We start from the raw sequence: 72089 nt of genomic DNA, 5'->3' as shown, positions 1-72089 counted from the left end.
GAATGCAACACAAGTTTACATAATTAAAAATGAATCCTCACATCACTAAGCAAATGTAGAATAAACAAAAGCAACACACCTTTACACAGTTAAAGTAATATTCCACAGCATAAACAGATGTAACACATCTTTGCTTAGTTAAAAAAATATTCTACATTGTTTTAATCATAATGTGTATAAATCCCTAAGCCACCAACTTCTTCTTGGGTTTCATTATTGTGACAACTTAAACATGACTATTGCTATGGTCTGTATCCATAATGTCTTCCAAAGAACCACAGTTTCAAAGCTGAGTCCCCAGCATGAGCCTATTGGAAGATGGTTCAAAACTTTTAGAATTAAGGTTTGTTGGTCATTGGCGTTGACTTCCAGTATATGGCAGTTCTCTTTCAAGCTGGGATTGCAGGTGTGAGTAACTAGTCTCACTCATATTGGGGGGTTTACTACCCCATCAAATATCAGCCATTTATTGTCATAGAAAGAAAAAAAAGTATGTTTTGTGGGTTCTTAAGTGTAAGAAATGTAATTGCAATTATTGTAATTGTTAGGTAAGACCTTCAGTTTAAAGACCAGGAACAGTCAATCTTGGCAATTAACAGGAAACCAGAAAGCTCTACTGCTTAAAAAATGCAAAGACTTTCTAATTGATAGTTAAAGAAGCCATCTATCTAGAAATTTTACAGAAAGAACATAGTACTTATTTAGCTTCTTAACTTCATTAACTAGCCCTGAAAGGGAAGAGGTGATAAAAAAGTAATGTCTTCTTTCCAATTATTAAAGAGACATGTATTTTCAAAAAGATGTTTAAATGTCTTATTAAAACTTGTTCAGAATGTGTTACATAAACAGAAAGAAAGTTTTGAATTTGAGGAGAGAAACCTACTAGTTTAAAGTTTCAGATCTTATTAGCCGTCTGAATATTCTCAAATATATTTAACACATTTTTTTTGTCTGTGGATGAAAAGAAACACACTCCTTTACCCCTTTATTTCCTTTTGCTATCTACGAGTAGTATCCTCAGCTCAAAGGACATGGGTTTTCATCATCACTGACATATTTCATTAACTAATTTAATTAATTAATGATTTAATTCGGATCCTCAGTATTTCTCCTGTCCAGCTCCTCAACTGCCAAACCAACTCTTATTTGTGAGACACTGTCTTGTTGTTCCTTTTGTCATTTTTTTTTAAATCTACCTTTCTTCTTCAATCCGTACCTTTGCCTGGTCCTTGGGGAAGGAAGGATATTGTTCTGAGTGTCCCCAAATAGCAGAAACTATCTTCTCTTCTCTTCCATCCACCATCTCCCTCTTATCTCACCAATCCTTTCCTTTCCTCTTCTCTTTACCTTTCTTCTCTTCCCCCTCCTCCCCCTTCTCCTCCTCCTCCTCCCCAGGTCCTCTCACCATGCTCTCCCCTCTGCTAGGCTACGTCCCCCTTTGAATTGGATGTTATACATGTTCACACATGCAGTTAACATTAACGTTCCATGTTATCATTTCTTTGGGATCTGACACATGTCTTTGTAGGCCCTTTTTTTTCTGTTTTATTTTTCATTTTGCATCAAAGCTTCCATTGGATTCTGAGATGTCTTCCTTTTGTGACGGATTTCCTTTCTACATATGCTTTTAAACTCACAATCTATTTTTATTTGATTAAATAAAAAAAATAATGACATAAAGATTGTTTTTGAAGTCTGGCATTTAATAATATTTCTTTCTAAACACATATTAGATGATTTTATTTCAGCTTGGAAAAAGAAAAGAAAATAAAAAGTTCTTTTCAGTCTGTCTCTTTTGGACAAAATTAAATTTTGCTTCATTTCATAGGAAGTTTTCTTTTTTTTTATTTTATTGTGCAATACAATTCAGTTCTACATATCAGCCACGGATTCCTTTGTTCTCCCCCCTCCCGTCCCCCCTCACCTTCCCCCCCCCCCATTCCCATCTCCTCCAGGGCAAAGCCTTCCCCACAGACTGAGATCAACCTGGTAGACTCAGTCCAGGTAGGTCCAGTGCCCTCCTCCAAGGCCGAGCCAAGCAATTCATAGGAAGTTTTCTTAAATGCTGCTTATTATTGTGGGTTTTCACCCCCAGAACAGGAATTTCAGGCTACAATCTACGTTGTTGTGCCCTCTCATCTTAAGAGCGGTCATTTCTTTCTTTTTTTTTATCTTCTTCCTTAATATGCAGGCGTTTATAATTACACCAGGACTCCTGAAAATAATATTTCTTTTTTTCTTTATTTATTTTTGTTCATTTTACATACCAACCACAGTTCCCCCTCCCTCTCCTCCTCCCACTTCCCCCACCTCCCTCAACATACCCCCTCCACTCCTCAGAACCACCCCCATCCACTCATCAGAAGAGGTAAGGTCTCCACCTCCCAAGGTGAGTCAACAACACCTGGCACATTCATTTGAGGCAGGAACCCCCCACACACCCCCAATCAAGGCTGAGCAAGGAATTCACCATATGGATTGGGCTTCAAAAAGCTAGCTCATGCACCAGGGATAGATTCTGGTTCCACTGCCAGGGGCTCCTCAAACAGACCAGGCAATAAAACTGTTCCTCACATGCAGAGGTCCTCGTTTAGTCCCTGCAGGCTCCCCAGCTGTCAGCAGTGTCCATGTGCTCCCACAAATTCAAGTCCATCGGTCTAAGTGTGTTTTCCTCTCATGCAGTAGAGAGGGAAGAGGGATTATATGAGCAAGGGGGGAAAACAGTACTTCTTATTGGTTGGTTCTTATTTATGTTTTTGAAATAACCTGCTGGCTGCTTTTGAGTATTTGGATTTCATTCTCATTTTTCAGCAATTTGAATGAATGTACCTCTATGTAATATTTGCAATTATCCTGCCTAATATTTTCCTGGACATTTTAAGTTTAGGGCTAGTGACTTTCTTCCATTAGGAAAAATTATAGCCAACATCTCCAAAAAATATTTCTTCTCCTTCATTCTCTGCCCCTTCCCCAGGGGAACTTCTACATTGTATTAACTTGTGTATCTTCCTTTCTCAGTTCATATTGTGAAATTGTTAGAAACATTGATGGACAGGAAGTTTTGTAGACCTAGATTTTTTAGCTTATTAGAGTAAATACTGAAAAATGTGACTGATGGATCAAAAGATAATTTTACCTTCTTAAAATCTGCTAATTTTAATGAATTCTAACATGAGATATTTCTTTCTTTAACTTTTAGTGTTTTATTGAAGAAAAAAAAGATCTATTGGAAAAAATCAAGATTGACTAGATTTTGTTCTGTGTTGGTTGTAGGAATTTTCTACAAAATTGTTGTCTCCATTCTATCATACATTTTGAATGAATTTTCATGCAAGTTATAAGATCAACGGTGAAAGGACCAGACATCACAGAACACAATAAGACTAAGTTCTCAGCACAAAGGAGATTTATTTGCCCCAGAGGGACAGGAGGCAGGGAATAAGAGACAAAGACAGAAGACAGAGGATGAGGGAGAAGAGAAGAAGAGCAAGGGAAAAGGTGAAGGAATATTTTCCCCAGAGGGACATAGACCTGTCTCCAGATAGAGAGGAGACAGATGTGGCCCATAGGCAAGTGGCATTTTATAAAGGTAAAAGTGGAGGATGAATTGGTTTGTTTTGATTGGGAATGTTAATTAGGGTAGCCAAAACGGGGCTTTTGATTGCTGGACTTCAATACTTTGACAACTGGACCTTGGTGGCCACCCTCGGGAGAAGTGGCTAAATAAGGGAATAGACCTTGGTGGCTAGCTTTAAGAATGTAATCTAATGACTTTAAGCAAGCAGAGGAAATGGGGAAGGGCAAGGCCTGCCAGAGCCTTGTTTGCCAGGCTTGGGCCTACTAGAGACCTTCAAATATTGATATACATTTTTGGTAAATGGACATCAAGGTTTTTTTCTTTAAACATCTATTGAAAAGGTGTTCTTTTTTGTAGAACATGTGTTCCTCAACTATAATTTAAGTCATTCCCACTATTCTGTCTTCATGCCAACTTACAGATTTAGTTCCTTGTGTATCTCCACTGAGTCTTTTTCACTGGTTGGAGGCCATAGTTTTTGGCTCCTCTGAAGGACTAGAAATTTTTATTCCATGTGGTACATTTTGAGTTTTACTTGTTGAATATTGATTCACTTTATTATCTTCATTTGATGAGCATAGAGACTCATTATGGTAGGAAGGAAGCTTTGGGGAGGAGACTTTAATCATATTTGAAGATCAGTTTTAGACTTGTTAGAATGTGTTTATTTCAGTTAGTCATGAGTCCAGAGCAATGGTGTATGCTCCTTCTCTTGACTCAAGGATTAGACATTTCTTGGTTTCAACTGAAAGCTTACTGTGTTTACAAGGTACCCAAAGTTGACAAGAATCTACTATAGAACTTTTTTTTTTTTAATCACTGGACTGTGTTGAAAGCTCTGCTTAGCTGTTTGACACCAACTTTTTTTTTTTTTTAAGTTTTAAAAGTTCCTATTCCTTATGCTTGCCATTTACACTTGGGTCAGTGATAAGCGGTAAATCAAAATTTACATTTAAGGCTTTGCCCTCTGGTCTTAATCTCTTTTTGGAAAATTTTCCTTGTTTTCAAGCCATTCTGGTAACCCTGAATTCCAGTTTGTTTTTTTTTTTAGTCATGTCTCTTTAGAGTTTACTTAGTCTCTTTGACACAGCAAGCTAGAATGACCTCTGGCAAAGTCCAGGTAAGTAGAGAGTTCTTCCACAGTGACTGTATACTTTTGTAGCTACACCATTGTTATATAAAGAACTGACTAGATTTTTGGCCTTCCTGGAGGATGAATTCCCTTCTCATGTTCAGTAATTAAAAAATCCATGTCTCAAATCCTCAAAATATCAGTCACATTGGGGTGTGTATTTGTACTCAGTTTTCATCTTCTGAGTGTGATGCTTGATTTAGTTTATTTTCCAAATGTGTCTGGTAATGATGACTACTGGGTACTGCCTATAAGAAATTGCAGAGTCTCTGGGTGATGCTGTACTGTTCTAGAGAGGACTTCCTCTTCTCATATGAACAATGAAATCACCCAAGTGTTCCAAGGAAGGAGCTAGATGTTCCAAGGCTATATTTTAGATTTTCACACTGAACTGAAGAGCTAGTAAAGAAAGGTCTTAACTCAAGATGAAAAAAGAAAAAAAGACAAAGAGTTTGCAGGGAAATTAGTGAATCTTATGTGATTATTAACTGGTCAATTGAAATTATCATTATAGACCGTACTAATCACATTGTATTATTTCTTATATTTATAATTTTTTTTGAGGGGGCAGTTCAAGACAGAGTTTCTCTGTGTATAGCTCTGGCTGTCCTGGAAGTCCCTTTGCAGACCTGGCTGGTCTCAAACTCACGGAGTTCTGCCTGCCTCTGCCTCTAGAGTGCTGGGATTAAAGGCATACACCACCACTGAATGGCTTACATTTATGTTTTTTTACATTTTACTTATGATGAACGTTTGTACATACTTATGAGGCACAACATTTCAATACATGAATATATCATACAATGTACAAGTTATAGTAGTTGATATATTCCCTCAGTCAAATATTGATAATTTCTTTGTGAAAGAACACTTAAAAATGTCTCTCTGGGTTGTTGTGAAATATACATGAATTCTAAACTATAGTCACCCTACTGTGGAAGATAGCACCAAAACTGACTTCTTGAATCTCCTGGAGTCATATGAGATAGTATTAATATATACAATGTGGCATTAGAATTTATGTTCTATTAGTGTTATAATGCACCTCATACTCACTTTAAATCACGTTTGCCTTCTTAGACCTATGTGTCAAGAGATTCTGAGAGTTGAAACCTCATGGTAAGGAACACACTATAGCAGATTAAGAATGAATTAGATTTGAAAAAAAATAAATTCACCTAAGTAATTTAGCTAGCCAGCATTCAAATCCCAAAGATAATTTCCATATTCTGAAGCCAAAGCAGTTTTAAAGCAGTGACTCTGAATAAATAAAAGTTCCAGGTGGTAGCTTTATAGTTCTCTAAAAATAAGCTGATCTCTTTCTTTAAAAGTTTCCATAGTAATGATTTTTAAATTACTTTTCTCAAAATGTACACTGATACTATTATATTTCCGTATTTGTTGGGATAAGAAGTATCAGTGTTTGCCAACTACAAATATTGATTTTTTTTAAACAGACGTCTGATTTGTAAAAAGACTCAAATTTGGTCTGCTCTATAGAACTGTTTCATCTTTTAGCACTTATATGCCTTAAAGCACCTTCTGAAAACTGAGATACAATCTTCAGAAAATAAGAAAGTTTTTATCACTTAGCAATGTTTGATTTAGTACCTGCACATTTTGGGTCAACATTACTAATTTGAAAACTTCATCACTATTGTCAATACTTACATGGATTAGAATTTTTTCTGCAATAATTCTGGAATATAATATGATTGCCAATAATTCATAAGAGTAAAGTAATTCATAAAATTAATTCTCATAGCCACACATCTTATAAAGAATATTATCTAAATATTTATTTTGATTTTATTGACTCTGATAGGAATACATTTGAATGTCTGTTAAAAATTTAAGGAAAAGACTATGAGATAACAACTGCTGGGTTCCTGATTTGACCTATTATCTTATGCACAGGTTTAAGATGGTAGGATTTATACACACAGTAGTTAGTGAACACTCAATTCTCTTGAACTTTATAACCATTATTCTACAAAGTCTCCACTGGGAATTATAGTCATATTACATAATGAGACACAGAACCTGATTTCCATCTGAACCCACGCCTAGGATTACTAGTAACTGTATATTAGAATTGTTATCTAAGCAAGCAAAAACTTTGGAATAGAGGTAAAATCCATTCTTAAATGATGTTAATATATTCTTCAATAATAACTGTTTTTGCATTTAAAAACAAATTAGGCTACAGAAAAAATAATTGATTTTAGATACTTGCATCTTTTCTTTGAGACCCCACTGTCATTTTGCCCTAGTTATGAACCAACATGTGGACAAATGAAACGCAAATTCTTCAGATGAATGACTTTTTCTAAATAATTAAATCACCGGAGCAGTAACAAGGACAACCACTTGACTGTATGGGATGAAGCTGACTTCTTGAAAAACGTAGTCTGTTGAGTTTTTAATGAAACGTCCTAGCATTGCTGAAGTTAAGGTTATTCTAAGTCCACAAGTAGTACATTCTTTACCTAGATTTAAAGTAAGTACTTAAGGATAGATTTGTCCCCTTTTAGGTCAATGAGACGGGTTACACTCTTCATGAAACAAAACAAACAAACAAAACACAACAGAAAAAAAGCACATTCACTCTATTTTTAAAGATATTTAAAACCAAACTATCCTAAAACAACCTTAGCTAGGAGCATTTGATGTTCAGTCACGGTAATTTAAGCTCTGAATACAATGTTTTTGATGGAAAATTGGACCAGCTCAGAAGAATTTCACATTTTTAACTAATGCCCTTGCTAAGTGGGTCCTTTTGTATATGCAAGCAGTTGGCTTATTGCTAAAATGTTCACCCTAATTAGGGCCATAAAACCCCAACTTGCTTACTAAGAGCACCCATTTATTCTTTCAGAGGAGTGATAAAAATACACACTTGTATTTATTCTTCAGATAGCTAACCATGGATAAATTTGTCCCCATGCTTAACACTGACAGAGCACTGCACTCACTCCAGCAACTTCTCTGCACCCTGTTATTACCTGAATAAGCCTTATTTGTTATTCATAAGCTTTCATATACTGCCAGTTTATCATTTATTTTTTTTACTCTTCATTGTCTATAATTGCCTCTTAAATGCTGTCAAATAAAACTTCTTTGCTTATCATTTTTATTCCTTTCAAAACCATTTTCTCAGTAGTCAAAGTGAATCACTACCGCCACATTCATTCTTATTGTTTTGTGCTAAATAAGCATATTTTTACTGTGGTCAAGGTGACTAATTTCTTTACTACAGTTACAAGAGAAGTCTCCAAGCTCACTGAAACCAGACTTAGAGGAACTGCTGAAATACTCTTTCCTGGTACATACAGAATTTTGCCATAGTTTTTCTTCCAGTGCATACTATCAGTTTTAAGGTGATTAAATGAAGGGGAATAAGTTTGTTTTCATATTGATGATGCTATTGAAACAGAGGTCATTGCTGTATTGACTATATTTTCACCCCCTAAAGAAAATAACTCATCATGGAAAAAATTGTCAGAAGAGTCTTTAATCTTTCTGATTATCTTATTACTATTGAATATTTTTAAGATGAAAGATCAAGGAATTACTCACTTAGGCATCTTTTGTTAAGGGTTGACAGATCAGAGTTATTAGTCTCTAGTATGCATTGAAGAAAGCAAAATTTTGTTTATTTCTTTAATGGCTAATTTAATCACACCAGCAGACAGTGATTTGGCACAGTCAGTAAAACACTTGCTGTGTCACTGAGGAACTGAGTTCAAACAGACCAAACCCATGTAAATCTATACACCTTAGTGTGCATCTGTAATCCCACTGCTCCTACTTCACAAAGGGAAACAGAGACAGGAGAATCTCTAGAACTCCACAGGTCAGCTAGCTTGGCAAACACAGTGTGGAATAAGAGACCTTATCTCAAACAAGGTGGAAGGTGAGGACAGATGCCTGAGGTTGTCCTATGACCTCTATACTTTCCATGGCATATACATGCCAACACTCATACAAATAAACACACACACACACACACACACACACACATACAAATATATGTAATCATGCAAATTTGTCAAAAGATAGATGTGAGCATGTTGTCATGGATGCTGTTTGAATATACTCATTCCATAGAACATTGCCCCATAGAAGTAAACAAAGGTCAATTTCAATGGTCTTCCCTGGGGTTTCATGCATCTGTAGTTAGTAATTTTAAACATGTCAAGAATTAGGAAAATGTATCTTCAGGGACCATTAGACCCAGCTCTCAATAATAGCTTCACTATCACTAAAAGCAAAGACTATCCCACTGTGTCCTGAAAGTTGAATAGTGTTCGCTAAGTGTTGAATTCAAGTAGAAAGTTCATGCAATACATGCCCTTAGCAAGAGTTCATATGTTTGATGCAAGATTGATTGTGTATCTCTTGAAAGTCACAGTCTAAGATTGCTAGTCTGAAGTGCTTCTTACCCCAGGCCAACAAACCAAGAACTCCCTGCTCAGCAGAAACAAAGCATATTAAGGGATAAAGCACTAGGAACTGAGCTTGGGTTGGAAAATTTCCAACTTCATTAAGAAAACAAAAAGAGTCCTGGGCAACAGACACAATAACCCTGATAATCTTGCTATAAGACATTATGACATTGCTATAAGATTAACATTCATTTACTCATTCATTCAATGATTATTCATTCATATGAAATATATTTCAAGCATTGAAAACATACCAGGCACTGCAAGGGTAGTGCTCTGAAATGGCAAGTTTTTTCTCACCATTGTGATTCTACTGTCTATGTGCTATGTGCCTAGCAAGCTGTCCGTGTTATCATATAAGACATGGACTTCGACTACCAGAACATAAGATACTTTGCTGCACTGTCATTGCAGTAAGAAGTCACTTTCAAATATTATTTTGATACTTTACCTATTTATTCCACTTCTCCACACTTGGCATTTTTTTCTTTAAATTAGTATTTTCTTTTCTTTTCTTTTTTTTTATTTTGCAATACAATTCAGTTCTATGTATCAGCCATGGATTCCCTTGTTCTCCCCCCTCCCGTCCCCCTCACCTTCCCCCCAGCCCCCCCATTCCCATCTCCTCCAGGGCAAAGCCTTCCCCACAGACTGAGATCAACCTGGTAGACTCAGTCCAGGTAGGTCCAGTCCCCTCCTCCCAGGCCGAGCCAAGCAATCCTGCATAGGCCCCAGGTTTCAAACAGCTTTGTTGATCAGTCTTCCCTCTATGATGATATTTTTAGTTTAAAATATTTGAATATTGTTTCATTCTCTCGTGCTCACATTACATGTTAGCAAAACAAATCTCATATTATAGGGAAACCCGACAACCACAACAGGGCAATGGCTCAAATGTACATTTCTGTTCTAATTTTATTTATTTATTTATTTATTTATTTATTTATTTATTTATTTAGGCTTTTCGAGACAAGGTTTCTCTGTGTAGCTTTGCGCCTTTCCTGGAACTCTCTTTGTAGACCAGGCTAGCCTCGAACTCAGAGAGATCCTCCTGCCTCTGCTTCCCGAGTGCTGGGATTAAAGGCATGCGCCACCACCGCCTAGCCATTTCTGTTCTAATTTTAAATATAGATATTGTATTTTGTGGCAGGGTCCTGTGCTCTTATTTCCTTTTGGGGGAGGGGGCCAAGTAGGTTCAGAGTCAATGCCACACACTCTGGGAGAATGTTGAAACAACAAGCTCAGTTTATTCAGAAAGAGGCAAGCCTTATATACCCTCCACTCCACCCTGGAGGAAGGTCTGATGAATACGCATCTGCTGGTGTGACATGGTTACCTCTCATTGGTTCAGGTCATCTCTTGATCATGTCTCAGCTGCCATTGCTAAGGCCCTTAGGCAGACCCAGGTTGGCTCTCAGAAAGTATCTTTTTTACTGGTTTGGGCCAGTTGCCCCTCAAGCCTGTTAGGGATGAGCCATGCCACAGTATGTAGTCTAGAATCTACTGACAGGATTAAAAACAATAACCATCATAACTTTATCTGTTAAATGTAAAATTCTGAAATATTTTGTAATTTTTTTCTACCTTTTTATTTACCAGTTTGACTATGTCAAAATATCATAAAAAAGCATGTTCTAGTCTCTCTTGACCTTTCAGAGCAGCTCAAAGCATTTGTTAGATGAACTATGGCTAACATGTATCTCTTTCATTTACCTTTGATTTGGCTCTGTTATATACTATAATCAATAAGTGGCTTAGGTATTCGTGGATAAAACTTATTTTCACGACAGTCTCATATGACAACAAACATATCCTTTATACTCTAACTATCTTGAACATACTGACAACAGCTATACTACTTGTTAAGTTGACCAGCAATATTATCCATGATCTGGGTGGTCCTACTATGTTCCAAGAAGCATTAGCAAAGTCATTAATTAATATTTTTGATGTTTGCTGTTGACTCCAAACATTGGTTAATCTGTCACAAGTTTCACGAGCTTTACTGATAATGTCTATTCACATAGAAAGAGACTTTTATTTTTAAAAACAGATATACTCTGCCAACATTACAGGTATCAGCTGAGGCATCAGACTCAACATTTTTACCAATGGATCCCATTCCTGCGATTGATATGCTCCTTGTAGTTTCATTGGATTAAGTTTATGCTATCAATAAGCTTTCTAAATGTGTCTTTGCATGTTATTCTTTTTCAGTTAGACATCGACTGTGGGATTCAGTAGTCCAATATTTCACTAGAATATACAGGGCTCACCTCTGTATCACTTGATCATTTTGAGTATCAAGTCATGAGATGATTCTGTGCTGGTAACTATTTGAAAGACCAAAATCAAATTTCTTTGCCAAACATATCATAGTTTGAATATATTGACAATACTCATTAGGGTTACACATTCAAATGAATATGATTAAGTGAATAATCTTATTTCACTTTTCAAATTATTAATCATAAAATCCCAGGACAGAAATCTATCACTCTGATTTACCTATGGAAATGAAACCATCATTACAAACATCATTATATACAGAACTTTTAAAAGCAGCTTTTTGGGCTTCTAAATATAGCAGATTTAGTTGTGTTTAAGTTTGTATTTGATTGTGTAATTAACTTTAATAATACTAAGGAAGTCTAATGGCTGATGGATTTGTAATATATGTCTTGTCCTAAAGCAGAATGCTACACATTTATCTTGAAATACTTCCAAAATTAGGTGAAGTAACTTCACTGTATACCTATGTGAATAGTATTAACATCCAGTAATATATGAAACCATGATTACTGAGGACTAATAAGAACCATTTCACACTGTTCCTCTCGTTTTTATACTTTATAGCTTATAAAAATGATTATGCATATATTAGCTCAGTTTTTATAATCAATGTACTTGTTACTGTCGTTATCATCATTATTTTCATCAGAGATTTATTACTTATATAATAAGAAGCACCGCATAAGGAATTTACAAATGAAAAATAAATTTCATGCCCTGGATTGTTGGCTCAGTGGTTAAGGTCACTTTCTGCTCTTGTTGGGGACATGAGTTAGGTTCCCAGGATCCCAACTCAAGTGTGTCAGCTTTCCTGAAGTAACTTCAGTTCCATGGGATCTACTGCCCTCTTCTGGCTTCCCCAAGAACAAAGTGCACACATGGTATACATATACATACATGCATTCAAACATTATATATATATATATATATATATATATATACATATACATATATAATTAAAAATCAGTCAGTGGTCTTGTAAAGACAAAAGTTGAAATTCTTCTTCCCTAGTAAATGAAAACTTAATATCTCAATTTTCTCTGTGTTTGTATTGAATTAAGAAGGGTGTCTATCAATCAATTCTATAAAAGGAACTCCAGGCCTAAAACAAATAAAAACTATTTGACCAAAAAAACATAATTACATGAACTACTCTATCTCCTTTTTTCTAAGAGTATAGATTTCTCTCTTTCAGACTACTCTCTCCTGGAGTGAGGGGATGAGATATTGTGAAAACAGAGACAATTTTCTGAAAATTAAGCAAAATAAAATTAATATCTGATTAGTAAGAATACAGATATTATTCGAACTAGGCTTTTATCTTTCTTTGAAAGTGAAAAACCAGAAGGGCAAACTATACCAAATTGTAACCATAGACAGGTCACTTATGTAAGGAAATAGTACTGAGCAAAGATGCCTGGAAACTCCGTGTTCTCTCCTGATTTCAAAATTAGCTACATGTTCTGTTTTATTTTGAGTCATTAGACCATGTCTCCGGCAAATAATTTCACAAGAGATCTATTTGGATTAAAAATGCATCCTGATGACCATTTTCATTGCATTGAACAGCCACATTAGTCTGTGTATGTTCCTTCCCAGAAAGCTTATAATAGAATAAATAATATTTACAGCAACTGCCTCTGAAGAGCTGAGATGAGATAATACCTTCAATCTCTTCTTTTGCAAAAATAAATATTGACATCTCGTATCTAAGTCTACTAATAACCCAGAAACTTTTCTAAAGATTTATTTATTTTTATTTTATGTGTATAAATGTTTTACCTGCATGTGCATAAGTGCACCATGTGCATGATGTCCATGGATGTCAGAAAAGTGGGTTGGAACTCCTGGAACTTGAAGTATTTATGGTTGTGAGCCATTGTGTGCATGTTGAAACTGAACCAGGTCTTCTGCAAGAACAGCAAGTGTTCGTAACCACTGAGTCACATCTCCACCCCTAATGTGTCAGAGACTGGATCACACTGTTGCTCCTGTATCTTTTGTTCAGTATCATCATATCAGGATTCCAAATCTCATTTCTGAAGCCTGTGGATGGTACTTTTCTTTTTATCACCAGTGTCCTTACATTCATAGTCTTTCTTTGAGCTCTGTTAAAGTCTGGGGCTTTCTTTATGTTCTCCTGGTTAAAGCATATCTACTGTAGCACGGTGGAATAAGCATTAAATTTCTGAATAGTAATTCATCATCATGCCAGATACTTTCAAACTCATTCATAGATCCTGATATCTGCTGCTAAACTTCTTAGGCAAAAATTGAAAACTTCTCTGTTCTGTACCCCACTTTAGGTAAAATGCAATGGTAGTGGAGTTCTCAGTAATCTAAAGGACTTTCTTCGTCTAGCACTGTATCAAAGGAGGTGCATATGTCATGGATAGCTTTGGACAATTCTTTAATCCAGAATACAGTGCTGTTTCTCATGTGTTTATATTACCAAAAATTTGGTGCTATAAGTTACTAGAGAAATTGGGGAACCATCTTCATGTTAATGTTGTTAAGAAAAGCATTAAAAAACTCAGAAGAGCCGGGTGGTGGTGGCGCACGCCTTGAATCCCAGCACTCGGGAGGCAGAGGCAGGCGGATCTTTGTGAGTTCGAGGCCAGCCTGGTCTACAGAGCGAGATCCAGGAAAGGTGCAAAGCTACACAGAGAAACCCAGTCTCGAAAAAAAAAAAAAAAAAAAAAAAAAAAAAAAAAAAAAAAAAAAAAAAAAACCTCAGAAGAAAGCTAGAATATAATTCTTTCAGTGTTGGAAGATATTCCCAGGTCAAGAATGCTATAAATCTCTGAAGTTTTCCAGAGGAGAAGGACATAGAATAAGAAGAGAAAACTATATCATTTGTGATCAGCCTAAGTGCAGAAATTGGGGCAGGGACTATGTAGAAAAAGGTTACTCAGAGAGAGCCCAGAGTGTCCTGGAAACCATTACAAGCTTTGGAAAAGTGTTCAAAGAAGAAATATGTGGGAAAAAGAATAAAAATCAAAAGTTATGTGTTTTTGAGAAAAGACTTACCGGTTTAATATAACTACATGGATATGGCCTTAATGCCCAGAGTATGGGAAAGTATATCAGCTCATCAAGGAGATATTTCTCCTCCTCCTCCTCCTCCTCCTCCTCCTCCTCCTCCTCCTCTTCCTCTTCCTCCTTCTTTTCATAACATGGCTTAAGGCAAATCAGCCTCTCTGAAGGGTGATCCAATGGCCTTGTGATTGATGGGTGTTAGCATTTAAGCATTACCTGGCAGCCCCTTGGGGACCTGGCCAATGAGCAGGCAGTACTGTGGCTTGATAATGTCATTTTATTTTCACTAGGTCCCCATTAAGAGCAAACCACTAACCACTACCCCCTCTCTTCCTCTCATTTTCCAAGAGGCCGTGTTTGCACCCATTTCTCTCCCCCTCCCCGCCCCCGCTTCTGTCTCATCTTCTGTTCCTCTCTCTTTCTCCTCTCTCCTTAGCCTTTATCTCCAGAGGTGTTCTCTGAGTCTCTTCTTCCCTTCCCGCAATAAAATCCTCTAGGACGAGTGCTGTCTGCATGGTGTGTCTGTCTCTCACCCACCTCTCTCACCCACCATGGGGCCCCTTGACTCCAACCCACCAAGGCCTCTGCCTGCCGTTTTTAAAATACAACAATGGGCCCAACTGCACTAGGTAAGGGAAAAAATAAGTCATGTGTACACTCTGTGGTAGATTGAGTTCTTTTCACCGGAAACAAATAGCTTCCATTAATGGGCTTCCAATGCTACTGTACAATTTAGCAGACATTTTGGCATGTATGTTAGAAATGGAAAGCCCTGGCTGTTAGTGTTTCTAAGCTTAGGCTTTATTTCCTATAACAAACACCTTTGGCAACATTCTAGTAGATCACTGTCAGCAGAACTAAACTACGCGGTCATCTGTGCTGAATTCTGTTAGAGGCAGCTGTTTACTCCTGTTTGATGAGCAGTGGTTCAGAGATCTCAATCTTAGCCGTAGCTTCCAAAGGTATTTTCCCAACAATACTTTGTTAATCTTTTTTTCCATATCATTATATTCTGCTACCCTTAATCACTGTGAGTCTAGTGCCTTTTATCAGAAGGCATTCCGTAGGATAAACTTTAATACCTTTGTACTCTCCCTCCCAGTGAATCTCTTTACTGGCTTCAAAACCAACCATTTCCTTGAGACAGACACTATTAGAGATGGCAGCTCAGTGTGACCAATCACCTTCACAAACAGGTGGGAAAACAGAGGTCCAAAGAGAAATGACGATTTGTTTGAGGTCATCCACCAAACAGTGACAAAGGACACTTTGTTCATGCTCTTTATGTCGAATTTCATTAAGAAACTACATCAATAAGGATAAAGCAGCACCTACTGTACCTTTTAGTAATGAAAAGGAATCTTATTAATAATTATGTAAAATCTCTCTAGATATTTTAACCTTCTACTTTTGATTCTAGGCATATTTGGGGAACTTAATTATGCTTTTCATTTTTTTCTGCTTTCCCCCATTGCCTGGGAGGCTCTTACATCCTTCATCTCACTGACTCCTACACTTTGGGTGTCATTTTAGGTATCACCTTCTTGGAAGAAGCTTTTTCTGTATAGTTTAAATATATTTCAATCTCTTTTCTTCTTCAAAATTCTTTCTTATCAGTGCTTACCTCAATTATAATAAAACTGTAATTTCTATGTTGAACCTTTTATCTGGAGTCCTACATTCTAATTCTGTGAAATCAGTGATTAACTTTGGTTATCCTTTTCCATTTCTTTGAAAGATCTCAGGACTTGGGACATAGAATTTAGCCTGTGATTTTTGCTCAGACATTGATTTCTCATATATCTACTTAATCTGTAGGTGTTTTAAGCAGTGGTATATGACATGGTAGAATTTTTATAGTGGAGCTAATAAGAAAGGGATTTACCTCTTGATTGGCAGGTTACGTGGATAAGCACAGATCTATGGGCCTCCTAGAATCCATTCTCATCAGATCAAATGGCTTGAGTGAATGAGTCATATATGTATGATGAGAGATATGACAGAGGGTACAAGCAAGAGAGTGAGGAAGAGGGAGTGAGAGTAGCAGATATTGGAGACTTATGTTAAGACACCCCATCTTCATTTCTTCCCATTCATAGGTTTACTTATTTGGTAGAAATAAAAGGTAAATTTAAACTTTACTTAAGTTAGTATGGGATGAGTTTATTTTACCATCAACATCTCTAAAATGAGTCAATTCACTTACAGTATCACCTGTGAACCTTCATATGTTCAACTAGTTTTCAAATGAAGAGTGATTAAAGACATGTTTTGACTCGGTATTGAAAAGTAAATATTTCACAAATGGGTTAGCTGTGTTGGTTTAAATTGATACCTTGCAAATCAGATGAGATTTAGATGTGTAAAACATTTAAAAGTCCAAGTGACTAAAGACTATTTTAGTTTTATAAGCATCTTACAAAGAAAAGTTATGTGGAGTCATGAAATTAATCATAACTTACCAATGCTTTTTTTTTTTTTTGGTTTTTCGAGACAGGGTTTCTCTGTGTAGCTTTGCGCCTTTCCTGGAACTCACTTGGTAGCCCAGGCTGGCCTCGAACTCACAGAGATCCGCCTGGCTCTGCCTCCCGAGTGCTGGGATTAAAGGCGTGCGCCACCACCGCCCGGCCAATTACCAATGCTTTTTTATGAAGTCAAGCGAATTCTCCCATTATGACTTTAAATTGTATAAGTTTAATCCTTGGAGAATATACAGAAAAAAATAAAGGTAATCATTATACCCTGGGAACTTTGAGCCATTATAAATTAGTCTTTCAATGTAATATATTGGATCATTATTAAACTCTGGATAATATGAGAATAAATAATTTATGGTACAATTTGTCTGAGCCTGGCCATCTGTAGAGAGGAGAAAATTTGTATATGGTGCTTATCCAAGTTTGGGAACCCTTTGGAAGGGTTCTCTACAGTGATAATATTTGGGACCACCAGATTCTATTTCTTTCCTCACTACCCAATGAGCTTTACTTGATCAAGCAAATGTTCTCTATCTTTAGCAAAAAATACAATCTTTTAGGAAGTCTCAAGAAATATATTGAAATAAGTGTTCAAGATGTACTGAGAGCTCATTGCTTCCAGAAAATTGTTAGAATTCTTGTAGTCAGTCACATTGGAAAGATTACCTCTTTGTCAACTCAAGTTATCATGGTCCTGTCTACCCTGATAGGTTTATTACATCTTTCATTTAAATTCTTTCTACTTAGCTTATCCAGAGTCTGTGGGTGAAGTAAGAATGTTTTGAAGTAATTTTCCTACTCCACAACAACCTTCAAAACAAATAAACAGACAATGTCATAGAGACAATAAAGAACTCATTCCATGGGTCTCCAGCTATAAGGTAGGGGCAACCACATACTTCTTAACACATAAGCCACAAACACTTGTTAAATCAATACACACATTATTGAGACAACTAGAAATGCTAAGTGATATGTAGTCTCATAAATTTTCGTGTTTTGTGTTTTCTTGGCTAATGTAGCTCCTGTAGCACACACATTTCCATTTAAAACAAAATGTTCAGTGTCACCAAAATTATCATTCCTGGATGTACTCTGGCTCCTCTATTCACAGTTTTATTGCCCATTGAATTGTACCCATCGCAGTTAATCATTTCTGACTTGATATTTGGCCCTCGGAAACCTTCTACAATGAAATGATTATACCACCTGGGTCAAGGGCCTCATCCCATTCTACATCCAATGTAACTTTTTTGTGACTGCCCTTCCACATCATCTTTGCTCTTTGGAAGAGCTGTGCAAGTTGCTCAATTTGGCTCAAACACATAGCCTGCAGATTTCAAGTCCAAGTCATTTATATTCACATCTAATCTGCTGTAATTGTTTGGCTATTTGATGCTGTAGTTAACATTTGTAATTTTTCACTGTCCAGCATCCAATTTCCTCATCGTGTTGGCAACAGCATCCTTATTTGAGTTGTCATGTTTAGCCCCTTTTTCTGCTCTCACTTAGCCTCTATGCTTCTAGTGAAGCTAAGCCTACCCCCAATGTAAGCCTATTAGCACATCCAATTTCCAGGGACACAGAAATAGTTTTGGGCTACAGGAACTGAGGAGGGCCAATTAGTTGTGAGCTGCTATCTAATGAGTGCTTCTGAGGAAGGACCGTCCTTGTACTTTTAAGAGAGCTATAGGGAATGATGTTCTTTTTCACTTGCTAGAAGAGAACAAAGTAGTTTGTAGCTCTTGGAGCTGCTGGTGGCCATTCTGTGACAGTAAAAGATAAAATAGCCACTGCAAAGAGAGCAAGTGAGAGATTGAAATAAAAATGTCTTTGTGATATTGTTGGTACTTTTAGTACTGATGAACCTTAATCCACAGTCACTTGCATCATTAACTACTGCTATTGTTTAGTCTTATTTGGAAGAGATGATGACAGTCATTTCTAACCTAAATCTTTCTTATTGTTTATCCTCTTTTCTAGAATTTAGATTAAATTGAGTCCTTTATTAGAGAGGACCCCACAGTCTAGACACAGTATTTCTTTTCTTTCACTCAGTGTTCTATCTTTAAATCACCCAAGTCTTTCCTTGTGTTTGACAGTCGAAGATGTCCTTGTCACCTTGGGGGTGACTCTACAGTTAGAATATTCTCAGTGTCATGTAACAGGAAAATATAACCAAATAAACTTAAACAACAGGGAAATTTATTACTCAAATTACTGAAAAGTGTAGTGAAATCTTTTGGGGGGATATATTTTCTTTTCTTTTTTAATTAAGAAATTTTTTATTCATTTTACATATCAATTACAGATCCCCCTCTTTCATCCTCCTGCCCCTTGATTTAGGGAGTCAAACCACACTGGCAGGTCATCTTTCCACCCCTTGAACACCTATTGGTTGATTCTCAGCTTCACTCAATGTCTAGATGGCCAAAGGAAGCCTCATTTTGCCTACAAATGTAAAAAATAAGAATACAGCTTTCTGTTAGATGTACATTGAAAAGTAGATCTAAGCCCAGATTTCTTTGACCAGAATTGGCTTGTCTCCTGTCTTTGAATTTCCATAAAAATAGAGAGTCTGTGATTGCTGAGATTCAGGTAAGGCACCTGTCAATTTGGGAGTCCAGTCATGAGACAATTCTACCTTTATTTTCTTCCCTGAGATCACAAAAATATGTCTGAAGACAATGGAGGCTACAGGGAAGGATGAGACAGAGGAATAATGCCTAATTGCTAATGGCTGATGCAATACATAAATAAAAGCCAAATCCCACATGTTCCAGAGTTCTATTCCCAAGTGCATCTCATATCTATGTAGTTTGGAGTTAGATTAGTTGCAGACAACCTGACATCTTAACAAAGGAAGAACAGCTTTCAAGGAAGCTGTGTAAACTATGATGACTATAAGTCAAGTCTGTATACTCCCCAGAAAGTTTTGTCTGATGTTTATTTATTTACTTGTATTTGCTGTGCCTCTAAATTTATAGAAAGAACACAGATCTATAATTGTAAAAGTCACTGTGTCTCAGTTTCTCCCTCTATTAAACAATGAAGATTTTATTTAGAAGATGTCTTAGTTTCATTTCCCGTTGCTGTGATAAAACACCTTGGAAAAAGCAACTTAAGGGAGAATAGTTTCATTTGGGTTAGAATTCCAGGTTACAGTCCATCCTCCTGGGGAATTCAAGGCAGCAGGACCTTGAAGCACCTAGTCACAGGAAATCCACGGTCAAGACCAGAGAGAAAATAATGAATGGTGCATGCTTGTGCTCACATCACTTCCCCGCTTTTTATGCAGTTTAGAAAATGGCCACTGACTTTTAGGCTGGATCTTCTTAACTCAACTAATGTAATTAAGACAATTCTCTACAGGCATGCCCACAGGCCAACCTAACCTAGACAATCTCTCATTAGAACTTGCTTCCCAGGTGATTCCAGACTGTGTCTAGTTGATAATTAAAACTTACTATCAAAAAGGATTAAATCAAACATAAAATAGCATTGCATACCATATCCAGAGTGTGGAACAAAGGATGATTTATTATGATTCTCACTGTGTTTTCTTTTCAGGAAAGAGATCAAGAACCTAGTAGTCTCCTGGTTTCATGGGGATAGAATCATCTCTTTTTATACATTCAGCCATAATACTTTACTTTTATTCTCAAAAAGTTTTCAAGATTGTTTTTAATAAATATACTTGCCTTTATGTATTGGAGCTAGTGTTGTGAAAACAAACCAACCGACAAAAAGACAAGTCCTCAATGACAAGAGTTAGGCATTTTAGTGTGTCAAAGCTGATCAACAGGTACATTCATTTATCTCTCTGGGACCAAACTTAAGCATATAACATATCATCTCTAGCATGTCATTTAACTTTCCTGGTCTCAGTATTATTATTTGTAGAATGAAGAAAATTTATTATTCTCTCACATATGATTATTGGGACAATCAAATAAATGTAATTAATGAGCTGAAAATTCTATAAAATATTTAAAATACTCCTATACACAATGGTGTATCTTACGTTGAAGACTAAAGCTGAAATTTAGTAGCCTTCACACAGATCCATGCATCATCAGCATTGTTCAATATATTTGCATTTTCAGCAGGTTATTAAGTCAGGTGAACAATGAAATTGCCATTTCTCTTTATGTAGAGGATTTAATTAATGGAAAGGGTTACAGAATCTCTAGTGTTCGTCTCTCTTTTTTTACTGCTCTATATTTGTGAATACATGTTTTGGAAGTTATGGGAGCTTCTGACTCCTCTTTCATTTTTTTCTTTAATCTTTCTCCCTCTAATATATTTTTTTTTACAGAGAAAACAACCTCTTCCCAGTGATTCACAAAAATGTGTTGAATTTTAATTACCTATGAACCTTTAAATTTTTTGCTGCCTAAGTTATCCCCCAGATCAAGAAAATGGAGCATCATGCAGTTGTCATTAGACTTCAATTCAGAACTTTTAAAATTCTTTGTCATTGTCATATCCAGACACATGTGAGGACCATTTCTCTAGTTCTCCACACAGAAGAAATTGCCATCAACTTTCATCTTAGTTGAAGTTCACTCAGCTATGGTACTTAAGGAAGTTGGATAGTGGAAGAATGTTGTCTTCCAGAAGAATAATGAAATTTAATTTTGACAAAGACTGCAAAGATTAATAGCCATTTTGTTTTTTATGACAAGGTCTTATATTCAGTTTTCTTAAATTTGTTGTGAGAAATAAAAGGAAAAACAAATTTTCCACTGGTATTTTCTGTGTACTGTAGAAAAACTATTATCACATTCCTAAGAATCATATTTTCACCTCCAAAGGTGTATTTCCATGGTTTGTTTAGTGGCATCACGGTTCCTGTATGCGATTCACACTTTGAAAATAAGCGTGTTACTCGTTCCTTGTGTGCCTTTTTCCTCCTAAGAGGTTTTATCTGCAATCGCATCTTTTAAAGTCATGTTTTCTGTCTTTTATGGCTGCTAAACATAAATGCCAAAGGAAAGGAAAGAGTTAGGAAGGGAAAATAATGTCCTTATCACAAGACTGTGGGAAGTCCACATACAGAGGCAGCTCCTGGGTTCTCTTCTGCTTTGAAATTCAACCCAAACATGCTCTAGCCTGCTACATCACCATAAGAATGAAATAGGAAATTTTGAGGGTCAATTCATAGAGAACAGACAAAAGAAAATAAATGAACAGTAGGTAACAGGTACATGACCGTGGTAGGCAGTGGGACTTTCCAAAGATAAAAAAAGCTTCAAAGTTGAAGCTCCCAAACTTTCCTGTCCAGTACTCCCTGCAGAACAATGATAATGTCTGTCTGTGGTCCTTGATTGACAGGAACAGTTAGAGCACCAAGTCTGTCATCTGTTTGGGTCCAAGATTCAGATGCACCTATTTTCAGTACCTAGAACCATATTTTTCTCTCAGAAGTGAAAGGAAACAGTAAACCAAACCAAAGTGAAAGGATTACAAAAGAGAATGTAGAATGTAAAGGAGAGTTGGAAGAGCACCCAAATAAGGTACAAGAACTTTGTTTTATTCATAGGAAGACTAAATTATTAGAAACTATTATTTTTAATTGCTCATTAGTTTTCTTCACAACTGACTGGATTATGTCCCTCTGCTTCCAAATTACAAGAGAAATAAAATAATTATAAGATGGGCTTGAATTGCCTCAAATTCAGTTGAGAACTTAAGTTATGAGAAAATTTGGAAGAAACTTGAATGCACTTAGAGGATATGGAAACAGAAATTTAATTCTCCTTCATGTCCCCTCTCTTCCTTTAAAGACAGTCATCAACTTCTACACATGCTGCATGGCAGTGTGCCATATCACGTACCCGATAATGTAGTTATCTTATTGGGTTTTTTCTTCTTAATACCAGTAAGAAATGTCCACATAATCAATAATGAAGAAACAGGAAAATCTCATGACATTTGACTACATAGAAATCTGGGGTCAATGCCACAGAAAGCAAGCTAAATGCAGGATATCTCAGAGAGCAGTGAGACTGGAAAGCAAGCATGCCTCCAAAGCAAGAAAGCAATTTTCAGATGTAACTGGAAGCAGCTTTCTAAGTATGGGTGAAAGAGTAGGGTGAGCATTGTGCTCAGCTAATAAAGTGCTTGTATGTAAGCATGAGGGCCTGAGATTAGATCCCTAACACATATGAAAATGGCTCCATGTGTTTATAATACCAGTACCTAAGAGATAGAGACAGTGGATTCCTGTAGGTTTCTACCCAGTTTAGCTAAGTTGCTAAAGTCCAGGTTTAATAAAAAGATGCTAAAAATAATGTAGACTGACTAAGAAAGATACTCAATACTAACCTCTGGACTCCATATATGACTACTTCCACACATGTATACACACACACACACACACACACACACACACACACACACACACACACACACACACACAGAACTCTTGGCAAAAGAAGTACAAGTAAAAACTAAATATGTGGAAAAAGTGTTCAATATATCTAGCCATCAAGGAAATAAAATTAAAAACTACAGTGACATTCAATCTCACCCCAGTTAGAATGGCTAATTTAAAAAAGAATTGATGAGGATGCTGTGAAAAAGAAACACTTCTATAAATTTGGTTCAGATGGAAATTAGTAATTCACTATAAAAATCATTATGGAGATTTCTCAAAAGCACAACAGGTAAGACTAATGTATGACCCAACTATTCCACTTCTGGTTAAATATCCAAATGAAAAAATTCAGTAAACCACAGAGATACCTGTGTATTCCTCCTTTATTTTGACACTATTTACAATAGCCAAATTACAGAATTAGCCTAGGTACCCACAAATGGATGAATTGATAAAGAGAACGTGGTATCCATAAAAATCTGTGTGTTATTCTGCTGTAAATAAGCATGTAATTATGTAATTTTCAGGAAAATGTGTGAAACTGGGCATCATCACATCAAGGGAAGTAAAATGTTAACAAAGACTACACATTTCTCCTCACAAACAGAGGTTTGGTTTTTCTTAAACATGGAAAGGGACTATTTAGGAAGAGTAAGGGGACCATCAGGAGGGTGAAGAGGGACATGAGAGCGAAACGGAAGCAGCTATGACTAAAGCACATGTATGCGTGCGCACACACATCATAATAAGAAAAGTTCATAAATAATAAACAATAATTTTTCATAAAGAATATGAACTGAGACTTTCTACAAATTCTGATGTTCTGTATAGTTTGTTTTGTTTGATAGGAGACGTTTGAAATATGGAATTTTTTGAAGAACATGTGGTCAGTGTAACTGATCATTTAATACTACGGTTAATGTGAAAATTTCAAATCATGACTTATACCGAACACACATAAAGGTAAAATCTGGCCCTTGGGTCAGTTCTTTACTAATGTCTGATTTTAAAAAGTCATTCAGCTGTATGATTTATTCTTCATTTAACCATTAATGTCTGTTGAATAATTCTTCATTTTGTTCTTCCACTTATGAAAAGTTGTTGATTATACCTGTGGGAATAATCAATGCTTCCAAATTAAAGTTGAAGGCAAAGAAATTAGTGAAAGTTAGTTCATCCACATAGTGGAAATGTAAACAGGATCTACTTTCAGTATTGTTCTGCATGTCAAGTGAGTAAGGTATAGTATACCAGCTCCAAGAGTGTTGTAATCATGCTTTCTGTTCTCATAAAAGTACTGGAAAATTCAATGCTTTCTCCAATGATATGCACACAGAAGTTCTTTTGAAAGCATCAATAGGTAGACTGACTGATGGATCAATAGTTTCATGGCAATGAATATCTACTAAAGAACTTTTCTCACTCTATTCTCACCTAGTATGACCTAGTAATAGAAGAGCATGATGGAAAAGAATTAGATCTTAGTTTAAACCTTTGATAGAATGAGAAAGTTTCATTCTTGAAATAATTATGCTATAAACATTTTATAATAAATAAAATATGTTGAAATAGCTTCATAAATATTTAAACAGCTAACCCACAAATTCCACTTGGTTTTTTTGAGCAGCCTTGTTTGAAAACAAGAATAGTTTCTTAGTGGCATATATACCATTAGTGCACATTAGTTATACAAGTACAATGCACTTCTTGGGCCACAGAAGCCATCCCACATTTAGTGAGAATCCCAGTGGTTAGATCTTCAACAGTGATAATTGGTTTCTCTTGGAATCTATAGCTCACATAATTAAAGAAATGGGGGTGAGCCCGTGATGTTATATTGGTGCTGGAAGGGGAATAAATGATTAGTAGAAATACTATATATTTTTCTCATTGGAGTAAGTCACTAAATGATATGTGAATCTGGATATTAAGAAAATCATTCCCCATCTTTGGAGACTAGTTTTGTTAACTTCCAATAGGTTAGATTCACAATATCTCCATTCACGTTAGGAAAATAAAAACTCCATGATTAAAAGTTGATGTCATGTTTTGAATATAAAATCCCCCCACTCCACTCACGGTGGCCTCAGGAGCTGAAAGTTACTGGAGGAATTGGATCTCAAGGGAAGACTTTTGAGAGTCATATCTGGTCCCCTGGGTCTGGCACTCTCTCTGTTGAGGGGTCTACCACTAAACTTAGTATCTTCTGCTTCAGGCTCCTGGAGACAATTGTTGCCATTATGCCATGCTTACCTTTAGGGTGGATTGAAACATTATGAAACTATGAAGCAAAACTGATACCTTTCTTAATTATTTTCCAGGAACTGTAGGCCAAACTAGTAAGTATAAAAGTGTAAAAACAAGCCGGGCGGTGGTGGCGCACGCCTTTAATCCCAGCACTCGGGAGGCAGAGGCAGGCGGATCTCTGTGAGTTCGAGGCCAGCCTGGGCTACCAAGTGAGTCCCAGGAAAGGCGCAAAGCTACACAGAGAAACCCTGTCTCGAAAAACCAAAAAAAAAAAAAAAAAAGTGTAAAAACAACTTTTCTCCTTACACTGTCATTAGGATAAAAGAACACTGTAATCACATGCAGAAACAAATACTCCATTTTTATTTAGTTTACCATCTACTGAGAAACTGTCTAAATGGAAGGAAAAATATAGGAAGGGACACAGTCATGGGGAAAATAAGAGAATATGAAACACTTTGATTTTTTTTTTCTACTAAGATCATTTGGTACTACTAAAGTAGAACTACTAAAGATACAAAGGAAGAAATTGTGAAATAGATTATCTTTTGGAAAAAGAGGAAAGAACATGGAAAGTTAAACATTAATAATACATTATTATTTTGTAAATGATATAAAATAATTTTATTATATATTTTAATATGTAAGATATATATATATATATATAATGGAAAATATATATATATATATATATATATATATATATATATTTACGGGAAAAAACACAATGAAAATTGAGTGCTTAGAGATTTGAGGAAGGGTTAAAGCATTTGAATATGTAGGAAGAAAGTATGCTTTTAGGGAAGAGCAGCAGGCAAAGAACACCATGGAATGAAACAGTGCTGCCTGTGTAGTTTATATTCAGAGAAAAGCTGGCATCCCAGGGTGTGCTGAATTCTTAAAACAATTCATCTACAGAGCAGTGCTTACTTTTTTTATTTCTCACAGGAAAGACATTTATTTCTATCCTCTTACTTTTCTCTAGAAATTTTTTTAGGAAGATAGCCTACTTTTCATGTACCAAGAAAACACTGTAATATGGCTGTCTTTGTTGGGGGTTCTATTGCTGTGAAGAGACATCATGACCACATAGTTAATTGGGGTGGCTTACATTTTCCAAAGTATAGTCCATTATCATCATGGTGGGACACAGGAGCATGCAGGCAGACATGGTGCTGGAGAAGGAGCTGAGAGTTCTATATCTTGACCTGCAGGCAACAGGAAGTGAACTGTGTGTCACGCTGGGCATGTCAAAACCTATCCCCAACAGTGACATACTTCTTCCAACAAGGCCTAATAGTGATACTCCCTATGGGGCTCATTTTCTTTCAAACTACCACAGTTTCTGGATTTAGTGTTTGTTACTTATTTAAACACCAATTTTCTTATAAAAAGTTTATAACTTATTAATTAATATCTTCTTCCAGTTGTACAGAAATATTTAAAATCTCATGGTAAGATATGTTTTTTTTTTTTTACAGGGAATGCAAGTTTCCTATGTCTCAAAAAAAAAATAAATAAAACAAGAAAATAGTAGACATGATGTTTCCACTATATAATTTCTCTACTTTCTAATACACACTACAAAGTAAAACAAAACAAAACTGAGAGTTGTTTTATTCTATCATAAATGTTCATCTAAATACACACGTATCTATTCATAGTCTTATTAACATATATTGACTTATAGTTCATGGACTCAAAATTGTCTCACAGAGAAATAAAGGAGAGAAAGCAGCATGGCTGATGTCCCACAATGCCTTTCCAGAGCACAGCCTCAATGAACCAATAGCTCCCCCTAAGTCTAAACTCTTAAAAGTCATATAATCACTTATTATAATCTCTGGGGACCAACCTTTTAACCCGGGAAGTTTTGGAAGATGTGTAAGATCCAGACTATGAGGGTTGGAGATGGAAAGAAGTACAAACTGTTCTACTAGGTTCCCTGTGCTGATGATGTCTGTGTAGCTCTGGCCAGATGAAGAATAGTCACAATACACCATCACTCTGTAAAATCAGATAGTGCTCTGATTACTGTGCATATTTTATTGGGATTTGATTGTACACTTACCCCATGTTTTGTAGTACAAGTTTGGAACATAAGAGAAACCGTCTTTGAGATTCCCAATGCTGTTACTGTTTGGGGTAAAAACAGAGGTTAGCTGAAACTGATTATTCTCTGCCTCTTGAGCCTGGATGATTCGGTGATCAGAGCAGGAATGTGTTCCCCTCTGTCCAGATGGCAGTTAGCTAACTGATTAAAATTCTGTGCTTTTAAAAGTCCATACTCACAATATGATTTACATCCATCTCTTTTTCAAGCAGGCTCTTGATTAGTTAGTTTCTCTGGGAGAGCAATCCAGTTAGAATGACAGAAAATTAGAAGACATAACACACTAATACCATGTAACCCTAAACACATGATCACTGGGTAAATCAGAAATGTGAAACAATTTTGTGGGGCTCTGTCAGGAATCTTGCTTTATCCTTAACCAGAGCTTTCTTTCATCAATCAGTTTCTGATTATTTCTGCTTGTTGATAAAAGTTATAGCATAGATAATTGACTCATCTAGGCATGTGCAAACATTTACTCATTCCTAACTACAGTACATGCATCAACTTGGGCATCAAAAAGCTTTAAAATCCTGCTCTCCTGTTGTCTTTGGGGAAGACAAATAATGACCTTGTTGGAATACTGGAGGAAGTAAGAGGATGGGGAGGACAGATATAATGCCAAGGTAAAAATAAACCGCCTCTAGCTACAATAATGCTGTAAAAATGAATTAGTTAGAAACCACACAGACTGAGAGAAGTACAGCTAGACTCACTGCCCACCAGACCTTCCCATTATCTTACTGTCTTGGTGTTAGCCCATCCTACCCCTAGTCTGGAGTCTTCCTAAATACCATATCCCATCCCACATTGAAATATAGGCTACCTGCTCTCCCCTCAAATGCCCAGAAAATATTTTTAACAAAATTATAGAAGAAAATTTTCCTAACTTGAAGAAGGAGATGCCAATAAAGGCATAAGAATTTTGTAGAACACCAAAGAGGTTGTACCTGAAAAGAAAATCCCCTCCCCACATAGTAATCAAACACTAAATATTCAGAACAAAGAAAGAATACTAAAAGATGCAAGGGGAAAAGGGCAAGTAATATGTTGTGGGATAATATTTTTATACATTTCAAAGATGTGTCTCTGCCTAAGATGCCTTCTGCTTGACTTAATAGAAAGCTGAATGGCTTATATGTAGTCAGGAGAGGATAGGCGGATTTCCGGGCAGACAGAGGAACTGGGAGGAGGAATCTAGGCACATGGATTTTTGCCAGCAGACTTAGAGAAAGTCAGAAATGCCATACTGAGGAAAGGCAAAAGGTCACATGGCTGAATGTAGATTAAAAAAATACATGTTAATTGTAGCTGAACCTTTTCCTGTGTCCCGCCTGGTCCACAGCTGCTCAGACCCAAATAAACATACACAGGCTTATATTATTTTTAAACTATGGCCATGGCAGGCTTCTTGCTAACTAGCTCTTATATCTTAAATTAACCCATAATTCTTATCTATGTTTAGTCACGTGGCTTGGTAACTTTTCTCAGTTCTGCCTTGTCATCTTTCTTCCTCTGTGTCTGGCTGGTGACTCCTGACTCAGCCTTCTTCTTCCCAGAATTTTCCTTGTCTTCTTGCCCTGACTGAACTTCTAGCCTAGCTACTGGCCAATCAGCATTTTATTTATCAACCAAACAGAGAAACACGTATTCACAGTATACAGAACATCCCACAACACCTCCCCTTTTCTGTCTAATCAAAAAGGAAGGTTTTAACTTTAACATAGGAAAATTGCATATAAAAAAACAGTTATCAAGCAAGAATTACAGTTATAGTATCTAGTCTATTTGTATTTGGCAAAATTAAAAAAATATTTTATCATCTGTCCTATATTTGTGAGTCTAAAATTTTATATCTACCTTTTCTCTTATCATAAACAAGGAAAACCATAATTATAAGTATCTAGTCTTCAACTACATCAAAGACCTCAGAAGGATATAATATTTCCTAAGTAAACAGGAAGTACATTGTAAGCAACTTCCAAAAATCTAGAATGACAGAGATAGCTGGCTACCTGGACAGTCAACCAAAGTTCTTCTGCAATGTTGGGGCATCCATTTTCAGCCTATAGGCCTAGAGTCTCTCAGTCATTTTTCTCTGTGTCCTGTAGAATATCTGTCAGTTTATTCTGTGAAGCAGGAACCTTAAGGACCATTTTGCCTTGTAAAGTTCAGTGGTCACCTTCCTACGGGTCCTGCATGTCCAGTCAATACAACATTTTGCCAAGCAGTCCAGGCAAGAATAGTTTCTTGTCCAAATGACTATTTTTGCCAAGAAGATAAACTCTATATGGAGTGTCTTCAAAACCCATCTTTCTCTTTGAAGTAAATCATTGCTGCCAGGAACAGACATGTATCATTGTCCAGAAAGTCTAAGTTTTTAAAACATTTTAAATGCCATATTCTGTATGTCTTTGAAACATTTGAAGATTACCTACCTAATTGAATTATATCTATGTATACCTAGAAAACTTAACATGACTATGTTTGACTATCATAGATGACTAATTATTAATCTGTATTTGTTAATTATCCATTAAACTTTAAATGAATTACATAAACATAATGCCTTAAATGAGAGTAGAAATATATATACAGTATAACAAAATTAACTTTAAATTTGTATCAATAAACTAAAATCTATACCAATGTATAACATTGTAAGTAAGTTGCTCTTTAAAAGTAGGTTCAACAATCCACTCTTTTATCCTATCATATATATATATCCTATATTTTCTTTTTTTTTTTTTTTTTTTTTTTTTTTTTGGTTTTTCGAGACAAGGTTTCTCTGTGTAGCTTTGCGCCTTTCCTGGAACACACTTGGTAGCCAAGGCTGGCCTCGAACTTACAGAGATCCGCCGGCCTCTGCCTCCCGAGTGCTGGGTTTAAAGGCGTGCGCCACCACCGCCCGGCTATATTTTCATATCATATCTCCCTTTCTTCTTTTAGAAAGATATTGACTATGACCAATAGAAATTTGTAACCAATGACCCAAACAAAGACAAATATTCATAATCCATTTTAGGGAATGTGGGCATAGTTTTCTAGGCTACTTCTTGCTGATAGAGGGCACTGGTAATCTTATGGGGACATAATGATAATTTTAGGATTATGATCAAGTCCTGATGGAATAGTCTGTGACAATGTATTCTCTGAGCCAGTTGCCTTGAAGTTGATTTTGGATGTTGAATGATCTGGCCCATGGTGTCATTGGAGACCTTTCAGGGGATCTTGGCTTGTCAAACCATATTAGCCTGGAAGTAATCCATAGGTTCTCATCTTTTGTGGAAACAAAAGCAGAATCTCTTTTCTGTTAAGAACGACGCACACGGAGTTGCCTTAAATATAAGGCATTGACCGAATAGAACCTCTTTTCTGAAGAAATGTATCCTTAGACATAGATTTTGAAATCAAGATATCATTATATATATATATATATATATATATATATATATATATATATATATTTAACTCAGCAGCTTTTACAATCAAATGTCTTTCTGCAGTTAAAATTCCCAAAGACAATGCAATCCAGATTCTTTGTGCAATATCCATCCTTATGTAGTTTATTTTTATATTATTTTTACTGTTTCTTTAAAGATTTTATTTTTTAAAACTATTTCTTTATATAACTGTCTATATTCCTTTTCCTCTCTTCTAAGCTTACGTACATTTTTACACATACCATAAACCATTTAGAGGCTTATATAATCAGAATCTGAGTTATTGTGAATCTATTGCTTTAAACTGCAGCATTACTAGGACTAAAATAGCAGCTTTGGCTGCTGGCTCTGCCCACATCAGCTTTCCCACATGGTGGAACTACATTTTCAGCCAGCTCTGAGAACCATGTTCACCACCAACTCTGGGAAGCAGTGGGTCATCCAGCAGCGTATAGCTTGGAAACCTTTTTTTTTTTTTTTTTTTTTTTTTTTTTTTTTTTTTTTGTAGCAAAAGCTATATCTGTCACATAGTGAACCATGTGGCTTGGAGATGCTAATGTGTACCACTGTGGGAATCTGCCATCTTGTACTCAAGCCCGAATGTTTTGGCATCTTGTCACCTGCATGAGACACAAAGCAGGAACCTGTTTTGGGCTCCATTTAGAATCGCTTATTAAGTATTCTCAGGTTTCAGATGGAAACTCGAGCATTGTGCTCCATTTGTAGTTGAAAGTTTTTCTGTGTCCCGTGTGGCCTGCAGTCAGGACCTGCCAGTCTCTCATGTGCCAGTCCCACAGCCACTTGGGCCCAAGTAAACATACAGAGGCTTATATTAATTATAACTTCTTGGCCATTAGCTCAGGCTTATTACTGACTAGCTCTTAAAACTTAAATTAGCCCATAATTCTTATTTATGTTTAGCCATGTGGCTTGGTACCTTTTCTCAGTTCTGCCTTCACATCTTGCTTCCTCTATGTCTGGCTGGCGACTCCTGACTTAGCCTTCTTCTTTTCAGAATTCTCCTTGTCTGCTTATCCCACCTATACTTCCTGCCTGGCTACTGGCCAATCAGCATTTTATTCATCAACCAATCAGAGCAACACATTCACAGCATACAGAGCAACATCACCCATCAGCTAATTGTTATAAGAGCAAGTTGGAAACATACCTAAGCTAAAGACCAAGTTTTCATAATTAATAATAAGTCTCCATGTTGTTATTGGTGAGCTGGTGGCCCAAGGGAAAGTTTGACTATATGTGGCATATACTATCCAGCCATGTAAATACACATCGGGCCTGAGAAAAGTGAAAAAAAAAATTCTGAATATGTAGTCACATGAAGCTTACAGGCAATATTGGTGCTTCAAGCAGGCCTGGTGCTTGCAGCATACAGAGGTGCAGCCCCTTTAATGGAGCTGAGCATTTGTGCAGCAGCCTGTGCACTGCTGGAGACTATATAGAGACACCTGTGGCAACACAGACTCAGCAGCTTCCCAGAGCTAGGAACGTTAGGAACAGTTGAGATGGTTAGATTGAGAGGAGTGAAGCCAGACACCAGTGCCACTCTGCAGAGGTAGCCTAGCAGGTTAAGGTTATCCAGGACTTATCCCAGTCCATGAACTGGCTTTTAGAGCCCATTCCTTATGGTGGGAAACCTTGCTCAGCCTTGATGTAGGGGGAGGGGCTAGGCCCTGCCTCAACTTGGTATGCCGGACTTTGTTGACTACCCAAAGGAGGCCTTACCCCTTCTGAGGAGTGGATGGAGAGTGGGAGGGGGTGGGAGGTGGGGGAGTAGGAGAAGGGGAGGGAGGGGGAACTGAGGTTGGTATGTAAAATGAAAAAAATATAATTAAAAAAAAAACAGATTTGTCTCCCATGGTCATAGAATGCTGCAAGTGTATACCTGCAGGCATGAAAAAAGTCAGGTTCCAGCTGAAAAAACATCAAGACTGGCATAATATGTTTAAAAATGTGCTTAGGTGCTAAAGAAAATAAAATGTGTATAGATAGTCATATAAAAACTAGTTTCAAAACAAGTCTTTAAAGAAAAAGTAAAGTGATTTTTTAAAAAGCCACTTAAAATGGGAAATACACAGGGCATCTGGATGCTGTATGTTGCTTTGTTGATTTTAAGTGTTTTGAATGCTGATGAGCAAAGGGTAAGCACTACCGAGAGACATTGGAATGTAGAAAAAACTGCTAAATTAAATCAACCTGTGTATTTTTAAGAATGTCCTAGCTTCAGAATGGAAGTCAGGAAATATGTTGCATTGAAGGAGAGATTATGCCTTTGTATTTACAGGAAGCCAAAAGCTATGTATTTCTTCAAAATTAATAAAGGTCAGATTTGGTTAGGAAGACATCCTGAAAATCTTGGCTATAAACATAAAGGAAGAAACCAAGACAAACTACAAAATAAGTGATATGTATCCTGATTGCTCAAAATGGGAACAGCTTTGGGACTGAATGATAAATCTTGTTGACTACAAAGTCACCATGACTTACTATTACATGCCACCCTTTCATTTCAAAATTCTGCACCTAGAACAACTTCAAAGCTTCTAGCTGGGATGGTCCAACTTCACAGATTACTTCAGCCAGGACTTCAGATAAGCTCTACACTTTCCCATTACATAAAGACTAAATTATATATATATATATATATATATATATATATATATATATATATATATATATATATATATATATGTATAATTTTCCCAGGACTTGACCACTATCACAATTGTCTCATGGTCTTATAAAAATGCTGTCAACCCAGATAACAGGAAGCAGTCTATAGAACAAGATGCCCACATTCTCCAGAGGTACAATGAGTAGTTTTGGGTCACTCAATATGTTATGAATGTTTGTCATTGTTTACAGGGGTTAGTTGCAAGTTGTTATTGGTCATGGTCAGGCAGGAAACTAAACAAAGTTGATTAGATTCAAGGATCTCATTTTGAAAAGAAAAAAGGGGAGACATAGGAATGATAGGATAAAAGGGTAGATTGGTGAATCTACTTTAAAAGTAAAAAAGCAACTACTAGACTTAAATATTTTACATTGGTATGGATTTTTGTATATTGATACAAATATGTAGTTGAACTTTCCTTTGGGCCACCAGCTCACAAATAATGACATGGAGACTTATTAATTATGAAAGCTTAGCCTTTAGCTTAGGCTAGTTTCTAACTAGCTCTTATAACTTAATTAACCCATGTTTTTTTTAATCTACATTCTTCCATGTGGCTTTTTAACCTTTCCTCAATAGGGCACATCTAAGTTGCTCCAAGTTTGCTGGCAAAATCTGCATGCCTAGATGCCTCCTCCTAGTTCCTCTCTTTGCCCATAAGTCCTGACTATCCTCTCCTGACTAGATACTGATGGTTCAGCTTTTTATTAAATCAATCAGAAGGCACCTTAGGCAGAGAAACATCTTTACAGTGTACAAAAAGACTAACTCACAACAATAACATACAGAGGTAGACCTATTAGAATTAGAATAACCTGAATTTTCAATGGAGACTCTAAAAGCCAGAAGGGCCTACACAGATGTCCTACAGAATCTAAGAGACCATAGATTCATACCCAAATTACTATACCCAGCAAAACATTCAGTCACCATAGAAGGAGAAAACAAGATATTCCATGATAAAATCAAACTTAATATTTATCACAAATCCAGCCCTATAGAACAGAAAGTACTAGAAGGAAGATTCTAATCCTAGGAATTAAACTACACTCATAATATCACAGGAAATAAATAATCACATACTAGCTAAACTAAGACAAGGAAAGCACTGCACAGACACACACACACACACACACACACACACACACACACACACACACACACCATCATCAACAACAGCAGAAAAACAGGAATTAACCATCATTGGTCATTACTGTCTCTCAGTATCAATGGACTCAATTACCCAATAAGAAGACACAGACTAAAAGAACGGATGTGAAAACAGGACTCATTCTTCTGCTGCAATCAAGAAAACCTCCTCAATATCAAAGATAGTTATTACTTCAGAGTAAAGGGCTAGGAAAAGATCTTTCCAGAAAATGGACCTAAGAAGCAAGCCTGTATAGTCATTTTAATATCAAACTAAAAAGACTTCAAACCAAAATTAATCAAGAAGGATGGGAAAGAATACTTCATACTTTGACATTTCTATCAAAGGAAATATTCTCCCAAGATAATATTTCAATTTTTAATATCTATACCCCGAACCAAGGGGCACCCACTTTTTCAAAAGAAACATTACTAAAGTTTAATTCACACATTGATAATGGGAGACTTCAATATCCCACTCTTATCGACAGACAGGTCATCCACACCAAACAACAGAGAAATATGGGAGGTAGCAGACATGACAAACCAAATGAACCTAACAAACATCTACATAAAACTTCAACCAAACACAAAAGAACACTCTTTCCCCTCAGCACCTCAAAGAACTCTCTTCAAAAAATGACCACATAATTGGTCACAAAGCAAGTAACAACAGGTACGGTAAAATTGAAATACCCCCCTGTATCATATCAGACCACAATGGATTAAACCTGGATTTCAACAACAACAGAAAGCCTACAAACTCATGGAAACTGAACAACTCTACTGAATGACTACTGGGTCCAGGAAGAAATGAAGAAAAAAAATTAAAGACTTCCTAAAATTCAATGAAAAGTAATGAACAAAATACGGAAACTCATGGGACACATTGAAAGTGGTGCTAAGAGGAAAGTTCATAGCACTAAGTGCATTCTTAAAACATTTGGAGAGATCCCACACCAGCAATTTTCAGCACACCTGAAAACTCTAAAACAAAAAGAAGTAAGCACACCCAAGCAGAGTAGACAACAGGAAGTAATCAAACTGAGGACTGAAATCAATAAAATAGAAACAAAAAGAACAATACAAAGAATCAATGAAACAAAGAGTTGGTTCTTTGAGAAAATTAACAAGATAGACAAATCTTTATTCTAACTACCTATGAGACATCCAGAGAATATCCAAATTAACAAAGTCAGAAATGAAAATGGAGAACATAGCAACACTGAGGAAATCCCAGGAATCACTGGGTCATACTTCCAAGACCTGTACAAAATTGGAAAACCTAAAAGAAATAGATGAATTTCTTGAAAGATATCCTTTACCAAAGTTAAATGAAGATCAGATAAATAATTTAAATAGACCTATACATAGACCCCTAAGAAATAGAAGCAGTCATTAAAAGTCTCATAACCACAAAAATCTCAGGGTCATACAGGTTTACCACAGAATTCTAGCAGACTTTCAAAGAAGAGGTAACACCTAATACTACTCAAACTATCCCACAGAATAGAAACAGAAGGAACATTGCTAAATTCATTTTATGAGGCCATAGTCCCCACAATACCCAAACCATGCAAAGGTTCAATACAGATAAAGATTTCAGACCAATTTCCCTCATGAACATAGGTGCAAAAATACTCAACAGAACAGTGGCAAAACAAATCCAAGAACTCATCAAAAAGATCATCCACCATGACCAAGGAAGCTTCATCCCAGAGATACAGGGAAGGTTCAATACAATGTAATCTACCATATAAACAAACTGAAAGAAAATAGTGATCATCTCATTGGATGCTGTAAAAGCCTTTGGCAAAATCCAACACCACTTCATGCTAAAACTCTTGGAAAAGTAGGGATATAAGGAACATACTAGGCAGGCGGATCTCTGTGAGTTCGAGACCAGCCTGGGCTACCAAGTGAGTTCCAGGAAAGGCACAAAGCTACACAGAGAAACTCTGCCTCGAAAAAACCAAAGGGAAAAAAAAATATAATAAAAACAATTTACAGCAAGCTTACAGTCAACATATTTTTGTTTGTTTGTTTTTTGCTTTTTTTGAGACAGTGTTTCTCTGTGTAGCTTTGGAACCTATCCTGGAACTCACTCTGTTGCTCAGGCTGGCCTCAAACTCACAGCAATCAGCCTGCTTCTGCGTCCTGAGAGCTTGGATTAAAGGCATGCACCACCACCGCCTGGCTTGCCAACATCAAATTTAATGAAGAGAAACCCAAAGCAATCCCATTAAAATCAGGAACAAGACAAGGTTGTCCACTCTTGCCATATATTTTCAATATAGTACTTAAAGTTCTAGTTAGAGCAATAAGACAACTGAAGGAGATCAAGAGTATAAAAAAATGGAAAGGAATAAGTCAAAGTATTGCTATATGTAGATGATATGATAATATAAATGAGACCTCAAAAATTTTAGCAGGGAACTCTGACAGATGACACACACTTTCATTGTAGTGGCTGGATGCAAGTTAATTTAAAAAAATCAATATTTCTCCTATATACAAATGATAAATGAACTGAGAAAGAAATCAGGAAACAACACCATTGACAATAACCACAAACAATATAAAATATCTTGGGGTAACTCCAACCAAGCAAATGAAAGACCAGTATGATTAAAAACTTCAGTCTTCGAAGAAAGAAATGAAAGAAGACAGCAAAGTGAGGAAAGATCCCCCATGCTCATGGATCAACCAGGTTAACATAGTCTTCAATCTCCATCAAATTCCAACACAGTTCTCTGCAGATCTTGAAAGGACAATACTCATTTTCATATGGGAAAACAAATACCCCAGGATAGCTAAAAATATCCCTGAATAATAAAAGAACAGAGGTATCACCATCCCTGATTTCAAGCCATACTATAGAGCTATAGTAACAAAAACCACATGGAATCAAATAGAAAACCCAGACAGAAATGCATGGACCAATGGACACCTGATTTTGATGAATGAGCCAGCAAAACACAACGGAAAAGAGAAAGCATCTTCAGCAAATGATGCTTGTCTGATTGCATTTCGTGATGTAAAAGAATGCAAATAGATCCATATTGATCACCTTGCACAAAATTCAAATCCAAGTGGATCAAAGACCTCAACATAAAACCAGACACACTGAACCTGATAGAAGAGAACTTGTGGAATAGCCTCAAATGCATTGGCATGGGAGACGACTTCCTGAATAGAACACCAATAGCACAGGCACTAAGATCAGGAATCAATAAATGCAACATCATGAAACTGAAAAGCTGCCTGCTGCCACACTCTCTGTGATGATGATAATAGACTAAGCCTCTGAAGTTGTAAGCAAGCCCCCAGTTAAATGCTTTCTTTTGTAAGAGTTGCTTTGGCCATGATGTCATAGCAATGGAACACTGACTAACCCAGACAGACATTATTATTTCATTCTTTATAAATGGGTAGTAGAATAATAGAGCCCTAAAGGTTGAAAGAGACAATAAGAATATGCAATGTAGTTCATATTAAGTACCTGAAAAATTTCAAAGTACAATCATGAACTGAACAACAATGTTTGGTCAGTTATGGACTTCATAAATCTGAGTGGTTCTGTGAGACCACACTGGAGATGTTCATTTGAGGATACCATAGCTTCCACCTTATAACATAGCACATTAAAGTGTCTGAATTTGACTTGATTTTAGTATAAACAGATGGATTACATAGCCAGTCACATGAAGCAACACACAAAAAATTACTCACAGTATGTAATGTTTGATAAGATTAATAAATCTAACAATGGCTTCTGTATATACTATCATAATTTTATATATTCCTTCCCCTTTTATAAGAAGAAATATGCCGGACAGTGGTGGTGCACACCTTTAATCTCAGCACTTGGGAGGCAGAGCCAGGCGGATATCTGTGAGTTCGAGGCCAGTCTGGTCTACAAAGCGAGATCCAGGACAGGCAACCAAAACTACACAGAGAAACCCTGTCTCTGAAAAACCAAAAAACCAAAAAAAAAGGAGAAGAAGAAGAAGAAGAAGAAGAAGAAGAAGAAGAAGAAGAAGAAGAAGAAGAAGAAGAAACACTTTTCTGCACAACAAAACTATGTAGTGGTACAGTAGTATCAGCCTCAGTCACATGTGCTTGCTTTCTTGACTGAAGAAATGTCCAGTGATTGCTTTTTATCATCTAGGTACATAAACTCCAGTGTTTGCAGGACAAAATCCCGTATAATGATGTATTTATCAGAACATATATTCACAGTTAAAAGCCATATGGCTACATATATTAACATAACTTCATGATTACACATTTAGTTATGCATTAAGATACTTACAACATAGAGTATGGTAAAATACAGTGTGTGAACACACATTTCTGCATGTTAAAATAATTATATCTAATTTATGTAAATTCTGTATAAAAAGCACAAAGGAACTTTATTTTTTCTCTTATTATAGTTTTCCCTCCCTCTGCTCCTTCCAGATGCTCTCTATCTCCCATCCCACATGGATCCACCCACTTTCTGCTTCTGATTATAAAACAAACAGGTTTCTATGGAATAATAATAAAATAAAATAAAACCAAAACTAACATACTAGAATTGGACAAAACAAATGAACAGAAGATAAAGAGCCTAGGAGAAGGCACAAGAAACAGAGACCCACTCATTTGGACAAGGAACCCTGTAAAAATCCTAAACTGGAAGTCATAATATATATATATATATATGTATATATATATATATGTATATATATACATATATATATATATACATATATATATATATATGCAAAGGACCTGTAGGATATGAAGAAATAAGAAAAACATATAAATTAAATTAAAATTAAAAATTAAAGGTAATAGCCTAAAATTTAAAAATAAGGAGGAGTCCTGATGCAACATAATGAGATAATGAACCTTCAAGATGCCGTTGAGTTCATGTTATAGTGGCCATCTACTGCTGGGCATGCAGTCTATACTTAAGAATAGTTTCTTTCCCCAGGAGACTACTGGAGGGAATGTAATTTTAGTTTGCAAGTTGTTATCAATTGGAAATTTCGTTTGGGTTAAGGATGGGAGCATGTATCTACTCTTTTCAGCTCTAGGACAACTGGTACAGACCCATCCAGGCCCAGTACATACTGCCTCAGTCTCTGTGAGGAGTTTATACGAGCTTTGAACATGTTGATTTAGAGGGCTATGTTTGCTTCATGTCCTCCATCCCCTCCGGCTCTTATATTCTTCCCTCCTCCTCTTCTGTAAGAGTTCCCTGAGCCCTGAGGGGAGGAATTAGATGATAGAATCCTTTTTAGGACCGTGTGTTCCAAGATTTCTCACTTTCTGCAAAATCTCTGGCTGTGGGTCTCTCTATTTATTCCCATCTGCTGTAGGAGGAAGCTTCTTTGATGATGGCTAAGCAAGGCACTGAACTATAAATATAGGAGATAGTCATTAGGAGTTTTGTTGTTGTTTTCCTTTTCTTTTTTAGGATAGTAGTATTTGGTTTTACCCTAAGTTGCCGAGCTATCTAGTCTCAGGTTCTTGGTCATCTAAGCACTGTCAGGCACGGGTTCCGCCTTGAGGAGTGGGCCTTAAGTCAAATCAGACATTGGGTGGTCGCTCCCACAAATGTTGTGCTAATATTGAACTAGTATATCTTGCAGGCAGGACACCATTGTAGATCAAAGGGTTTGTGGCTGGGTTGGTGTTTACATTCCTCCTGAGTCAGCATGAAGAGTGCCTGTCTGTACCAAAGACACTAGCACATATGAGTGAAGGCTCTATGTAGGCACCAGTTGGACGTCTCCATGTTCAATGAGTTGTGTAGCTATTGTCTTCAAAAGTGGGGCCTTCCATTAGTTTGTGGAGAACAACCTATAATCTAGGCAACAGTCTGGATTGTTTGGGGGTTCTCATAGGACCACTTTGGCCAACAACTCAATTATATGTAGCCTAATTACGGGACTGGAAGTTTCATTTGGTTACAAAAGATGTCCAATTGGTACTCTCGTTATTTGGTGATGTCATTAAGATCACCTTTATATGTGTATATGCTTAAGTAAGCTTCTACTGCATTAGCTTTCCATACTATCCCTCACATGACCTTTAATTTTAGCTATTTATCCCCACATTTCCTTCCTTGATCTATATGCACCTAGTAATAAGTTGAGAAGAATAGTTGAGTGGTTAATTTTGTAAGTGAATAGGCAGATCACATTGTATAACAATGACATCATTTCTATGTAATAATGTACTGCCTGGGAAGGGTAAAAGCCACAGAAAATGAGGATTCTCTCAAACCACTTAAAAAGTAAGAATAACACATAAGAAATTTTAGGAAATATCATGTGATTCTCTTCTATGCTGACCATGCATTTATATAAAATTCCACAGCTCTGGTGACTCAAATCTCTCTATGTCTTCAATCTACTTACACAGTAAAAAGCTTCCACATTTTATCGTCCACTGATGGGAAAAACCCTTTTACTAAGTTCAAGAGAAAATGCCATGGCCTTGATGGTGGCTTTCTTCATTGACCATCTGCTTTCTTAAACAGATTTAGAAATTATTCATTGGTAATATATATATAAATTAATCCAAAAGATATATCTTAAATGAGAAATCAAAAAAAGCTTAATCATTTATAACTCTCATCTTCCCAAGTAGCAAGCTAAACATTAGATACTTGCTTTTGTTTCTTAAATCCATATTCATGTTTATATATTATATGGATATTGTATGCATGCAATTTAAAATAGATATCTAATCTGTTAATATTGCATTCTATGCTTCAGATTTTTTTCTTTGTCCATCAGCTTTTTTGTGTGTAGTATACCTTCTATGTGTGTGTACTTATACACATATATGCCCATGTATGTAGAAACTCATGGTTGATATCTGGAATCATTCTCCATGGAATATCCATCTTATTCAATGGAGCAGGGTAGTTCAGTCAAACATGGAGTTCAATGATTGAGCTACTCCTGCTTGCAAGACTGCTTTGGGGTTGCCCCATCTTTGTTTTCCAAGTCTGTAATTATAGGTAGACCTTCATGTCCTTCTGGAATTTACCTAGATTCTGAAGATCTGGCCCCTAGTCCTCACACTTGAATGGCAAGTGCTAACAACTCTGTCACATTCTCAGACCTGTGTCTTTGGAAATTTTAAAAGCTATAATTTTACTTGTAAGTTTGGGGCTTTGAATAATGATAAACAGGCTTTGACTATAATGAGGATTTGAGTGTCTCACATAAGGCTTGGGTGTTAAATGCTTATTTATACAAGTGTCATTGGGAAGTAGTAGGAACTTTAAGAGATAAACCCTTGTGGGAAGTTCTCAGACCATTGAGCGTGTACCTTTGAAACGGATACATAGTCCTCAGATGTTTATTTTTCTTCTCCTTTGTTTTCCAGCCATAAGCTGAGTCATTCCCGGCATCCAATACTACTTCATCACAGGCCTGAGCATAAAGAAGCCAAATGCCCTTGCATTGAAACCATTAAAACTAGAACTAAAATAAACATCCCATTTATATACTGATTATCTCAGGTATTTGTTATGGTAACAAAGAGCTGACTCACATTTTTTTTTCTCAGACTTACAAAATATATCTTTGAAAAATTGTAAGGCTTAAAATGAATTTATTTTCTGAAGTACAGATGGGGACTGTGCACACTTTGCATTCTGCTGAACATGAGTAAGAATTTAAGTGGAAGAAAAAAGGGTTGGGAGAGAGTGAGACTATAGATTCCAGTGGCACTTAGGAAAGAAAATCACAAATGAACTCTGATGAACAGTGTGGAGAGGTATGTCTCGGTGTGTCACAAAAGATGATAAACACTTGCAGAAAATCACACCAGGCATACCAGTGCAACATTACAAGTATATAAGAGGGATGACTATGGAAGATGTCTTGACCTGCAGGCACTCCACAATTGTCTGTCACATATGATAAAAAGTAGTTGAGAATCCATGAGCTACACAACAACCAACTGCTTGAGGCCCACAGTGGGAAAGAGCTCGTCTCTTTAAAGCAGGAGTACAGGGAGATAGTTTACACTGGTAGGAAGCTGAGAGGACAATGGGTGCATCTTCAGAAGTAAGAATACACATCCCAACAAGGATCAAAGAAAACACTTGGAACGGAGGCCAGAATGACAGTACTCATCTTCTTTAGACCATTGGATATAGCATGCAAATGATGAGGGAAATAAGATAATGATATATTTAGGTGGATACTCACCCAAAACTTACTCAGTTTTAATGAAGAAGTGATCAATATATTTGATTAAGTTCAGTTGTTTCCAGTAATCCACTACAATGCTAGCTCATTAGCTCTAGTTTTACTGCCTGAAGAATAGTTGCCCATCAACATTTTATTTACTTTTTAAGTAGTTACTTAATTTTGATTAGGTGTGAGGTGTGTGTGTGTGTGTGTGTGTGTGTGTGTGTGTGTGTGTGTGTGTGTGGTGTGTTTATGTACAGGTGTACAGTGGCCCAGAAGGCCAGAAGAGGGCTTCAGACACCCTGGAGCTAGAGTTACAAGCATCCATCAGGCACCAGACACAGGAATTTGTGAGCAAATGGGTCCGCTGCAAGAACAGCATATGCTCTTCATTTTGCTGAGCCATCTTTCCAGCCCCTCATCAAAGTTTTCCAGAAAAATTTTCCTTGCTAAATATTGATGAGACCCAGAAATAGCATCTGAGAGTCTATCTTACACCCCCCCACACACAAAAACATACACACAAAAAAAACAGAAATGATTCATGTGTAAAACTGAATTTTTTCCTTCTTATCTCATAGAAAAAGGCTGAATAATATCCAAATGTCAATGAACAGTTATGGCGAAAATGAATTTACAGTATTTTTCCAATACAATGGACTAATAATTTTTTGTGCTGGCTATTGTTTTATAATCTGGACACAAGTTAAAGTCATTTGGGAAGAGGGAGCCATACTGTAAGACATTTCCTTGATTGATTGAAGTATATAGACCAAGATCACTTGGGGACCAGCCAATCTTGGGCGGGGAGTTCTAGATGGTATAAGATAGCAGCCCGCATAAATCGTGATCAGAAAGCAGTGTTTCTCAATGACCTCTGCCTCTGTCCTGCTTCCAGGGTTCTGCATGGAATTCCTGCTCAGACTTCCTTACATGATGGGCTATGATGTGAAGTGGAAGCAAAATAAACCTTTCCTCTCTAAGTTGCTTTTAGTCATGGTGTTTTAATACATCCAGAGATACCCTAACTAGGAAACTGCTAAAATCAATACCAAGAAATATGCATTCTGATAAGACTTAATAAAGATGATTTAATACACTATAAAGAGAATGTAAAAGTTTGGTGACAAACTCCCATATTCTCACTACACCTACGAATTACTGTCAACCATAAATGGATGATGGTACTCACATGTAGTTTTTATTATACTTAAAAAATACTGTTTAAATAGTCATCTTTCAATTATGTACTGTGTTGAAGAGTGCTTATTTTAAGTGTACCAACTTATTTTAAATATCTACTTCAGCGTGAAAATTGTGTGAAAAATGAAGATATAATTTTAGCCAGTCATCCCTTCATTATTTTGAATTCCAGAAAGAACAATATTAAGATGTTCTTACCTCACAGAGCTGCTGTGAGATATCAGTAGGATTTATGTAACTAAATTACAAGTAAATCCCCTAATGCTCAGGGAATAAGGCGTTCTGTTTAATTAAATATTCAATTGTTCTGTTATCACATAAACCATACACGGTTTTCAACTTTAAAGTATTTGAAAACAAATTCAAATACGAAATACAGCAAAAACAAGACCCAGCACAGAATGTAATTCAATTATTATTCGTTTGCAGGATCACACAGTGTTTCGGTGTGAAGGAAAAAAGTTAGATAACAACCAGAAAGACATGACCAATAAATGAAACTAACTTCCTTGAATTATTTCACTCATTCTACTAGGCTTCCCAAGTTGCTCTAACAAACTACTGTAGCATGAGTTAAATATGGGGGGTGGGAGATGATGGAGGGACAGAACAGATAAAGGGGGAGGGAAGGAGGAGGATAGGAGGAATGGGAGAAAGAGAGAGAGAGAGAGAGAGAGAGAGAGAGAGAGAGAGAGAGAGAGAGAGAGAGAGAGAGAGAGAGAGAGAGAGAATTGCTCCACCTAGGAACTCACTAAGTCATTAATTCCATGAAGGCTCAGATATTATGACTTCATCTAGACTTAAGTAGATATTTCCATTTCTATTTCTAGTATAGGGTCATTTAAAATTTCAATATATCAGCATGTGACATGTGTAAGGGACACAATTCAATCCACAGCACCAACTAACTTTATAGAAGTGCCTTGCTTGCACAAGCCTATAACCACACACATTTTCTGTTAATGCTCTGCTGTGCCACAAATTTCCCAATCCTTCACTGCTAAGCTTGCATTCACCCTTGTCAGACTCTCTCCAAAAACAATTCTTCTTCCTTATTATAATTATTTGTCTAGGAGTCATATTATTCCTATCAGATTTGAATAGCAAATCCATAGCTAAAGAGCTCATTAACAAGATGTCTGATGGCCATTAAAAACTTAAATATCTTCAATATTTTCCTTTTCATTTTAAAAAGCAATGGCATAGATTCAAAAGACCAAGCTTGGTTTTGAATTTCATAGTTGTTTTAAATTCAAATACAGAAAAAGTTATTTTCACGATGTACTTTATCTTAGTTGCTTTGTGTTACAACTTTATACATTCTTGTAAACTTTATCATCATCATCATTATTATTTTGTGTACATCGTGTGTATGTGGGAGTGAATAGCTATGGTGCTCGTGTCAAGGTCAGAGAACAACTTTGTGGAGTTGCTTCTCTCCTTTCATCTTTATGTGTTTTCTAGGGATTGAACTCAGGTTTCTAGAATTGCATGGCAAGTGCCTCTACCAGCTGAGCCATTTCATTGGACACTTACATTTTCTTTACATGAATTAAAAGTTGAGTAATAGCATTCAATATTTAACTAGTCTTATTATTGCTCATTACTAATATGATAACCAAGAACAAGGATCATATCTTGCATGCATCTTAATAAATTAGTTTTCATTAAATCTTAACCCATGTAGAGGCATATGGAGTATGACAGTGCCATAGACTACATGTTTTTTGGTTTATTCATTGGACATATGCTTTACATACAAAATGCTATTTCGATTTACCATATGTGATCCATATTTAAATGTGGAAATGGAGCCTCACAGGAGATGTATCAAAATAGCACATGCAAACATTTACTATTTGTGCCAGTAAGTGGATCTTTAGCAGAAAACTCAACAACTACCATATGTAGCAGCTGTTAGTCAGTGGACCAAAAATAACGGCCTGGAACAATGAAGCCTGCCATCTCAGCATATTTGAGTCCCATCCACCTAACAAATACTTATCTTCCAAAATTCATTCAAATGCCTTAAAAGCTGTTCATTCGCAATTAGTCACTGCAATTGTTCTGACCCAGACATGCTAGTGAGAGAGAAAACATTCCCAGAAAAACTTCCCTAAGCTATGAGGTGGGCTAGAGGGTTAAGTACTAGTGGGTTCCACAGAAAAACTTTGGAATCTAACCCAAAGTGGTCTTAATAAGTCTCTGTGTATCAAGTATGGCTCAGATAATACCTAGAACCATACAAGAATGCTAACTAATTTATTAATTAGATCCTCCTAAGAAAGTCCATAATGGGCTATTTTCTATATTGAGTATTTTCTGTGTTTATATATTTTGGTCTATGGAACATAGAACAGGATCCTATATTATTACATATTTGAAATGCATTAAGGCTAGATATGCCTGAAGTTCTTTTTAACACATCTGGATGATAAAGGAGAAAACTCCTAATAAGGTCAAAGTGGTAGCAGGAAAAAGTGATTATCAGGAAACAAAGTCACTGATTTTCAACTTTATCTCTATCATAAGCGTGTGGGCTATCCCAGAGTTTCTATAACAAATATTAGAAATACCTACTTGCAAAAAGGAATGGTCTACTCACAACTTTGGTGGCTTTCAGTCCATGACTTGTTGGGCCAATTATTCTGGGCCTATGGATAAAGAGCATTTCATAGTTGGTAAAATATACTAGAATGTAGTTATTGTCTTCATGGTTAAGACACAAAATGATACAAGAGACTAAGTAGTGGTGTCACATGCCTTTAATCCCAGCACTTGGGAGGCAGAGGCATGTGGGTCTCCATGAGGTAGAGCTCAGCCTGGTCTACAGAGCAAGTTCTAGGATAGCCACGGCTATACCAAGAAATCCTGTCTCAAAAACAAAAACAAAACAAACAAACAAATACAAATGGTACAAGAGGAAAAGACCAGAATACCACAAATACTTTTGAGGATGTTCGATGAATGAATTGAAGATGTCACTCTAGATCCCACTTTTGCTGGGATTTTGTAGGGAGGAGGAGAGAAACCATGACATTGGGTGAACAAGGAGATTGGGAGAATCTTGGAGGAGTTGGGAGAAGAGAAAGAATATGTTCAAAATATACTGAATGGAAACAATTTAAATAATAACAGAAAATAGAAATCAGCTACTGCTCTTTTAATATAGTGATACAATAATCACTTTTATGTTATTAATGTCTTGTTCTTTTTATAATATTTGGAGGTTACAATATTATCACTCGGAAACTTTTACAACAGAAATTATTTTCAATCTGAAAATTGCAAAGAAATTTTACAAGTAAAATTTAGATATTTTGGTAAAACTATACACAACATTTGATGTAGTTGGAAGGTTTCTCCCATCCCACCAAGCCACCTCATTCCCGTGGCCTGCTTATAAAATAATCACTCAGAATCTGTATTAATTATAACTGATTGGCCATTAGCTCAGGCTTATTACTGACTAGTTCTTACACTTAAATTAAGCCATAATTCTTATCTGTGTTTAGCCACATGGCTTGGTACCTTTCCTCAGTTAGATATTCTCATCTTGCTTCCTCTGCGTCTGGCTGGCAACTCCTGACTCTACCCTTCCTCTTTCTGTCGCTCTCCTGGATTTCCTGCCTGGCTATAACCTGACTTGTCATAGGCCTGAGCAGCTTCTTTATTAACCAGTCATAGCACCACATATTCACAGCATACAGGAAGACATCCCACAGCAATTTGATGTAAAGGTTTTTTTTATGACTCCTAACAGTGGGGGATGGGCTATGTCTGACTATTTTGCTTGCCTTGGGGACCTCTTTTCTCCTATTGGGCGGCCTCATCCAGCCTTGATATGAGGGTGTATGCCTAGTCTGAGTATAACTTGTTCTGCCATGTTTGGTTGATATCCCTGGGAGGCCTGATTTTTTTTCTGAAGGGAAACTGAGAAGTGGTTCTGGGGTAGAGGGAGTTGAGAGGGAAGGACTGGGAAGAGAGGAGGGGAAACTGAGGAATGGGTGCAATAGATGAGAGAAGAAATTATAAGTAAATAAAAATTAATTTTCCTACATTTGATGTCTAAAAATACAGATAACGTTAGGAAAGAAAAAAAAAACTATATTTGGTATCTTTATATAGAAATCAAAAATTCAAAAGTTTTGAGTAATTTGATGAAAATAATTTCTTTCTCATATTCCTGGAAATTGCACATTAGAAAGTGATGAAAATGTTTTACATTATAGGGGCAAGAGTGATAGCTCAGTGGTTAAGAGCATTGGCTGCTTTTCCAGAGAACCTAGGATTGATTCCCAACACCCGCATGGTGACTAACAACCATCTGTAACTCCAGTTTCAGAGAAATTGATGCTCTCTTCTGGGTCCCAGGGGCATTAGGGTACATATGTGTGTGGTGTATAAACATACATGTAGCTGAAATACCAACATACATGAAATAAACAAATTTTTTCTGTTAAGTCTTATATTATAAAAAATCAACAAAACAATTAACAATAAATATACTACTTAAAATCATAAAAAGAAAGAAGATCAAGTGTTTACAATTGAAATTGAATCATAACTGTGCTACAATAATACAGCATGTGACGTAATAACTGAGAGCTACGTATGGCAAATGTTTGCCCGTTTCTACTCTTGTTTATGGAGTTTTAAGATCTTTAGGAGTAGTAGGATTCATCCAACAAAATCTGATATGGAAAATGAATAGAATATGATTAGGTTAGTTCTGCAGATAGTCACAAACAAACATGTTTGTCAGGACAAGAATGTTGTTAGTGTACTAACAGGTTTATCTCTTCAAATAACAGAATTTGGGGAAAATATAAATTATATTCCATGGAATGCTTTGATAGTAACTGTTGATAAGATTAGTTTGTCTAAAAGCACACTACTCTGAGTTTTTTGTTACTGTGAACTATATTTACAAATCTCAATTTTTGGACCTATTTGCGAGAATTCACAGACCTTAACATCATCCCTCAAACTAACCATTTAGGTAAAGTTTACATTCCTATTTGTTTTTATAATTTATATTGAAAAATTACTGGCATACTTTGCACATATATTATTTATATATAAGGATATATGATGAAAGTATGTACATATGCTTTTATATGGCCATCTGAGGCAGGGAATGGTACCCAAGGTACTAACATCCATTGATATGTTTAATGTTCTCATCACCCTGCTTTTCTCTAACACGTCATAGATTAATACATGACTGACAAAGATAACAGCAGTTTATCTCTATTGAATACTCCCCTATTTATTGTGGGCAGTATGTGGTCATTGTGCATGTGGTCAATTGCTTACATACATAAACTCCTTTGTTTCTTGAAGTTTATCAAGATGGTGCGATCATTGGCAGTCTCATTCGAAAGCACGTAGAACACAGGACTTGAAAATAATGATGGAAGCTGCCCAAATCACACAACTCCCTGGAGACAGAGGACACTTCTGAGCCAATATCTTTATCACAACAGTACATGAGTTCTTCCTTTTCCTCTGTGAGTCTCTTAGGTTCCTTTTCCTGCATTCCTTCCTCAGCTGCTATGTTTCCGCATCTTCTTACCATGTGGCTGGGGTCAAGGTTATAAACATTAGCTATGACATGACTTGAAAACATTAATTTCATGATGTTGACCATGATAAATCTGACCAAATGAGGCTCAAGGATATTCATTTGCTTTCTGCTTTCAAGTAAAAAGCATTAGAGCATTTCATTCCCTTTCGAGAAGAGATTAGAGAAGAACAATTACGGGACAAGGCTATTCTCCAATGTCGACAAAGCCACCATAAAATACTGTATATTCTTAATATGGGGATCTTGGCTCCCACTAACGAGGTAAAACCTTTCTCATATTGCTACTTAATGTCATGTGAAATGTATAGAAAGCACCATCAAATTGATTTTTAAGACTCTGGTCTAAAGCTATGCCTGTTATATTGTTTCACAGTCCCTAGACAAGTTTACATGGTGGGAAGAAAGTTTATTTTTTGGAATTTATTCCCAGGAAAGCCTTATTCTCCCCAAAGGATCTCTATGCCTTTTCTTATTAACATGCTTCATCTTTAGTCTGCTAGTTGGGACATTAAGACCCAACACAAATGCTCTATCAAAGCCATCATTTAGCATCTGAATCACAGGCTGTACAATTTCCTCATTTTCTCTTTCTACTTGGGAAATTTCTGGACCATATTTCCAAGTTTCCACTGAAGATAATTTGGTCCACATAACTGAATCTCATCATAGAAATGTACATGAAAGTGGTAAGAATCTACCCACTGTGTATCTGTGCTTCTGTTACATTAGGGCTTACTTCAAAATGGTTATCACCTACTTGGAATGTACATTCTGATGAGAAGTCTTTTCTCTCTCAGTATCCAGAACCTGGTCACGGATATGCCTTACATGAGCAATAAATAAAATATGTGAAGCCATCAAAGCTTGGAGTTTATCAGTTATAACAACTACAGCTTAAACTGACAGCTGAGACACACAGTAGGTCTTGTAATAAGCATAGAAGCCTAATGGATTCTGCTTTGCATAGGCGTTTAGAATCCAAAAGTGACAGAGAGTTTGCCTTCCTCAGAACAGCACTTTCAAAGTTGTTTCTTAAGTTGTAATTAGTAGTGGGCTGCAAAACAAACCACCAACCAACCATGAGTGTTGCAGTACAACAGATGGAAGCACAGGGTAGTTAGAGGCAAAATATTTGTTAGATAATTTAGAAGGCAGAACTCATGCATACAAAGTTTATGGACATTAGGAAAAAGGGGGTGTTGAAAATGCTGTCTCCAGCATTAAAAAAATTAGTGACATACATAATACCTAAGTATTTTATGACATAGAACTTAATATATCATGACTTACAAACAATGCACTCTGATCAGATTATAGTAATCAGTGGTCCCATCTCTTTTTCAGCTCTTGGAGCCTCTAAGCTCTGTTCTTTTACTTGTTTATACAACATAAAGTAAGTTACTATGAACTTCAGTCACACTGTGCTGATACTTCACTATTTCTTTTTTTTTTTTTCTTTTTTTTGGTTTTTCAAGACAGGGTTTCTCTGTGTAGCTTTGCGCCTTTCCTGGGACTCACTTGGTAGTCCAGGCTGGCCTCGAACTCACAGAGATCTGCCTGGCTCTGCCTCCCGAGTGCTGGGATTAAAGGCGTGCACCACCACTGCCCAGCTCACTATTTCTATCTAACTAATGCATTTTGATATCTCATCCCCTCACCCCCTTCTTTACCTGCGTTGGGTTGTCACTATTTTACATTCAGATTTTAGGACTTAGCATCCATATCTGGAAGGAAACAAATATTTTATCTCAGTGCCTCACTTATATTGATTTGATCACTTTTTAATTGTATACAGTTATCACATTGTCACCCTGTACCCCACAAATAGGTACATTTTAAGTAAAAAATAAAAGTAAATAAATTATTCTAGTAAAAATACAACTTCATTGCAAGAGTCTGAGTGGTGAGTATTGGTTGCCACTGGTTGAGCAAAAGATGGTGACAAAATATGGAAATGAGGGAGAACAACCACTAACTGCTTTGTAAAAAAAAAATTCCAGACATTTTAGATCAATAGGATCTGGAAAAATTGATGCTTCTACATGCCAAACAAACAAACCAACCAACCAACCAAGACGGAAAAAGCCTGTGCAGCTTTTGAGTAACAAATACACATTTAGACTCAAAGCACATGTGAGAGGAGGTTTTATAATTAAACCAGAATTTCACAAGATAGCCAACACTTGTTAGTAAGGAACAGGCATGTGGGCGAAGTGTGGGGAGGTCAGAGGTGGGGTGTGGAAGACTGAGATCTGCTTTTACAGCCAAGGCATAGATATCTGGTAAAGTTTCAGATTTCTATGGACCAGTGACTGATTCTCGTAGCCCTGTTTTCATCTTTCTATCCTTGATATGCCTCCTTTCTTCTGTAAAGGATTTTATAAACATTTATAAAGTTTATTAAATTTAGCTCACTGTTCTTCTTAGTTTAGTGCTGGGAGATGTATGTGTGTGCTGTGTGTGTCACTGAAGCATGTAAAGTCGTATTGTCCTTTCGTTCATGGCTGACTGATGAGAAACTACCTGACTTCCTATGCCATTGAGTGTGCTCCCTACAGACATGAGATGGAACTGGGGAAGGAGATGGATTCTATATGTGAGTTATAAAGAATGACAGATATTTCAAAATCTGTAACAGTCTCAACTATTTACCAAACTACCTCCATTTCCTTGGCCCCCCTGGGCATATGATAATTCTTTATTTCTAAGCATCTTCTGCACTGAATTGTAACTGTCTGGCTGAGTCTAAAACAACTGACAAGCCTAAACCAAAACGTGGTAATATTGTTTCCCCCGATATATTGTGCACCCTAATAAACTTATCTGGGGTAAGAGAACAAAACAGCCACTAGATAGACATAGAGGCCAGAAAATGGTGGCACATATGCCTTTAATCCTATCACTTGGGAGGCAGAGATCCATCTGGATCTCTGAGTTCAAGGCCACACTGGAAACAGTCAGGCATGGTGATACACACCTTTAATCTCAGGAAGTCATGAGTGGAAGCAGAAATGTATATAAGGCATGAGGACCAAAAACTAGATGCTTTTAAGTTTTTAGGCTTTTAGCAGCAGTTCAGCTGAGATCCATTTGGGTGAGGACTCAAGAGGCTTCCAGTTTGAGGAAACAGGATCGGCTGAGAAGTTGGTGAGGTGAGGTTGGCTGTGGCTTATTCTGTCTCTCTTATCTCTCAGGTTTTCACCCTTATATCTAGCTCCGTGTTTTTTATCTACACCAAAAACTTTCTGTGCAAACTCATGCTACATTAAGCTACAGACAAATCTCTATTTATATTCTCTTGTTCCTGATTTACGGAGAAGTAGGGGGTAGGGGGATCACTACTCTGGGTTGACTCAGAAGGACCATGTAGCGGATGAAAGATCTCTAGCAGCTGAAATCCCAGAATAACTGCTTGGGTTGGAGCCTCATTCCTATCCTCATTGCTTTCCCTTGCAGAAAATGAATTTCTCATTTTTACCCAACTGAGATTTCATTTTTCATGTATCATACCAGTTGGTAGTAGTATCTTTACTCATTTCTTTAGTTTGAATTAAGGAAGATGTCTGTGATGTCTTTAACTCTACCTCCTCTGTCTTGTTGATGGAAATAGGCAGATGTAAATGTTAAAACACCCAAATAAAGTGAATGGTGAGGAATTCATGCTTCCAGGAGATAATTAGAAAATTCAGTCTGTCCTCAAATTCTAATGAGTTAATACAGGTAAAAAAGATTGTCATTGCAAATTTGACTTGTAATTGTATAACCATCTATTTTCCTGAGGGATATATTTCTAAAAATGCCAAATATGCTACAGGAGCAATTACATTTATAATCCATGCAGTGACTGCCAGACTCATCTAATGAGGTATGAGGCTTACTTATTTTCAACGCATTCATAAGGTCATTATTAAACATTATACAGGCTAACTGTCTATAATATTCAAAAATGTTTTTATTTCTTCATGTGCATAGATATATACATTTTAATTTCATCAACTCAGACCCCATTAACCTATAAATAAATCCCTTCCTATTCACAAATGATTTCCTTCTCTCCTTAACCATAAAGAGAGAGTGAAGTTCTTCAACAAATACCTCCCTAAATTTCTTTTGACTGCCACCAAGAGCTCATAAATCCCCATCGACTAATGAGTAAGGCACTTCTCACAATTACGCTCTTTCCTCATTCAGCTTGACCCAGCCACTGGAATATTCTCTATATTTCTGACTAGCGTATTCAGCTAATAGTGGCCTTGTAATTACCCTAACTTGAAGCCTCATAGTCAATTTAATACTTCCTTCCCCATAACCCAGCACATCTATCCAATCAATTTCTAGATGGGGTATACTCTCCTTCCACGCAGGCTTCATATCTTTCACCCTCCCTCTCTTCCTGCTGCCTGCAGTTCTGTTCAAATGCTCATCACTTCCCTGCTTTTCTTACTATAATAACCTGGTAATTGGCTTCTGCACTGCCACCTTCTCCATTGCAATCCAGTCTGCACTGATTCAAGATTAATCGCCCTAACCTGCATCTCTGATCATAGAATCACAGACTATAGAGATAAAAGGGATTTTAAGACCCATGGACCAACCTCTTTCTTTTCAACTCTTAATAAATATTAAGATTGGGTATGTGTTTCTAGCTCATTTATTTCAGAAGCAATGGATGTTCCCAAACATACAAGCCATATATAATAAAAAATAAAAGTAAAAAGCAGTCTTACTTTAACTCTTTGTAGCCAGTTTTACTTTTTACAAATGAAGCTATTTTCATTTTTAGTTTTTTTTATCTTATTAGTATTCATTCTAACTTTTTAAAGTAGCCTTACACCACTCATTTCCAGATTGAGAGACTTGTCATACAACAACCACTGACCTACAATGAAACACGAGTAAGTTAATGCATTTAACCCTTTTCTGTACCTTTCATCTTTTCTTGTTATCTTCTTGCCATAGTTTCCATACCTATGCCATTTTAGTTCTTTTATATAAAATATAGTAAAATTTCAGTGCTTTCCCTATTATGTATCAAAGAATCAGAAAAAGAAACAAAACGCACATTTAAAATAATATCCTTCTAGTTTAGATTTTATTTTTTCCATTTTATTTACTGGAAAAAGATGGTTTTTTCACACACTATCTCCTGAATATGTTTTCCCCACCCTCTACTTTTCGTATTTTCTTCCCACCTCCCCTCCCATCTGGCTCTATTCCCTTTCTATATCATTAGAAAACAAACAGGTTTCTAAGGGATAATAATAAAATAAAATAAGATAAAATAAAAACTAACACATTGGAATTGGAAAACAACAACAACAAAAACAAACAAACAACAGAAAAAATAGAAGGAAAAAGAGCCCAAGAGAAGGTACAACAATGAGTCCCACCCATTCTCACACTCAGGAACACCATAAAAAACACTAAACTGGAAGCCTTAATGTATTCACAAAAGACCTGGTGCATACCTATGCAGTCCCAAGCATGCTGCCTCAGTCTCTGTGAGTTCCTATGAGCTCTGATCATGTTGATTTAGAGGGTCTTGTCTTCTTGGTGTCCTCTGTCCCCTCTGGATCTTACACTCTTTCTGCCTCCTCTTCAGCAGGGCATGGTTTTCTTTTTAAATGTCCCTCAAAACTCATACTATATTCTTGTTCACTCACCAGTCTATTGGAAGTAATGGAAGCATCAGGAAATGGAATCCATTGGAAAGAAAATAAGAGCCTGATTTTCATGGAGATATTTGGAGTCTATCCCCTTCCTCTGTCCTGTCTCCCTCCTTTCTGCCTGCTGTTGAGTTAGTAGCTTTGTTTGTTCCATGTGTTCCTGTTATGACACAATTCCACAAATCCCAACAGGAAAATCAGCATATCATGGCCCCATTACTCTGAAACCATGAACCAAAGCCAATCTTTCCTCCTTTTAAGCTTTTTATCTAAAATATTTTATTGAAGTGATGGAAAATTGTTAACACAAGTATGATTATGAAATTATATCACTGTAATCTATACTTAATTAGAAACCTAAAATTAGAAACATGAGCAAAATGCAATATAGAAAGATAATTGTTTCATGATGCTGTGTAAGACTAGTTTTGCACCAGGTTATTTGGTCAAAAGGATGAGTCAGAGCTAAGATCTCATTTACCTTGCTGTATATCTTAGCAGGATACTGTCATATGCTTCGTTTCCACAGGGGTACCACATATGTTCCTTGAGGTCTTAAGGGGAAGAATACTAGACAAACTAGGTCACGAGACTCAACAAAATTTCAGTAGGTGAAGAAAGTCAGACATTACAAAAAGGCTAAATATGAAAAATGGACCATAGAATTCTCTGATTACCAGTATTAGTTAGCAATAGCCACTGAAAATGTAGTTCTGTTGAATTCATTGAGATGAAATTCAGGATTCTGTGCCTTGATGAGAGTTCATGAAGTCAGTGTGTTTTTAATTGTCTTGATTATCCAAGAAAAAAAAAAATGCTGCTTGATACTTGCAGGGTCGACTCCGGAGTTTCTTACATTCCTTTTTGCTCAGCAATATATTTGATCTGTGTGCCATACAATATTCATTCATATTCTCACTGCTTCATATATTTGAATTAAAACATTAAATTCCTCTCTCTTATATTTCAGAAGTGCTGTAGGTTGTAATTTAGGGCTCCCTCTTTCCAAATTCTTGTTCACACCTTAAATTCCTAAACCTACAATGATGTTCTTTGCAGATGGGAATATGAGGAGATGATTGGACACTGAAGGTAGGGTCCTCACAAAGGGATTATTCCTCCTATGATATATAGTGAGGAAAATGATAGTGGATCGTGTGTAATTATTAATCTCCATTGTCAACCTAGCTGTACTCAGAATAATCTCAGAGGGCCACCTTGATATGCCTGTGATGGAGTTTCTACAGACAACTACAGTGAGAAGACTTACTCTGAATATAGTTGGTATCATTCCAGTCACAGACAGTGTATAAAGCAGAAAGTGAACTGAGCACCAGCATTAATTTTTCTATGCTTTCTGACTACAAATGCAGTATAACCAGCTGTGTAGCATGAATCTTAAAGAGTCTTATTAATAAAATCAAACCCGAGGCCAGTTATTGGGGTCAATGCTGGTAGATCAGAGAGACAGAACAAGCCACAACTATCTCACCTTGCCGGATCCTCAGCTGGTCTTGTCTCCTCAGACTGGAGGCCTCTAAGTCCTCATCCAGAATGGGTCTCAGCTGAACTGTGTTGCTCCAAAGCCTGAAAGCTTAACCAGCCAAATGCTTAACCAGCCAAATGCTTCTAGTTTCTGGTCCTCATGCCTTATAAACCTTTCTGCTTTCTACCACCACTCCCAGGGATTAAAGGCTTGCTTTCTGGGATTAAAGGCATGATGAGTCACCATGCCTGTCTGTATCCTTGAACTCATGCATTTCTGCCTCTGGAATGCTAGGATTAAAGGCGTGTGCTATCACTGCCTAACTAGTGGCTTTTCTGTTCTCTGACCCCAGATAAGTTTATTAAGGTACACAATATTTTGGGAAACACAATACCACATAGCTGTTTCAGGCTCCCCTGCCATGACTGGGAAGCTGGGAGACAATATCAATCCTATATTTCTCAAGATGGTTTTGTTAGAGTCACACAAGATATGTCATAAACACAGATGATGATGACTGTTGTAGAATATTATTTTAAGATGTGTTACTTTTGTTTATGGTACATTTGTTTAACTCTGTGAAGCTGTGATACTTTGCTTGTCTAAAACTCCTGATGGTCAAGTAAAGAGCTGAACAGCCAATACTGAGGCAAGAGAAAGGATCACACAGAAAGAATAAATAGAAGGAGAAATCTGAAAGGATAGGAAGAAGGAGCAAGAAAGAGAACAAGGAGAGGAGGATGGTAGGGCCCAGACCCAGTCAGCCACACAGTAAGAGTGAAAGTAAGATTACAGAAGTAAGAAAGAAAGAAAAAAGCCCAGAGGCAAAAGATAAACGGAATAATTTAAAGTTAAGAAAAGCTGACTAGAAACAAGCCAAGATAAGGCTGGGCATTTATAAGTAATGATAAACTTCTGTGTGTGATTTATTTGAGAGCTGCATGGGGGACCCACCAAGAAGAGCAAACACAACCAACCACAGATGACATTTCTGGTGATGGAAGATACACATTTTTGGTGAAGAAAATTTTGGAAGTCTTTCTTGAGCTTCAAACTTATGATATAGTGATCTGTGTCCATCTTTAGTACTCATAGTTGTTGCTTCTTTTTACTCATAAACATTTAGATTTGAGGCTAATGGCTGGTTTGCTGCTTCATCCCTATCTTTTCTACAAAAATGGCTACAGCTCCATTGCTTAGCCTCTTTTCCCAGGCTCCTGAAATATTGTCCAGTTTGTGTTATTTATCTATTTATTTATTTATTTTGAAGCTTCATTCATGTTTCATATTCTACCTCCAAATGGCATTCATTTTTTTTATGGATGTACGTCATTCATTTTCCTGCCTCTATCTTTTTTAACACTTCATTTGCTGTGTTGGTTGCAATTATATCTAAATTTGCAGCAAGTTTTCTGTTCACAGGTCAACTTTACATGACTACAAGTTGACTCCTGGCATGAATATACTATCTTCTTAATGTTTATTTTACAGAGGGTTTGAGAAATTTCTTAGTGAGTATCAGTGCTTGCTGTGTAACTACAAGAAACTGAGTTCAAATGTCAACAGGCCTCATCAAAAAGATAGCCATAGCTAAATGTGCTTGTGATCCTAGTGCCATGAGCAAAGGGATATCAGAATTCCTGAGGCTGGATGGTGACAGCTTTGTAAAATGCAAGCTCTCAGTTCAGGGAGATATTTTATCTCAAGGGAATGAGGCAGAGAGTAATGAATACAGACAACTTATATCCTTCTCTGGGTTGGGTGCATTACATGCATGTACCCTCACACACACATGTACAAACAGCTTATGAAAACACACCACACACACACATAGACACAAACACACAGAAGGAGGGGGGCACATTTTATAAGGGTAAAACCAAGAAAGTCTACGTTTTAACTCTACTGTACAAAGGTTAGCTTCCATTACAGAAAAATGTACAAAGCTTATATTCTCTTCCCTAAATATTCATTAACATATAAATTGAAGAGTAGTAAATAAATAATAACAAATACCAAGTAATTCTAGCTAAGAAAAGAATCATACTTGATTTCTACTACTACTTTTTCATTTAGTGAGTACTATGGTAATTTCTGTTCCCATCTACTACAAAGATTAATTTTTATATATGTGCTATAGATAAGATGGCTGTTTTCTTCCAGGAGTCTTACAATGGATCTGCTCTATATTTTAGCCACCTCTTTCCCATTTCTGCTTCTCTAATAGCACTGGGTGTACAACAGCTGGCTTTTTGTACAAGGAAGTAAACAACTTTTCCTATAGTTTCTATGGAATGTATACAGGTTACAATTTATATTCACTGTGTGTGTGTGTGTGTGTGTGTGTGTGTGTGTGTGTGTGTGTGTGTGTGTTTGGAATTGTTAAATTACAAATAAATTCATTAAAAACTTTTTACAAACCTGAGTTTCTTAAATTCATGTTCTTTTTTTTTCTTTTACTTTGATAAGTTCACCTACCCTGCACAGGCTGTATGCATGTGCCTACTTGTCTTAGTTCATCTCATTATTGAAGACCTCTGTTACAGAAAGCAGCATCCAACAGACATTGTGGTGTTATTTCCTCTTTATAATCCCAAGATAAACAATGCTTCAGGTTGCTCCCAAACTTCAACTTACTCTTTTCCATGACAGCAGTGACATTTGGAGATGCACAACTTTCTCCTTGGTTGGCTTTATAAACCCATTTCACCATGTTAATTTGTTGACATAAAACATCTTGGTAATAATGCATTTCTTGAAGTCTTGATGAACCTAGGCTGGGGATTCAAAAATCAAATCACTATCAAGAGTCAATTGAACCAGATGTAATAAACTGTGATACTGGAAATTGATTGTATGGTACTAGAAAAGTTTGACTTGTTTCTAAGCCTCATGCTTCTGAGAAAATCAATTAGATAAATTTATTTATAAACTAGACATTTATTCTTAGGTAAAGTAACTTAATCACAGTGTAGTGTACCTTATTTTCATTACTAATAGAATATAAAGATGTGGTGTTATGTTAGGATTAAGGTGGTCTTATTATTGCCCCATAAGCCCTTATATTTCCATGTGATTCTGTGTAATTTGACTCTGTAGATTCTTTGTCTCCCTTTATATAAAATAAGTACTGCATTAGTTTTTATTTCTAGAACCATTTCTGTTTTCTAAGTGTTTTTCTCTCAACTGGTACAGTAGTGATTGATTTGTTTTTATTCTGGTGTGTTTATAAGTCTGACTAACAAATCACAAATCTTCAGGGCCATATCTACAGCAGTTCAATATCAGTTCAATACCAGACAGGTAATTGAAATGTAGCCCAGGGGAATTTCACAAGATCGTGACTCCCGGTGTGGTAGTCGGTCGATGGGAAAGTGATCTCATTCTTTAGATCTGGAAAACTCTGGCATCCATCATTCAAACAACCAGAATCAGCAGTAGACAACCAGTTGTACTGGTGTATTCCCACACTCACCACCATCCATTTCTCTACCACCACAGCCTATTGTCCACAGGTGCTTTTGAGGAGTAGACCTCAAGGATGGCATTATTATACCTGCATATAGGTCAGTCTTACAGTTTATGTAGCTGGAACACTAAGGTAGAGCTCACAAATGAGCACAATTGTACTTTAATAATACTGTAGACAACCACACTTAGTCAAAAGGCAGAGAACAAGTGATTTGGTGTCCCCAGCCCCAACAGATACATCTACAACACAGTTCCTGCACCTAAGACTCAGAGAACATTTCAGAAGACAGGAGGAAAGATTGTTAAGAGTCAAAGGACTAGGAATCTGGTTGTGAGATTGTTTCCCCTAAATATGACAGGGAAGATCCACCTATGATATTTAACAACATAGATGCCTAAACTAGCACTAAACAGTGACAACACCAACTGACATGCTAATGCAGGAGGAGAAAATTTCATGAGACCCTACCCCTAGAAAATAGACTACAGACAAACAATGACTACTGAGAGAGGGAGAATTAGCCTCTCTCATGGAGGAACTCCCCGACTGGTTATCCAATACCAAATTGGTAGCCAAACACTAACCAGACTCAACAAGTTGTACATACATGTGAGTGTGTTTATGTGTTTGTGTAGCAATAATAAAGGAATAAAGACCATCAGTTTGAGAGGGACGGTGTGGGGATGGAAGGAGTTGGAGAAAGGGGACATAGGAAAAGATTGAGGGGAGGAAACGGAAGGGGAAATCATATAATATATTTTAATTAAAATAAAAAAGTGTTAGTCACTTTTCTTCTCTCTGTAATATTTAATCTAATTTTTCAGTTGTTGTCTCATGCTGGGCTAAAAAAAGTGTTCTTAGGATTTATAAACATATTTACTTTTCATTTTTAATCATGTGGTGGGTGATGTGTGTGTGTGTGTGTGTGTGTGTGTGTGTGTGTGTGTGTGTGTGCGTATGTCTAAGAGTGTAAGAGCATGTGTGCCCAGAAGAGGATGTTACAGTTCCTAGAGCTGGAGTTACAGGTGGTTGTGAGCTACCCAACGTGGGTCTTAGGAATCAAATGCAGGTCCACTGCAAGAGAATGGCATGTTCTTACCCACTGAACCATCTCTCCAGCCCAGCTTACAGTCATTTTAAATGAGGAAGCCAAGGAAATGTTGGAAGATATACAAAGAAACTGAATGGCAAAAAGTAAAAGTGAAATATTTAGAAAGTTACTAAGTGAACATATGGTTTTATTTCTCCCTCTACCAAAAAAAAATGGGGCTGGGGACAGAGGGAAAAAGGGACAGGGAAATGGCTCAGTGAGTAAGGGAATGCTATGAAGCACAATAACCAAAATCCACATGAAACCAAGGGTGACAATACATATGTAGGACCACAATGCTCAGGGAATAAAGACATCTCCTCTTGCCCAAATGGTGAGATCCAGGTTCAGTCAGAAACCTTGTCTCAAAAAATAGATGAAGATTAATAGAGGAAGATGTTCAATGTTGATATCAAATCTCCCCATGTTCATGATCATACAAACATGTCTACACAATACACAATACACACACACACACACACACACACACACACACACACACACACACACTACCAACAAAAAAGAGTGTTTAATATAGGTGAGCTCTATGAAAGAATTCTCAAACTTTGCAGTCCCTTAAGGTTATGTGTTAAAGGCATCAAAAATGCATATTTCTGAAAGACAAGTACATGCATTCTGAGTAAATTAGTTAAGAACAACATCTGACCAGTTACACATACAAGGAAAGATGTTGCTCAAGGATTATGACCCAATCCTAGAGAACTATGGCTACATATGTTTCCCTCCTATTTTGGAGAATAAGTTACATTGACATGACTATTATGATTGTGAATAAAATAGATATAAGTGGCTTCTATTAAACTAAAAACTATATCAACTTAATATTCAAGATGGATTATAATGCTTTATTTATTTCTCCTTCTAGGAAGCTCATCTATCTTAAAAGTTCATGGGATACAATTGCCTCTGAAGGACAAAACATTTTAAGGATTTTTCTGTGAAATGTGAGCACCTATGGTCATGCATTCATACATCATACACATACTGATGAGAGTAAATAAAAACATAAATTTGAAAGATAAATCTGATAAGCTGTTTTTGAGCATCATGTCCTGATAATCCTAAACTGTAAATTATTTTTTTACTTTGATCATTATGATACGATCAGTTTTAGCTTATTGTAATTTCGTTTATGGTAGCTATTAAGTTATAGATGGGATCAATCTGATTTGACTCAAAATTTGCTCTATAATAGAGTAGCAATGTATACTTAGAAAGTTCCAGTGCTCTAAGATACAGTAGCTATATTTTCTTAGAGTGTTATAATGCTCAGTTTGTTGAATGGGGTTAAGCTGTATCTAGCTGAGAGGTTTGCTGTGGAAATTCAAAGAGGCACTGAACTTTAATTGCTTAGCACAGTGCCTGACAGAGAAGTCTTAAAATGATACATTTCTTCCATTTTTATGGACAGGAGAGTAAACTTTATATATGATCTTTAGAATGTATATTAGCATTTGTCATTCTTTATATTAGAAATTAATTTATACTTATATAACCTCATATGGTTATCAAATTATTTTAGTCTATAAAATCCCATTGACTTTCATGTTGTTATTACTATATAAACAAGCCAGGTATTATTTTTCTCTTTGGTTATTAAAATTCACATGATTAAAGCTTATATTAAGAATGCAAATGGTAATATTAGGATGCTAACTGGAGTTATCTAGTGTCTGCTTTAAAACATCATTGAGTTATGCAGAAAAGATCTATTTACTATGCCCTGTACTGAAAGCTTTATGACAGAAGCAAGAGGAATGCGCAGCCCTGTCCCAACGAGCTAAAACTGGCACTTGCCTCTGAGTTACAGTTCACGAATGAGATTTGATTCTCAGCTTAGCAATAACGTCAACCTTGATGATGATGCTTGTTCACCCTTCTGCCATCATCTAAATGTGTGCTGATGTTGTGAATTTTGAAAGACAAACTCTGTGAAGCAGTCAGGTCTTTTTCCAGCTGAATTTATCAGTACAGTTATATACTTAGAGAGTAAGTGAAAAGCTGTTCATTCCATGAAACTAGATGACAGAAAGAACCAAGAAACAAAGTACAGAAAGATCGAATCTAGCGAGATGGTGGTGGCTCATGCCTTTAATCCCAGCACTTGGGAGGCAGAGGCAGGCGGATCTTTGTGGAGTTCTAGGAAAGGCACAAAGCTACACAGAGAAAAAAAAAAAAAAGGTCGAATCTAGATCCTAGATCTGTGTCTATTGCTGCTCCTTCTCATGGTCTTTCAGGACAGACAAAACAAAACAAAAAAACAAAACCATTTTTTTTTGTCCACATGTCAGTCTTCATCCCTCTCTTTATGACAGACTGCCAATTTCACAGTCACCTGTTTTACGTATACTTGCTCCTGCCTTTGTCTATGTGTTTTTGAACAAAGCAGAGTGGTATCGTGCTTTTTAATCCTCAAAGAGAAGAGAATCACATAAGAGCGTTTACTCAGAGCAACTAGTCTATGAACAGCAACATAGGGTGCCTTATTCTGAATTGAGGTTTTTCTGGATGACCTAGTTTGAGTTTCACCAGGACTGGACAAACTTGAAAACTTCCTTGAGCAGAATGCAGCATTGACTGGGAGATGGTTTGGAAGCTGAACTCTAGTTGGACTTTTGGCCATGTTTATGTCCAGTGTTTTGTTTAGTAAATGGCCCCAGAACTGCTGTGGTGGCTCCTTTGAGCTACTGCATTCACCATCTCTGTCCTTCTTTCCTCTCTTCAGGATGTTATGCTTAAAGTTGCCTGCCAAAGTTCTGCAAACAAAATCCACAATGAACAACAACAAAAATAAGTGTAACTTGGACTCCTACATGTAGATGTCCACATCTAAAGGGCAAGCATATGCAAGAGAACTGAGATCTATCAGTGGCATAATTTATCTTTGTCAGCTGTCAATGGACATGGCCTTTATTCAAAAGCAATTTAATTAATGAAATCAGTGCCCCTGAACTTCTTCAATGAGGAAATAAAGGAATCCATATATCCTAATGTCTTATAGAGATTTCCCTCCATAGTTTAATATCCTTCCCAAATACCAGTCATTGATCATCCACACATAGGAATTAAAAAAAATCTATGAGCTTTAGATTTCAACAGAAAGAAAACAAAGAAAAACATATTGGGTGTTGGCTGACAGTAAAACCATATCCAGATTTGTGTTCCAGAAAGTTTGTTTGTCAAACATGAAAAAGAAAAATTACAAGTTCTTTTGATGTCGTTGAAAAGCCCAAGGCAGTTTCTAGCCCATTTGTATTTCTGGATTTTTTTCAGGCCCATCTGTTTATTTTCTATTGAGCAACCATTGCAAAACAGAAAGCCAGAATTTGATGATATGAAAACAGGTGGGATTTGGAAATAATTTGAGAGGCATAATGATAAATTCTGGCTAAAGGACCTCAGGTTGACTAATGCCACAGCTTTTTGGAAACTAATATTCCCTTTAAGGTTAGTATTATTTATATAAGGTAGAATTTATGTATAGCCAGAAAGTCCAAGATCTTCGGACATCTTATGAGTTGAAATTCTTGAATATTTCTTATGATTCTTTTTAGTAATTTTGAAAGTGTTAGAGGTCCTGGCTTTACTAGATTTTCTAATAAATTTCAGATTATAGTATAAAACCCAGGGGATACATTTTTAACTCATTTCCTTAACTATCTACATATTGATTCTGATGGAATACACCTGGAGGGACTAGACAGCTCAGAAATCTATTTTAAATATTAACTTAAAATCTGTAAGGTCATGCACTTAAAAAGAGATACATTTTTTAAATTGAAAACTTTTATGAAAAAAATAATTTGCCTTTCATTTGGTGCTTTTCTTTAGGTAAAGCTTTATTTATTTGTGTGTGTGTGTGTGTGTGTGTGTGTGTGTGTGTGTGTGTGTGTGTGTGCCTGCATAACTTTATGTGTACAATATGTGTGAAGGAGCCTGCAGAGGCCAGGAGATGGTGTTGGATCCCATGGACCTAGAGATATAAGCAGTTTGTGAACTGCCAGGTAGGTATAGAAAACTGATCCAGGGTCCTGTGCAAGGAAAGTAAATGCTCTTAGCTGCTAAGCCATCCCACCAGCTCTTCACTTGACATTTTTCTGGCTAAATTTTGATGCATACTAATAAATACCCTGTGCAAAACTTGAAAGAAAGCTCAGAAATATAGTAGATAAAATGTGGTAACTGATATTAAATATTTAATTGCAACCATTCTATACAAGTATAGGTTCTTTATACTAAAACAATAAATTTTCAAATGAAAAAAAATTTCCCTGTTTATCACTTATATTTGAAAGATATTCCCTTCAGATATCTTTGAAAGTGAAAAGATATATGAAATATATTGGGTTTATTTTATTGTCTTGAACACTGCAAAAAGGATTGACTCACATGAATCTACATGCTTATGGTCATATCCTAGATTTGAGTAGAATAATATTAAGAGCATATATTGTAGAGGCAAGGTGCTCAGCATCAATACTTGCCCCTAATACTTTCTGCCTGTTGATTAATCAAGTTGTGTAATTGCTCTGAAAACAGGTTTCATACCTTTGAACCAGACAGGAGGATGCTCACAAGAGAGAACTACCTGGAATAACATCAAAAAGTAAATGGATTATTGGTGCAATTCAGCACTGGCCACACAGGACAGACTGAACAAGACACAGATATGCTAGACCAAAAAGCCAAGGTCTTCACTTATTTTTTTTTTCATAAAATTCCTTGTTATCAATTGTCTGTTCATCATTCATGGCAAACAAAAATAGTTGTTTGTAGCTAGAGTTTTCCTGCCTGGCCCACAGTCAGGACAAATCTCTCTCACCTGCCAGTCCCACAGCCACTCAAACTCAACCAAGCAAACACAGAGACTTATATTGGTTAAAAACTGTATGGCCGTGGCAGGCTTCTTGCTAACTGTTCTTACAGCTTAAATTAATCCATTTCCATTAATCTATACCTGGCCACGTGGCTCATGGCTTACTGGCATCTTCACATGCTGTTTGTAATCATGGCGGCTGGCAGTGTCTCTCTGACTCAGCCTTCCACTTCCCAGCTTTATTCTCCTCCTTGTCCCGCCTACACTTCCTGCCTAGCCAATGGCCAATCAGTGTTTTATTTATTGACTAATCAGCAACACATTTGCCATACAGAACATCCCACAGCAGTTGTTGGTCCTTAGCAATTTCTACAATTGTAATCTGAGTTTGTAGCAAGAAAATTAAGAGAAGAAATGGGCAGTTCTCAACAAAGGAAATTGTTAATTTCTTGAAGCTCAAAGCTAAGAGCTGAATTTCAGAAACCCTACAAATCTTCAGAGCAGCTACCTTACACCTTTTTTAATTTTTAAATGATGAATGGTATATTGATGGCACCTTTTATAATATTGCCTTCAGAATGGAGAGCTAGCTCAGTGGTCAAGAATGCCTGCTGCTCTTGCAGATGAGCAGAGCTCAGCCCTCAGCACCTACATCCATGTCAGGTAACTCACAACTCTGTAACTTCAGTTCCAGGGGGATTATACAACCTCTTCTGGCCTCTGAGTGGGCACACGCTTGAAAAAATTCCTCAAATACATAAAATAAAATAGTGCCTGCACTTGTATTTGGGAGAAGGATCATCAGATCTCAATGGACTCCATTCCTTCTGCAATAGTCACACTGAATCCTAGACATGAATCTGTACTTACAGTGTTTAAGCTTTTGTTTGTTTTTAATTAACAATCAAGACTCATGATTACTATTTTCTTTTAAAGAGTTAAACAGTCAAACAGTTACTCCTTCCACACAGTTTTTTTTTCCTAAACATTCTTTATTTGATAATTTTGTCTGTTTTATGTATACCTCTGAATACATCAGCTCAGAGTCAATACGATGATAGCAGTTACTTTAATCTGACTGGTGAGTTCACTTTGTTCCCAAGATTTGTTTATAAATGACCAATGATATTCGGTTGTTAGTAAGCTAAAGAATTGGGGAATTCCCCCTTTTTGTGAATTTTAGCTACATCATTAGATATTTTCTGGAATAAATCAGCTTCATGCAGTCTGCCGACACTGCTATATCAAAGCCACACCGTGTCATTTTAACAAGTTCATCTCATTAATTGGATGATTCTTTGTGTTGTAATCAGCACCAAGGTCTAGGAAAGTAGCAGAAGTGAGCTTCTTTTTTTGTCTCTGGGGATTGTAATTTGACTTTCATTTATTTACGTGAGAACAGCTGATATCAATTAAGCAAAAATGATTTCAAACGCTAAGAATACATGCTCTAATGCAAAAATAAATTAACATTTATATTCTATAAAAATATTCACAAATGAGTGCATTTCACTCTGACTAATGGTGCTCATATTAATATTTATGGGCCATGAGATATCACTGTCCGTTAAGAAGACCTTTATTTTAGAGCATGTATAAGAAATGACACTAAAGAAAATGTCTCCAAATTGTAGAATAAGTTAACATACTCCAGGTTTGAAGAGAAATGGTATAGAGGGGATAAATCTTAATTTTCTAAGAGTTTCATAAGATAGAAAACAGCTGCTAGATATTAATCTAGAGAAACTTGGGAGGCAAGAAATCATTGGAGATCAAAAAGAGGGTGAACATTTCAACACACAGTCTCTCAGAAGAGCCTAGGATGAAATTGATACAAAAGCTGGCATCTGCTCAGGTTAAAATTTTGATTAAAGTTGCTCAAATTATAAAGTTTTACAGGCCTGAAAATCAGCTCCCAGTAGCTGACTGCACAGGATGCTGACCATGTGGGTTGTTTTGTATGTTGTGTTGCTTTTAACTATATTGTGGATGAGAGGCACTAAAAGACTCCACTGTTTTGATGATGGATTCTTTCTACACACACACACACACACACACACACACACACACACACACACACACACACACACACACACACTTTGGAGACTATTCCTACACGCCTTGGAAGAAAAAAATGTGTCTATCATCTCAAAAGTTTTAAGTGTTAAGGAGGCCAGTGATGTGGAAGGCAAAGCTATTGAATTGAGTTGTCATACATAGAGAAATTAGAACAGGTGTTCCTACTTTAGGGAAGAATGTCACTAATTAAAGATGAGCACAAGCAGTGGACCAGGAAGACAAATTTAAGGCAACATCTAAAAAATACAAATGTTCTATAACTCAGGGATAGTAGTAGTAAATACTAGGAGGAAGGCAACCCTGAGACCCACCATTCTGATCAAACACAGGCTTCAGTAGAAATGTACACAGCTCTTTTGTCGGCACCTATCCAAAAGCAGATGACTGATTGTAGCAGATCAACATACACAGAAGAGGGAGCTCAAGAGTGGGCTGAGTACCAGGGTGAGCCTAAAAGGCCCATAGCACTGTGGTTTATTTATTCACATTGTCACTCCTCGGTTTTAATGTGATGTGTTTTTGTATTATTTCTATTTTATTTTCTTTGGCATAATCCTACCCTACCAGACTTAATTTGGGAATTTAATTAAAATCAAGCAGAGAAATATGGCTAAGTGCATTCTATTTCATTTAGTCCCCTTGCTGCTATAGTCTCTCGCCAGGCAGCCTAGGATATTGAGAGAGAAAGGACTTTGAAGTTAGAGTGTACTGGTTTTGAAACTTGATTATCACTCTCTCCTTTTCTTAATGTTCATAAGTGCTTTGGATGAGTTTTTCTGATCTTCAAATCCTTTTCTTAAAGTAGGACCAAAAAAAATGTCTCATGCATTGCTTACTTGTCATGATGATGGCTGAAAAGAACCACAGTGGGGTCAGTGAAATGGCTCAGTGGGTAAAGGCACTCACTACCACACTTGATGGCCTGAGTTCAATCCCAGAGACCCACACAGTGGAAGGAGAGAACTAAATGACTGTTGAAAGTAGTCTTCTGATGTCTTCATATGCATCTAAGTATACATATTTACACACACACACACACACACACACACACACACACACACACACACACACACACACACACAGGCATGGGGCCTAGGGGAATCAGGAAAAAATAAATAAATAACAAAAATATGTTCAAATACCCAGGATATTGAGTTTCTGACAGCTTAATCACAGATTGTGATTTCATCCTTCACTTTCATCTCTGTAACTGGAAAATTCAGGGCATGCCATCATTTCTACAGGGCTAGTGACCAGCATCAGTTAGCAGTATGTGTCCTGTATAGACAAGTAATGGCTCTCGAATCTCCAAAGTTACTGTGCCATGGTATTAACATTACTTCCTTGCTCCTATAAATGGGTTTTCCTCATGCAAAATCATAGAGAACTATTTAAGACTTCACTTTTTAAAAAATTGAAATGTTTATAAAAATATTTAGGTAATTTGAAAAAAGTATCCCTGGAACAGAATCTTTGAACAAAGCCTGAAGTCATAAACTGAAGCACTGTTAAATCATAATTGCTGTGTTGATACTTTTAAATAGACCAAGTGTGGAGGAGGAACCCTCCTTTTCCTAGTATACTGCTCATATGACAAATGTAAAGCAGGTCCAGTGAAGGAAGGATCTTAGTGACAGGGACAGGACTAGGCATGCAACATGGCCACTTTATTGACTGTTTAACACTTTCCAACTATATTTCTATTTTTTTCCCAGAATATTTTTTATACATGAAAGAGCACTATGCCTGACACAGAGTCTATATTGAATAATAATCCATAGGTTAGGGTTATTCATACTGTTGGCTGAGTCTTCTACAATTAAATAACCATGTTCAAGCTTTACTTTGGACTTGATTTCTGGTCATTATGTATTAAATAACTGTTTTTTCTTCAATGAAGTCCAACAGCTTCCATTTTCCCTATGAATTCACAACTGGTATTTGACAGACCACTGTTGTTATTGCTTTCTGATTTATGTAGTACTCATCCAAACACACTTCCAGTTCTATCTTGGCTGATCTCTGCATTAGGCACGTGGTAGAGTTTACTCAGTGTTTTTTATGATGGGTTGAATGCTGTTCACTTGTATTTATCCGCATAACTGGTGACAACTCAGAATAACTATATCCCACACCTGCTGGGGAGAAAGTCTGAGAGCTATAGCAATGACAATTTTAACTTTAGCTACAAAGAGAATAATATACACATATTAGACCCCCTAGGCTTGAAATCCACAAATACAATACTTTTCCAATCCCTTAAAGAGAATATGAATTCCCTGCTCCAGTCACAAGAAGATCCAGTCACATTACTACTACAATCTTTTTAACACTGGCTATACACTTGCCCCTACTTTAGTATGGAACCAAATTCCTAATACAGGGATATAGGAACCAAAAGTAGAATCTCTATAGGAAACACAGAAACACGTGTGGGAGTGCATCAATAAAATATTTTGCTTAATTTACTGGAATGAGATAATAGTTCTTATTAAGTAGACTGGCACTTTTAGGGTGAAGACCTACAGAAGAAATGATTAAACTGCAAACAAATGGGCTAATCATGAGATTAGCTCACTTTATTAATTAATTATGATGTGATTAATTAATAATGATGACATTAATCTCATAATTGAGATTCAGTCATAGTTTTGAAAGGAAACTAAAGATTCCTTTTATAACTGTTTTCTCTTTCTTCTTCTTCTTCTTTTTTTTCAAACTTTCCCATCGGAAGAAAACATGCATTTTAACACAGCAGGTACTTGTGGTTAAATAGGGTGCATCTCAATGCCATTACCATGTAAATGGAAGCAGTGGTTGTCAAAACTGTTGTGACCTATGGGGTCTCTAGTTTGCCTTGAAAGAAAATTGCCTTCGTTAGAAGAACTTCTGTGGTCAAACAAGGAGGTAGTCTACATCCCAAAAACCTACAAGAAAGTATTTAGAGTGTTTTGATCATGGAGAAATAATAAATGCTTAAGGAGATAAAAATGGTGATTTAAATATCACGTAATGTGTGCAAGGAGGAGAAAACCACACAGAATCCATTGCAGCAATTTTGTGGCTCAGTTCAAAAATAAAAACATGAAAGGTATAGATGTGCAAACAGAAGCACAAAGTGATTCAGAACTTAGCTCAGCGTGTAACTACTTCTGGTTTCTTTCCTTTTCTGGTAGTGACTTTTATTTCACTTATGATTTTGAACAAGATCAAGGTAACTTCAATTCCTGGAAAATGAGGCAGCTCAAGCTGCAAAGTGCTGCTATCCTCCCAAAGTTAGGACTTGAAGCATGTGCTAGCTCGAAAATAAGATCAGAGTTCTAAGTGTACCTGAATAATACTTTCGGCAAACTTCCTTTGAGTAAGGTAACATAATACGTCAGGTAGATCTAGACAGAGGGACAAATCACATCCCTGATATAAGCATCACATCGTGCCTTAAAAAATACTCCAAATCTCACTGACAGC

The sequence above is a fragment of the Peromyscus californicus genome, unplaced genomic scaffold, assembly GCF_007827085.1.
Source record: "Peromyscus californicus insignis strain IS unplaced genomic scaffold, ASM782708v3 Scaffold_6__1_contigs__length_162567912, whole genome shotgun sequence".
Taxonomy (NCBI): Eukaryota; Metazoa; Chordata; class Mammalia; order Rodentia; family Cricetidae; genus Peromyscus; species Peromyscus californicus.
The sequence above is the reverse complement of the archived record's forward strand: the minus strand, read 5'-3'. Positions refer to the sequence as shown.